The 64,889-nt window shown below is 36.8% G+C and overlaps 2 protein-coding genes and 1 long non-coding RNA gene across 3 annotated transcripts in view; all 3 read left to right on the top strand.

Moving 5' to 3' along the window:
* Positions 1–5,557: 5,557 nt before the first annotated feature.
* Positions 5,558–24,052, top strand: LOC106025961 (probable E3 ubiquitin-protein ligase HERC1). Its single transcript, XM_063242729.1, has 10 exons — positions 5,558–5,698; positions 5,796–5,967; positions 8,020–8,153; positions 8,472–8,637; positions 12,407–12,532; positions 13,605–13,826; positions 17,564–17,716; positions 17,840–17,972; positions 19,672–19,863; positions 21,851–24,052. Exons 4-10 carry the CDS (start codon positions 8,605–8,607, stop codon positions 22,066–22,068), a joined length of 1,077 nt encoding a protein of 358 aa, XP_063098799.1. The 5' UTR covers positions 5,558–5,698; positions 5,796–5,967; positions 8,020–8,153; positions 8,472–8,604; the 3' UTR covers positions 22,069–24,052.
* LOC106025963 (probable E3 ubiquitin-protein ligase HERC1) lies at positions 21,961–48,568 on the top strand. Its single transcript, XM_063242728.1, has 11 exons — positions 21,961–22,072; positions 24,078–24,251; positions 27,945–28,065; positions 29,697–29,869; positions 33,077–33,389; positions 33,865–33,985; positions 35,542–35,593; positions 43,568–43,828; positions 45,837–46,052; positions 46,738–46,858; positions 47,499–48,568. The coding sequence occupies exons 2-9, from the start codon at positions 24,086–24,088 to the stop codon at positions 45,896–45,898; spliced, it is 1,269 nt and encodes a 422-aa protein (XP_063098798.1). The 5' UTR covers positions 21,961–22,072; positions 24,078–24,085; the 3' UTR covers positions 45,899–46,052; positions 46,738–46,858; positions 47,499–48,568.
* A 12,581-nt stretch (positions 48,569–61,149) lies between these two features.
* Positions 61,150–64,889, top strand: part of LOC134474514 (uncharacterized) — a 10,616-nt gene continuing 6,876 nt past the window's right edge. The window contains exons 1-2 of the long non-coding RNA XR_010045374.1: positions 61,150–63,348; positions 64,692–64,889. The exon at positions 64,692–64,889 is cut by the window's right edge and continues 2 nt beyond it. This is a non-coding gene — a long non-coding RNA (uncharacterized LOC134474514). The remainder of the gene's footprint in view (positions 63,349–64,691) is intronic.

Raw genomic sequence — 64,889 nt, 5'->3', positions numbered from 1 at the left:
GAACTTTTTCTTCCCTTTTTTAAATAAGGTTGGCTAGTGGCTTATCGATTTTATTTATTCTTTCAAAGAACCAACTCTTTGATTCATTGATTCTTTGGATTGTTTTCTTAGTCTCTATTGCATTGATTTCTGCTCTGATTTTTATAATTTCCTCTCTTCTTTTGGCTTTGGGCTTGACTTGCTCTTCTTTTTCTAGCTGTTTGAGGTGTAGCATCAAGTTATTTATTTGTATTCGTTCTGTTTTCCTGATGTGGGAACTCAGTGCAATAAAATTTTCCTCTGAGGACGTCTTTCATTGCATCCCACAAATTCCCGTAAGTTGTATCTGCATTTTCATTTTCTTTTAGGTATTGTTTAATTTCTTCTTTAATTTCTTCTGTGACCCACTGATTACTCAACGGTGTGTTATTGAATTTCCATGTGTTTTCGAGATTTTTGCAGTATCTTTTATCATTAATTTCTAATTTCATAGCGCTATGATCTGATAACATGCAGGGGATGATTTCAACTCTTTTGCATTTGTTTAAATGTGTTCTGTGAGCTAATATATGGTCTATTTTAGAGAATGGTCCATGTATTGCTGAGAAGAATGTGTGTTCTGATGTTGTTGGGTGGAACATTCTGTATATGTCTATCAAATCCATTTGTTCGCAGGTGTGATTCAGTTCTGTTATTTCTTTGCTCATTTTCTGTCTGGTTGATCTGTCCCTTGGTGTCAGTGGCATATTGAGGTCCCCTGTTACAATTGTGTTACTGATAATTTGAGTTTTCATTTCTGTTAATGGTTGTTTTATATAACTGGGTGCTCTGGAGTTTGGTGCATATATATTTAAGATAGTTATCTCTTCCTCTTGGATTTTCCCCCTTACGAGTATGTAGTGACCTTCTTTGTCCTTTATGGTCATTGTTGGTTTAAAGTTCACATTGTCTGCAAACAGAATGGCTACTCCTGCCTTTTTTTTGGATTCTGGCTGCATGAAGTATTGTTTTCCATCCTTTGACTTTCAGTCTGTGAGTATCCTTCTGGGTTAGATGGGTTTCCTGTAAACAGTGTATGGTTGGATTTTGTTTCTTGATCCATTCTGCTAGTCTGTTTCTTTTGATTGGTGCATTGAGACCATTTACATTAATGGTTATTACTGTTAAATGCTCGTTTATTGTTGACATGTTATCTCTCTGTTGTTGCATCTTTATCTTTCTGTTCTGTTTAATTATCTGCTTTGATTAGTGGTTTCTTCCTTTGTGTATCTAAACTGTCTTTCAATATTTTTTGCAGGGTTGGTTTGGTATTCATGAAGTTCTTCAGCTGTTCTTTGTCATGGAAGTATCATATTTTCCCATCAATTTTGAATGATAGTTTTGCAGGATACATCAGTCTAGGTTGGAAATCATTTTGCTTTAGGATCTGGAATACTTCACTCCATGCTCTTCTTGACTTTATTGTTTGTGCTAAGAAGTCTGCTGTGATTCTGATAGGTTTTCCTTTATAAGTGATCTGTCTTTTCTCTCTTACAGCTTTTAATAATCTATTCTTGTGCTGGATTTCTGGGATGGTGATTATTATATGTCTGGGTGTAGTTTTATTTTGGTTATGACTATTTGGAATTCTATGTGCTTCACTGATCCTGATGTCAGTTTCTGATTTCATGCTTGGGAAATTTTCAGCTATTACTTCTCTAAATATCTTCTTGATATCCTTTATGTTGTCTCCTTCTTTTTCATTAATCCCTATCATTTTTATGTTATTCTTCTTTGTATCGTCTTGCAGTTGTTGAATTGTTGTTTCCTGATTCCTTGTTATTTTTAAAAGATCTTTCCTTTCCTGTTCACTAGCTGCAATCCTGTCTTCAAGGTCTGAAATTCTATCTTCACTTTCATTAAGGAGGTTTTTTACAACTTTCAGTGGAGTTTTTTATTTCCTGTATATCTCTGTTCATCTGCATTATGTATTCTGTTTGTTTGTTATATTGCTCGTCTAGGGATTCTATCTTTTTGTTTAGTTCCTCCAATTTTTTATCTGTGTTTTTTTTAGATATATTCGAATCTCTTTCATTTCTTTAATCATTTCATCTTTTACCTGGGAGATTATTTTGAGTTTGAATTTCTTTAAAGCTTCCTGGAGTTGCTTGTTAATTTCAGTAGCTATTGTGTCCGATATTTGAGGTGAATGGCATATATTTTCTTCTATATACATTGATCCTAGGGTTTCCTGAGATGGGCTGGAAGTTTGAGATTGTAATTTGGTCTTTCGTTTTGTCATTTTCCTATATTTCTGTGTTTCAAGTGTTATTTGAAAGCTTCCTCAGGGTCTGTTGGAAATCCCCTTCTATGTTTGAAGCTCCTGAGACCCTGGCACCCTGTTACCCCAAGCCTCTGGGCCTGCAGAACCAATGACCCTCCTCTGCCTGTTCAGAACTCTGCAGTTCCAGATAAGCTGGGCCTCAGGGACACTGTGCGCCCACCTGCCCTTTGGAAGCTCCACAGCTCTCCAAGCGCGGCTGGGATGCAGAGGCAGATGTAGCCACCTCAAACCCGCCTCTCCACTTCACTGCATCCGGAAGCTTGGATGGTCCCAAACAGTCTGGGATTTGGGAAGAGTGTGCTGAGCACTCACCACTGGCCATGGTTTCTCTGGAACCTGCAATCCTCCCCTACATGCTGAGATATCCACAGTCCTCCAGACACATGGGGAGGCTGATGCAGGCGCCCCAGATCCGCCCAGGCCCTCCCCTGCACACCGATGGTGAGGTGCGGGAGTCCCAAACAGGCTGGGCTCAGGGGATAGCGTGCACCCGCCTACTTGTTGGAAGCTCCACAGTTCTCCAAGTACAGCTGGGTTGGGGAGGCGGATGTAGAGGCCTCAAACCCACTTCTCCACTTCACTGCACCCGGAAGCCTGGAGGGTCACAAACGGTCTGGGATTTGGGCAGAGTGTGCTGAGCACTCACCACTGGCCTCGGTGCCTCTGGAACCTGTGATCCTCCCCTGCTTGCTGAGATATCCACAGTCCTCCAGACACACCTGAGTACATACATCTTGAGTTACAATAAATCAAATGTATATTACAAAAAGAAAATGAGAGCAAGCAGTACTTTGGAGTGATGAGTCATTTTGTTTACCATTAAACTTGTTGAGCATGCGGAGAAGGTTAGCATTTGCTTTTCTCTCAGTCCCACTCAGTTCCCTCAGGCATCTGTGATGCTAACTTCCCCCTGTGCAAAGTATCATTGCTGTGTTACAAGATGGGGCATGAGCCAGGCATAATAGACTCAGGCCTGTAGTTCCAGCTACATGACAAACTGAAGCAGGAGGATCACAAGGCCAGCCCGGGCAACTTCTTGAAACGCTGTCTCAAAATTAAAAGGGTTGGGACTGTAGCTCAGTGGTTGAGCTACTTAAGTAGTATGAGGTCCTGGGTTCAGTTCCTAGTACTGCCTGCCTGCCTGCCTCATTTTTTGCATGTATTTTTTTCTAAACTGCCTAACCTGATTCCTAAATGCAAGACTTTGGGGGGCAGGTCCTGGATTCAAATCCAAGGCCTCTACATGGCATTACTTCTCTAGCCCTTTTTAAATTTGGTTTTCAGTTATGTGCAGTCATGCTTGGCTAAGCCAAGTGTTCTTCACTAATTCTAAACTAAAGGAACACTGTATGAGAGAATGTAAGGAACTTGCTGAGGGACAGTACTGTATTATACTTGTACTCTTTCGTTACTGTGACAAAAGACCTGCTATCCACAAGTTAAATGAAGATTAGCTCACAGATTATAGAGGTTTAGTTTAGAGTTGCCTGGCAGAGAATAGTCCATAGCAAGGCATGCTGAAAGTGGTGAAGCAGTGAGCTCTCCTTTCTCTTTATATTGCATCCAGGCTAGAAGCCTATTGGTTGGTGCCATCCACACCCCGGATAGGTATTCTGTCTTCAGTAAATAAATCCGTTCAGCCACAACCAGAGTTATGCTACTTCCAATCAGTGAGCTAGCTAATTCAATTATCAGTACCCATATTCTACCCTAGATTCAGCTGCCTCCAGAAAGCCTCATCTTCGAGTATATGAGGCTTTGAGAGACATGTAGGTACAAGATGTAACACTACTTTATGAGTGACTTAAATTTTTAGTGGTGATTTTGACTATATATTATACTACTTCCTTGTCTTTAGTTCCCCTTTGTGTGTGTGTGTGTGGGGGGTTGAGACAGGGTATTGCTATGTAGTTTAGGCTGACCGTGAATTCACTTTTTAGCCCAGGCTGGCCTCGAAATGGTAGTGATCATCTTGTGTCAGCTTCCTGAATCCTGGAATCAGGTGTGCATCACCACGCCCAACTCCCTTTTCTATAGTTCGTGTTTTGTTTTGTTTTTTTGAGATGAGGTCTTGCTGTTTAGGCTGTCCTTCAACTCACTGTGTAGCTTGTGTTGGCCTCATACTCATAGCAGTCCTGCAGAGTGCTGAGATTCTAGATGTGCACCACCAGATTGGCCCTTGGCCTTAGAGCTTAACCTGTCCTAAAACAGGCATTTACTGTACGGGAATTCTGTTTATTGTATTCTGTACTTGCTTTAAGTAAATTCTGTGGAAACTATTATATATACATCTTTTCTGTTTTGTTGAAGACATTTTAATTCTCAGTAGTCTTTTAAAATAATGGGAAGCTTCCTCCAAAAAGATTCCCCCAAGCAAACAAGTAACCTAACCTTTGTAGCATAAGATAAGAGTCTATATGATCTTAACAAAACCCACCAAAGGGTTTTGGTACTCAAGGAAAAAAGCACTCACTTTGCAGTTTTGATTTTGATCCTTTTGGGTTGCCGGATTAGCAATCTTTCATCTTTTTATTTCGTGCAACACTCACCCCAACAATCTTGAATCAGAAAGTAAGTTGTTTTAGTATTAGTAAAAATTAAAGATACTCAAGAATGTCTTGAACAATTGGTTTTTTAAACATCCTAAGAATCAGTTTTGTGATTTTTATAAAATATTTTATATCAACAAAGCTTGGTCTAGTATCGACGTCCTGCGCAGAGTGAGAAGCTTGTAAAGGAGAAGTTTCTGTGTTACGCACCAGTTCCACACACGGAATGTACTCATGCTGCACTGCAGACATGTACTAATAAAAGTAAATCTAAAAATACAGTGGAGTGGGAAAAAACTCACCCTTTTAAATAAAGATTGCACACATACACACAGAAAATATTTCCAAAGCTGCTAAGATAAGGCAAATGTAATTAAAATATAAACCAGTTGGTAGTTGCCGTAGTAGAATCTCTGAGAAGCTTTTTCATTCTTTTTCTATGACCAGCTTTGCTTTTTAGCCCAGCTCCTTGTTCAGCATAGCGATCATTTAAAAACAGCACAAAGCAGAATGTCAGTGAGAAACAAAACAAAATCCAACATAATAAATCACACCTTTAAAACATCAAATTATTTAACACCCGAAAGTCATTATTTAGAACTGAACTGCAGTTTTGTTTAATAAGTGATATTCCTAAACAACTGAAATTGACAGTCTGATCATCTCAGGAACTTATGTACATTATATTTTTGTTTTTTTTAGGTCTGTGCTTGGGGATGTGGGGCATGTTTAGGTTGTGGTTCTTCAGAGGCCACTGCTTTGTGACCCAAGCTAATTGAAGAACTGTCTGCCACTCGAATAGTTGATATTTCTATTGGAGACAGTCAATGTTGGGCTCTTTCTCATGGTAAAGTCATTTGTCTTTAAAAAATAGTATTAACTATTATCTTTCTTACATATCTTATGTTTAAATTTATGTTTTCATTTGTAATTTTTATGTTCAGATAATGAAGTTTATGCCTGGGGCAATAACTCAATGGGACAGTGTGGCCAAGGAAATTCCACAGGTCCTATCACTAAACCAAAGAAAGTGAGTGGCTTAGACAGCATAGCTATTCAGCAGATTTCAGCTGGAAATTCACATAGTCTGGCATGGACTGCTCTCCCTCGGGACAGGTAAGAGTGCTGCTCTTTTAATCATAGTAGAAACCCCATAAAAGCAAAAATAACTAGATTTTGTTCATAAAATCTCTTTTCTGAATATTTCTATTATTTTTCACTATCATAGTAATGATATTTATATTCCTTTTCTTTGAATATTGAGGCTTATGTGTTTCTTAAGCAAGAAGTTTCACCCTACATTTAAGAGATATTCTTCGTCTTCTTTTTTTTTTTTTTTTTTTGGTACTGGGGATCAAACTCATGACCTCGCACTTGCCAGGCAGATAGGCACTGATGCCACTGAGCTAAATCTACGGCAAGATATTCTTAATTGTTAAACATTTTTAATTTGTTCTGTATCTTTAGGTAAAGGTGTTAGAAATTGTATCAGGAGAAAAAATAATTAAAATCAGAATGATGCTTTATTGATTTAAAACAATTACTAACCTCACTATGATTTATCTGGTTTGTTTTTTGGGAAAAAGAAAATTGTGGCCATACTTTTTTTGTTTGTTTTAAATTTTAAAACAACAACAACAAAAGATACAGAATTTCAAAACAAAATAATAAGAGATAAATTGGTTAATACATTGCATATTGTTATCTTCAAAGTACTTCAGATACACAATACAGGCATTAAAAAATGATCAAACAATGAAAGTAGAAATTGTTTTTTTTTTTTTGATGATCTAACAGAGATTAGTAGTATGGTTATATATCTTGTGTGTTTTATGTATCTTTTCCCTTCTTTTCTCCTTCCCCCATCCCAGTTGTTCTTTCCTGTTGAGCAGTTTCTTTCACTTTCACTTTAACATTCATGGTACCTATTGTGGCCATACTTTTAAATTAAGGGGGCTTTTTATCTTATTATTTTGCAGAAATGTAGCTTTTTCCTAAGGTGATAGCCATACCTTTTAAACTAATAATGTATATAGGTAAGGTTTTTAGTCAATGGTAGATTGAATTTTAAGAAATGTTTGAGTTACTTCAGAGTTTTGTCGATGCATGTGGGCTGATACAAAGCTTATAATGCTTTCTGTTTGCATTCGAGACCTCTGTGTTATTATTTTTTAAGCAATTAAAAATTCATAATCACCTCCAAAAGAGCCTAAAATAAATGAATATCAGAAATTTGTATTAGTATTAAATTTGCAGCTTCCTACTTCATATGTATGTGTTGTTTCTCAAGATCTTTAAAGTCTTCACACAAAGGTTTCATGAATTTTTTCTTTTAATATATTACAGTGTATCATTCTATAGACTCATACTAATTTTCTTACTATGAAATATAAATATAGACTCTTAGAACCAGAATTTAGTATATCATGTGACTCAGTCCTCTATGGTCAGTAACTAGCCAAGCCTTCTTGCACAGGTGATAGTTAACATGTTCTTCTCTTTCTCCTTCTCATTCAAAAACCTTTTGAACCCAGGGACACTGTACCACTGGGCTACATGCCAAGCCCTTTTTCTTTTTGAGACAGGGGTTTGCTAAATTGCCCCAGGATTTGAATTTGTGATCCTCCTATCTCAGCCTCCCAGAGTGTTGAGCTTACAGACTTGCACTACCACACCCAGTTTGTTTCCTTTTTAAAGATGGTAAATTCTTGGTTTCTTCACTTGCTAAAAGTTGTATTACCTTCGTAATTGGAAGCATTTTTGTGTATCTTGTCAAAATCTCTCAGCTTTAGTCTGCTGTGATTTTAGTTTTTGATCATGTATGAAATTTTTTTCTTTTACTTTCTTTTTTGGTAACGGGGATCAAACTCAGGACCTTGCACTTACCAAGCAGGTGCTTGTGCCACAGAGCTACATCCCTGGACATGAATGGCATTTCATTTTAAGCTAGGCATGGTGGTGCATACCTAAAATCCTAGCACTCAGGAGGCTGAGGCAGGAGGATTGCTGCAAATTTGAAGCTAGCCTTTACATAGTGAGTTTAAGGATGGCCTGAACTATACAATGAGACTCTCTAAAAACCAACCAAACAAACAATTCCTTCTGCCTCCCAAAAAAGGGGTACTTTCATTTTAAGACTCTTTTATGGTTTCCTTATACTTCCTCTAGACAAGTTGTTGCATGGCACCGACCTTACTGTGTAGATCTTGAAGAGAGTACCTTCTCGCACCTGTGTTCCTTTCTTGAGAGATACTGTGATAAAATAAACAGAGAGATTCCCCCCTGCCTTTCCTGTCATCAAGGTATGTTATATTGTTAAGTATGTGCATTTTGTGTGTTTGTGTGGGCATGTGTATGAATTATTTTTGACATTTGACTTACTGTTCTTTCTTGCTTTTGCCCAACTTATGTGAAGCTTCTTCAGATGCTAGAATAAAGCTAAATTTTTATCCCTAATAACATCTAGGTTTTAGTATGTTATCCATAATTTCACAAGTCACATTTTAGAAACTACAGTCAGTCATGACTGGACAACATTTTTAATGATAAGGAACTGTTACCAAACAATAGCACGTGTACTTGTGCGTTTTGGAAATTCACTGTAGTATATTTGGTTTCAGGGAACATCACAGTTTCCTCAAGCTATGCCTGAAGCTTCTTTCAAATCATCTTGCTCTTGCACTGGCAGGAGGGGTAGCCACCAGCATTCTTGGGAGGCAGGTGGGGCCACTTCAAAATCTGCTCTTCAGGCTGATGGACTCAACTGTTCCTGATGAAATCCAAGAGGTAAAAGAATAGGGCTTGTAAGTCTGTAATGCAGACCACACATGTGGTATATTCAGCTGTGTATGGAACAAGTTCATTGCATATTCTTTCTCTTATCTTGGTAGGTAAATATTTTGGATAACTCATCTTTGAAGATAGAGGCCATCGCTGAGAAATCTTTCAGTCCTTGCTTCTCACCAGCTTAGATTTCTCTCATGTGTGTTCTTATTGTGTCATACTGTATTACAGTTTCAAACATTTCATTTACAAACATGTTCATCTTTTTCACCACAAGATGAATTTCTGAGGGGAAAGGCCCAGTTTTACTTATTTTTGTATCTGAGTAAGTGGCTAATCTCCTACCAGGACCCTACTCAGAACTGGGAGGAGAATTCACCAGTGAAGCCATTTGATCTTGGATTTTTCTATCTGGCATTTATTATCTTGATCATGATCATCATCATGGTCATCATGAATTTAGTGTCTCATTCATTATAGGTCCATTCAGATTTTCTGTTTCGTCTTGAGTCAGTTTGGCATTTCAGTATATGCAGATAGAAGATACAAATAGGCTTGGGGAGGAACAAGTGACTAGAACAGTGAGTATAAATGAGTAGATATTGTTTGGAAAAGTTTTTTTTGTATTGTAATACAATTCTAGTTTTTGTAGTATATGAAGTCTCCTTGCAGTGCAACCATAAAGACAAAAAAAATCTAAGTTAAAAGATGAACAAAAAATGTTAGCAGACATATTTTCAGAAAAGATATTACAAATAAGCACCTGAAGAAGTACTCATCACTACTCACCAGTGAAACACAAATGCAAGCCACAGTGTGATACTTCTTCACATCCGTTAAATAGCCAGAATCAGGAAAGACTGACAACAGCATGTGTTTAAGGTGGGGGAGGAATTCGAGTGCTCATACCTTCAGATGGGAATTTAAAAGGATGCCACTGCTATCCAGTTCCTTAAATATAGTTACCATATGACCCATATGATCTGTACCCAAAAGGATTGAAAACATATGTCTCTGTAAAAGTTGCTGTGGAAATACTGATAGAGGTGTTATTCATAGCAGCCAAAGAGTGGGGACAGCTGAGCGTGGTGGCCTCTGCCTGAGCAACTTGATAAGACTGTATCAAAACAAAAGAAGAACTGGCAGAGAAGCTCAGTGGAGTACTTGCCTAGAAGGTGTGAGATCCTAGGTTCAACTGATAACCTTTAGCACTGAGGAAAAAAAGGAATGATGCAAATATGTGCTGGCCACTAAGCCAAGTGTGGTGTGTTTATATAATGTAACATTACTGAAATGTTACATTTCTATAAAAAGAAATGGAGTATTGATAGGCATTACAATATGACTGACCCTTATGAACATTATGTAAGTGAAGGAAACTGATGCAGAAGGCTTCATATTTCTAACTCCTCAAAGTTTAAAATTTGTGGAGATAGCAAATGTGTAGAGAAAGGAAATAGATTAGTAGTTGTCACAGACTTGGGAATAATAGAGAATGACTGTGAAGGGGCACAGTTTGTTTTTGGGATGATGAAAATGTTCCGAATTATGAGTAACTCTATAAATGTGGTAAAAAAAAAAAAACACTTAATTTTGTACTGTCAGAAGGTGAATTTTATCGCACATAGATTATATGTCAGTTTTTTAAATAAATGAATAATACAGTAGTGATTTTTCTACTAGAACATATTCTCTTGGATCAGGAAGAGAGTAACATTGGAGTTGGGGTGAAAAGGAACTGTAACAATTTAGTATTTATCAGAAATGGGATAGTATGAGCTTAACATAACAAACAGCAAACTAAAAATAATCTTTGTTTGTTTTCCATTTCCCCCTTCTACTTTCATGAGAAATTTAGTGTTACATTTTAATCATTCCATTGAAATTTAAAATGTTTCTTTTATTTTTAGAATATAAAAGGCTTTTCTTTATCCTGCAAGTATCCCCTTATTTTTGTAGCCTCTTGTTCTGATTTTGTATTTTTTAATATAATTTTTTTTCTTATTTTTCTATGTAGTTGCTTTAAACAAAAACAAATCAGAGTATTAGTTTTAGTCCGTCTTTCCCATGACAGGTTTTTCTTGTGTTTTTAATGAATTTTGGATGTCTGCGTTTAAGAGTGTGACTCTAACGGGCTGTTGAAAGTCCTCTGCACCTGAATAGATTTTATCAACCTTGCTGTGAATGGATGAACAGGCAGTGGGGAATGACTCAGATTCCCCATAGGAAGGCTCTTCTTATCTCCTGCCAGAGGTGTAGAGTTGGACCACAGTTCTGTGGTGGGCAGAAGAGCTCAGATGCCTCGGTACTCATACTGAGCAATGTATCTTATGAATTCCTCTGCACTCAGTTCTGTATTACTACCCTCAAGTGTGCTCCTTATCTCACCCAGTTTTTAGCTAATTCTTTGGTTTTAAGCCCCTCCCTTAGCTACTGTTGCAAAAATACCTGAGCCTCTAGGAATTCTATAGAATGGATGAAAGTACTTTTTGATTATCAGTTTTTAAACTTAGGATACAACGTTTTCAGCTCTAAGTCAGTTAAACACTTGCTGCTTTCTGGTTTCAAAGTTTGTTTTTCGTTTTTTTTGTTTTGTTTTGTTTTTGTTTTGTTTGTTTGTTTTTTTCGTTTTTATCGGTACCAGGAACTCACAACCACACACTTGCAGGCAGGTGCTTATGCCGCTGAGCTAAATCCCCAGCCACTATTCCAAAGTTTTGATGCTGTTTCCCCTTACCACTTTTTTCATTTTTGATCTTTTTGTATGAAGCTCTCTTCTGCCATCTGTCCTTTTCTTTTCTTTTCTTTTTTTTTTTTTTTTTCCTTTTTATCAGTACCAGGGATCAAACTCAGGACTACCTGCTTGCAAGGCGGGCGCTTATGCCGCTGAGCTAAATTCCCAGCCCCTCCATCTGTCCTTTTAAAAGCGCTTTTGGAAATAGAATACATTTATTTGTTCCTTAATCCTATTCGCCTTTGTTGAATTTCTGTAGCTAGAGTTTAGTTTGATTATAGTAACCCGAGGAAATCTTTAAAGGTTCTTCCAATTCTTAGCCGTTGGAGAGCAATGTTTTCTATTAGAAGAATTACCGTTATTGTGCAATTGAATTTTTCATCATTATATTATATAATCCAAGTAAGCAGAAACATTGACTAATAGAGAAGTTACTAAAATTTAAAAGCCCTTTAGTGTTTATCTAGACTGACACTCTGATTTTGTTAATGAAGAAATCATGACCTATAGAGGTTAAGATAGTGAAGCTAGCTATTCCTTATACTATTCTCTCTGCCTGGATCTTTATGTGACTAAGACTGGTAACCGTGATTTTAAATACCTAATGACCTTCAGGAGCTGTGGGCCATGCTGCTTGCACCTCCTTCATATATGTGTTCACAGAAATTCTCACTGCTTTGTAACTTTTCTTGTGTGACTCTTTTCACAATTACTTGTTCAAGCCCTGCCCCATCCGATTATATTCTTATGAAAATGGGACCTTACTCTTCTGTATCACTTTGCACAGTTCTTTCTTTACCCAGCACTGTAAACTGAACCTTAAATATTTGTTGGGTGATGATTATGTTGTAACAAATTCAGAGTTTGTATTCTCGACTTTTTAAAGATATCTAGAGAAGGATTTGCATGTTTTTTCCCCACATGCTACCTTCTTTAGACTTTCGTGATAATTATAGATTCACTTTTCATGTGTTTTTTATTTAAGGGATAAACAGTATTCATTCATTAAATGAATACTGTTTTCTTTTTTGATATTAGGTGGTAATTGAAACTCTGTCAGTAGGAGCAACCATGCTATTACCCCCATTAAGAGAACGGATTGAGTTACTTCATTCCCTTTTACCCCAAGGGCCTGATAGATGGGAAAGCTTATCTAAAGGACAGGTAAGCCTTTGTGTGGCATCTAAGTAAACTGATTGTATCATAAGACATTGGAGTGAGAGGAAAATAAGCTGATCAACTGCCATGTGTTCATGGGGCAATACTTGATGTATCTGGTTGTTTAATGTTATATGTTGGAAGAATTGCAGATGTTTAGTGATTACAGGTAAAGCAAATAATAAATTATTTGGGACTAATTATTAAAATAACAACTGATTTCCCCAGTGTTGATTGCTGTGTCATCCCTCTGATTCTAAAGCTATGTGCTACTGCTGTTGGTTCCATTGACAGACTTTGAATGCAATTGTTTATCTAAAAAGCAAAAGATGACCATTAAGGAAAAGTATTTAAGGATATAAATATTCTTATTTTTCACTTCTCTTGGGTATATTGAAATAAGTATATTTTGCTGTACCAAATAGAATCAAATTTAGAATGGCCAGGTGTGGTGACACATGCCTGTATTCCCAGCATTCGGATGGCTGAGACAGGCAGGTCACTGGGAATTCGAGGGCAATCTGGGCTACAAAGTGAGTTCAAGGCCAGCCCGAACTACACAGTGAAAACCTATCTCAAAAAGACAGGAAAAAAAAAAAAAAAAAGAAAAGAAAAAAGAAAAGATTCAAATCTAGAGATACAGATTTGAGGAAAAATGGTACTTACAATATATATCCACAGATGGTTTCCAGTGAGTATTTTGTATTAGTTTAAGTTTCAGATGATTTATTTTAAACATTTAAATAAGTAGTCATTGGCAATCCTTTAAAATAACACTTATAATTTGTCTGTTGGCATTTCCTATTCCTATTTGTAGTACTTAAATTATGATGCACAGTATGCCACTTTAGCTAAGAGTTTTAAGTATTATAAGAAGGATACACTAAGCCATTAAGTTATATTTTTAGTAGTATTAATTGGATAGTTTTTCTTATAATTATATACTTCCTGCAGATTATTGTTTAATCAGGTTATTACATAGGTTAGTTAGCATAATTAGTATATTTTCCTAGATCATTTTGCTTTCTCATCAGTATGTTGTAAGCTATCCATGTATTCCTGTTTCATTGCTCTTTAGAGAATGCAACTGGACATCATTCTGACAAGTTTGCAGGATCATACACATGTCGCCTCCCTACTTGGCTATAGCTCGCCCTCTGATGCCACTGATCTCTCTGCTGTGTGCACTGGCTATGGAAACCTGTCAGATCAGCCCTATGCCACTCAGAGCTGCCATCCCAACACCCATCTGGCTGAGATTTTGGTGAAAACTCTCTTCAGAAATTTAGGATTTTATACAGTAAGTTGCTTTTTTCATTGCAGCAAAATAAATAAATAAATAAAGTAGTATCTCCTCACGTTAAGGTAGTTTGACCTTTAAAATCTTAAAATATAACCTTCCCATTTCCCCAAAGTGAGACATGAATCAGGTCTTATGAAATATTATGAGGCCTCAGTGAAATGTATTTGAGAATTACAGAGAGATTAATGTTAGAATTTTACCAGCCTCTTTCATGTTAACAAAGAATAAGCAGATAAAAACTGTCAAAAAATTTAAAGAAAATAATGAACAAGGGGGATACAATGTTATATAATTTAGTTATACTAAGAATCGACTGGTTAGTAGAGGAGGAGACAGTAGGTCCCATCACACTATGTATATTAGAGTGCCATTAATTCCTCCTTTCTGTTTCTTAAATCCATCCCTCCCCCCCCCAACAAGTGGCTATTTTAGGTCAAGCTTAGTCATTATTGATCTAACATTAATAACTGTGTTGTAGCTGTTGTCACTATTGCTGCTTTCTTTTCAGGATTTTATTGCTGGAATAATCTCTCTGTATTAAAAAGCCCTTCAGTCATCTTTCATCATTGGCTCATGCACCATTCTTGTCAGTACCTTTCTTACTGGTGTACCTTTTCCATTTGTACATGGTAGACTTGTGTCCTGATTGTTTTTTTTTACCAATCTGACTTCTTTAAGGTTTGCCATTTTAGGGAGCCTTGTTCATCCAACCATGTGATTGATTATAGTAGCATACAACTATATTGCTAAGCACTTTTGGGATAAGTGGCTTAACTTCAAATCGTTTGTATATAATTTCATGTTGTCTTCTATAGGACTGGGTTTGTATATTGTTTTTTCCTTGTATAAGTCTAGTGCTATGTTCTGCCCACAGTAAAAGGCTATTGACTAGGTCTGAAAATTGTTCCTGCAGAATTATTTTCTTTTTTGCCTAGAAATTTGAATTGCATGTGGTGTTTGGTATTTTTAGGAAGTAATGGCTACAAATTGGACAGGGGTGATGTTAATAGTTTGTGCATTTGTTAATGACTGAAATTTTTTCCCAAACTTCTACAGAGCCTGTTTGCTATATTAAAGCAGTTGTGTTCATATATGATTAAGGCTGAGTTAAATGTGAATGCTTTATGGAAAAGGAGATAAAATATTATTCACTTTTGAATTAAAATTATAAATTATTGTTTATCTAAAATACAATTTAAACCAATTTGTTATTTTTTTTTGTCTTTTTCCTTTTTATTGGTACCGGGGATCGAACTCACAACTGCCTGCTTGCAAAGCAGGCGCTTATGCTGCTGAGCTAAATCCCCAGCCCCCTAATTTGTTATGTTTTAAGACTTTAAAAATAATAGTGCTATTGTCAGTTTACAAGCAAGGGCCTTAAAATGTTCTCATAGTCATATTGTAAACCTAGACTGAATTGTGTGTGTAAAAATATTCAAGTTATTGATAATAAAAATTAGAAATAATGGAAATACTTAAATAGAGGAATGGTTCAGTAAGTAATGATATATGTGGTCAATAGAATCTTATAACTTAAATTTTATACACATGTGGTTTGTAGAAATGTTGGCCCAAAATAAATAAATCAATAAATAATGAATCTGGGCATGTAGCTCAGTGGTAGAGTGCTTGCTTAGCATGCACAAGACCCTGAGTTCAATTCCCAGTACCCTGCCCCCCAAAAAAGAGAGCGAACACTATAGAAATATTTGTAATTCTGTTGGAAAGGAACAGGCTAAAAATAGACTATGCAGTTTTATGTAAACATGAAACAGACCAAAAAAATACTAGTAATTATTTTCTTAGGGTAATTGAGCCATTACCTAATGTATAGCCTGTGTTTGAATTTCAGCTAAAATTAAAACACAGCCCAATTATTTAAATATAGCATGGTCATACAGTGCATTTTTTTGGTTAATTTTTATAAGACAGGAATTGACTGGTTCAAGTGACACCCGTGTGAACAGCGTTCAGGATAGTGTAGAGACAAATGTGCCTCTCCAGTGATGGTAGGAGTAAACTGTTAATAATTGTCCTAGCAGTATCTTCTATAGCAATTTCCCTCCCAGGTCAGTATTTGGTCCAGAATCACATATTGTATTTAGTTGTTAGGTCTTTTGGTTCAGTTGAGAGCCAAAGGGAGAGAGAAAGTATAAGAGAAATTGAGCTTTTGGAGATATCTCTGCTTAAAAGGGGTACAGAACAAGTTGGGATGACAAAAAGTTTTGTATAAAGAAAAGGGTTTGGAATCTGCAAAGGGTAGGTTCTGTCTGGAGAGGTTGTGTAGGTTGGCTGTCAGCCCCCATAATGGAGACTGTAGACCAGGTACATCATCCTGAGAATGCAGGTAAAACACTGTAGGTGGTCCCCGTGTTGGCAAGAAAAGAGAAGGTTTTACCTGAGATATCCAGCAAGACTTAGGGCTCTGAGAGAGATACCTTGGTTGGGGTCATGGGCCCTCAGCCCCCTCAATCCTCTTCAGTGACAAAACTGAGCAGGTCATTGAGCAATGAGTTCAGTGTCAGTGGTGACATAATCTCCTATAAGGGTAGAGAGTTTGATGACTTACCTGCTTTCTGGTTGACAGAGCAGTTGTACTTGCAGTGACCCTCTTGTTTGCAGATGGGACAGGATCCCAGTGGTGGCCATGGGTCAGGGCAATCTTGTGTCCAGTGCCCTTTCCTGATGCACCTTAAGCATGGTCCTGGAGAGCCTTGGGTTTTAGATTTTTCTTTGACCATATATTTTATTTTGAGCTCTGAGTGCCGCAGCCAGAAATTAGCCTTGAAATTTAGTCTGTAGTGCAACTTTTTTAGTTGTCATGTTTCTTTAGTCCATTTATTTACTTTTTGTTTCAGTTTTTATTTTTGTTTTTGAAACAGGGTCTCACTATATAGTGCAGGCTGGCCTTGAACTCACTGTGTAGTCTTGAGTGCTGGGATTATAGGCATGTGCCACCACATCTGGCCTTTTTTTTTTTTTTTTTTTTTTTTTAAATCGGTGCCAGGGATCGAACTCATGACTGTGCGCTTGCAAGGCAGGTACTTATGCCGCTGAGCTAAATCCCCAACCCCTCTATGTTCTTAGAAATCTATAAGCATGTGGAAATAAAACCTTTAAACAGAAGATCTGAAAAGGAATAGCTTATAGCTTAAAAATGTTTTATATGTTGTCTTTTTCTTTTTTTTTGTACCAGGAATTGAACTCAAGATTTTGTGCTTACGAGGAAGGTGCTCGTGCTGCTGAGCTACATCCCTCACCCCAATATGTGTGGCTTTGATTAGTTGCTCACTCTCTTTTCTTGTTTTCTATATTTTCAAAGATGTTAGAGTTGAGTGTATGTTACTTCTTAAATTGAAAAAACAAATCGAAACTTTTCTTTCTACTAGTTTATTACAAGAATTATAGCAAAGATCAAAACATTGATAATTGAGGCAGGTATTTTGGCATATACCTGTAATCTCAGCACTTCCAGGGTCCTGGGCCAGGAAGATTGCAAGTCCAAGCCTAGCATGCCCAGTTGAGGTAGACCTTTGTCACAAAGTGAAATATTTAAAAGGGCTTGAAAAGTACTTGTAGCTTCATACAAAGGCCCTGGGTTCAATCCCAGAGCTGAGGAAAAGAAATTGGTAATGGGAGAAAGAACATAATACCTTTTAAATCAGAATCTTTCATGACAGACATTACTTTCATTTGGAAGCCTTACAAATATAATCTTTAACATGTCATTTTAGGATCAAGCATTTGGAGAGCTAGAAAAGAATAGTGATAAATTTCTACTTGGAACATCATCATCAGAGAACAGTCAGCCTGCTCATCTTCATGAACTGCTGTGTTCATTACAGAAACAGCTACTGGCGTTTTGCCATATTAATAACATTAGCGAGGTATGTGATTCTTTGTTTTTTATGGACATCTATCAGGACCTTGAAACTTGTGTATTTGGGTGTGCCATAATTTCATACCTTGAGTATTTTACCATAATAATTAAGGAACTTTTTTCTCCTTAGAACTCAAGCAGTGTGGCATTGCTTCATAAACATCTGCAGCTCTTGTTGCCTCATGCCACAGATACTTACTCCCGTTCTGCAAATCTGCTCAAAGAAAGTCCTTGGAATGGCAGTGTTAGAGAAAAATTAAGAGGTTTGTTTCGTGTTGAACTGCCATCTAATGAGTAGTTTAAAAGTAATAATTATTAACCCTTGAGGGTCTGCAGCCTCTGAGTACAAGAAGAATTGTCTTGAATCTTTTTTATTGAGTATTTCTTTAATCTTGGTTTGGAGTAATGGTAGCACTAGAAGAGTCTAACTGACATGATAAAGGCTTAATTTATAGGCAATGGATGGTGTAAAGTCCAAAAGATTAATTTCAAGTGGTATAATGTGTTATTATTTTCTTCTATTTCTTTATCTTGCTCAAGCGTTTGCCAGTGTCGATTTTTCCTTCTGGAAAGCTTTCTTCCATGATCTTCTGTGTGATCACAGTCCTTTTTTTTTTTTCATCTCTCTGACCACTATTTTTCCATGAGCTCTGATAGGCCCCTCTTGTTTCAACAGTGCCTTTCATGTCAAGGATCCTGTGAATCTGTTTTCAGCCCTCTTTTCCTTTCTGAATGGTTTTATCTAATTTCAGAGTCCTTTAACCACCATGGGTTTTACAGACTCCAATGTGAGAATTCCTTTCCTGAGCACTAGAACTTTTGCCTAACTAAAATCCAGCATGTCTGTATCAAACCATCTCATCTCTGAAAGTTTCCCTGCTAAGGAAAGAAATAAATGAGCTGAAGAACTGAAACCACTTCTGATTAGATGTCTCCATGTGGTTGTTCCACAAGGAACTAAAATTAAGCATCTTCACACTGAACTCATTTTGAATGCTCCTTTGAGTCCTAAATACAATGAAACATTTAAACAAATGTGATTTAAAATCTCTGCCTGTAATAAAAACATTTCAAAAATACTTAAAAAGTTTCTAAAACTACAAAGTAACCGCAAGGGCAGAAAGTTTTGGTTGCTTTGGTTATGGCTATATATCATCTTTGCCTAGAGTGGTGCTTGGTCTTGCAGGTAACTCAGCAAATGTTTCAGTCAATTTCCAAATGAATGAGAAATTCATAATGTATGTTCAAATAATTATAATGTTTTGAATTGATTGGCATGAAAGACAGGTATGCTTTCCTACAAAGTGTCTATTGGTGGTACATTCTGAAAGTGAATAAATATTAGTCTTATAATCCACAAACGAGCCCCCAAACTCAAGTTTAAAATGAGGCAAAAACATATTTTAAAAAGCAGCGCTGATTTATTTTATCCTGGGCCCAGCGTAACACTGCAGTTGGAAATTGCAAAAGCTGTGTGTTGCCCTCAAAAGCTTGCAGCCTTTATGTATATATCACAGTTTACAAAGTAAGGGGTTATGGGCGTGGATCAGGAAATCTGCTAAGAAAATATTTTAGTCTAGCAGTAATGAACAATCTTTTGTTATTTTATTTTAGCACCACATCTGTTATTTGTAGAGGGCAACAATGGTTAACATATCAACTAGGTTTGGTTCCCAGGGACTCACAATTCTTTACAGAGGAGAGCATTGATTAACATATCAATTAGATCACGGGGGGGGGGGACCACATACAGAACAGTAAGGCCACGTTACAGGTATTTTGGTATAATACAAATATAACAAAGCTCTTTTTGCTAGTGTACAGAAATTAGTATGGTACCAGCTAGCAGGGAATGTTCAATAGTTTTCAGCTTAGTCTACTTTCTTCCAAACCAAAGTAATTTTTCTTCCATTTATTTTTGTTTGAAATAGTTGTTTATGTTGCATTTCTTGCCTCTTATAGATGTGATATACGTCTCAGCTGCAGGCAGTGTGCTCTGCCAGATTGTTAACGCCCTACTGTTACTCCCAGTGTCAGTGGCTCGTCCCCTGTTGAGTTACCTCCTGGATCTCTTGCCACCTCTTGATTGCCTTAATAGACTCCTGCCAGCTGCTGCTCTTCTAGAAGACCAAGAGTTACAGTGGCCTCTTCATGGTAAGTAAAGGTAGAAAAAGGGTAAATAGTGCTTTTGAGGAGATACTCCTCTTGTGTGCATCAGCTCAAATCATGTCTGATTATGGGTGTTTTGTGTAATCAAAAGATTATCTTCTGGCTGGGGATTTAGCTCAGCGGTATAAGCACCTGCCTTGAAAGCAGGTGGCTGTGAGTTCGATCCCTGGTACCGATAAAAAAAAAAAAAAAAAAAAAAAGATTATCTTCTAAAAGTTTATGGTCTAAATTAGGCAAGTGACATGGCACTCTGAAGAAAGATGCTTATGTATAAATAAAAGTCATAAAAAGTATCCTTATTGTCATTAGGTTAGGATTCTGTATTTTACTGGCACTAAGACTTTTTGCTTCAATTTTTTTTTTGTCTTTTTCCTTTTTATCGGTACCAGGGATTGAACTCACGACTCTCTGCTTGCAAGGCAGGTGCTTATGCCACTGAGCTAAATCCCCAGCCCCTTTTTCTTCAAATTTTGACATAGGAAAAATTGAGATACATCTTACGATGTATAATAGGAAAGCCTTGTGTCATAATTTAGCATCATTTTACCTTAGAGGTACTCAAAGATAATGGTCCATGTAATCATCAGTGCATTACTGGATTCCATGTAAAAGTTCTTTCTTTCTTTCTTTCTTTCTTTCTTTCTTTCTTTTTGTGGTGGGGAGGTACTGGGAATTGAATTCATGACCTTGTGCTTGCCAGACAGGCACTTATGCTGCTGAGCTATATCCCTAGCTTTATTTTTTAAATATATGGTTTCAGTTTTTAAAAAGGTAATATGATGATAGAAAGGGGACCACAGTATTAGGAAATGGAAAGGGAAGGAAAGTAGTGAAGGTAGAAGAAGAAGACAAGGTAGTAGAGGGAAGGTAGACAAGATAGAACAAAGCTGGCCACTGAGTGACATTAGACCTGGTTGCAAGCTTTAAAGTCATTCCTGTGCTTTGTTGCAGTCCTGTAAAATTGTGAAGCTTTGTCCAGTCATCTCCCTGTTAAGGTGATACCCACCATGGTAGCCCAGACATACTAGAAGTGGGCAGTTATCTATAAATCAAGTGTGTATCTTTGTTAATGCTTTTGGAATACTGCTGAACCCAACCAAAGAAAACATTAATTTCCCTATTGGAAAATCGTGTAATGGTTAGGAAAACAATTATTAGTCTGACTTTAACAGACATAGTATAGCTATGAGAATATATTTAAGCCAAATTTATTTACCTAATTTGTCCTGAATAAACTTCCTTATTCTTCCTGCAGAATATTTCATTGTTTATCTTAAAGTTAGGAGTTTTATAAAGAAAGTTTATATTTAGTAGTACTTCTCTGTTTTAATTTAGCTTGTATACCAAAGAATATATATAAAAAGCATTGTATGTGTCTTGGTTACTTTTCTCTCATTGCTGAGATAACATACCCAATGCTTAAAGAAGGAAGAGTTTATTTAACTCACAGTTTTTGAAGGTTTTAGTCCATAATCAGCTGGCTCCAAGGCCGGGTGGCATGGCACTGGGGTAACACTTCAAGGCAGCAGAAGACAGTAAAAGCAGCAAGAGCAAAAAATGGCAGAATAAGCCTCTTTTCTTCCCTTAAATTGTAAATAGGCTATCCATCTTTGGGTGGGTGTTGCACTCACACCATCTCCATGGTGTCCTCTTGCGCAGGTTCAAAATGATTGCAAAGTGAGGTCCCTGGTCCCCTGTTGAGTCATTTAGTTAAACTTCTAAACTTTTCAAATTGACACAGTGAATAACATCCTGTAGTGGTAAGGGTATGTCCTCTAGGATGTAGAACTGCTGAGTTACTTGTTAAACTCTTTCCTTCTCAAGTTGACACAGTGAATCATAATTCTATGTTTTCATGGTAAAATTAGGTTACTTCAGTAATTTATTGCAGTGTGATAGAGTAAAGCCATGAGAAAACTTTGGCTCTTAAAAGTGCCAAGTGAAGATATGATCACTAATGATTTGTCTTTAGGAGGGCCAGAAGTAATCGATCCTGCTGGTGTTCCATTACCTCAGCCCGCTCAGTCTTGGGTGTGGCTTGTGGAGCTGGAAAGAACAATTGTTCTCCTTATCGGGCGGTGTCTTGGTGGCATGCTTCAGGGTTCCCCCGTGTCTCCAGAGGAACAGGATACTGCTTATTGGATGAAAACACCACTTTTCAGTGATGGAGTTGAAATGGACACTCCTTAGCTAGGTAATAAGCTTCTCTACAGCATTTAAAATGCATGCTTATTTGTACTTCCATTTTTTCGTATTCTGAGTTTGCTGAAGAAAGAACTAACTGATGGATGATTGCAAAATTGACCATTTTAGGGAAGACCACAGAATAAAGCAATAAAGTCCTACACAGTGGTGTAGTGAAAAGAGTACCCTTCCCCTCAAAGTGTAGATCTGATCTCACTGTTTTGTATTTTATCACTTACTACTTGTGTTTTTGAGCAAGTCTAACTTACAAAATAGAGAAATGCTTGAAATTAGTTGTGTTTTTCATAAAACTGCTTCATATAGAGTAAAGCACTGTAGGAGTAGGTGTCGTGATTTAACAGTGTGCAGGAGTGATAGTCTCCCCACACCCCCGTTGCTTGTAGTGTCTTTGAGGTTTGTCTTTCCTGCCTCAGCTTGCATTTCTCTACTTTATTGGCAGGCTACTTCTCAGATCAAACATGAAGATTTACCCTGTTCTCCAACAGATGACCTTACTTTATTTATTTGAGAATGGTCTTTTAATCTCTCTGGTCTTTTAATTTTGATTCTTTGAAATTGTAAGTCAGAATAGATATGGTATAATTAGATCCAAAATTCATTATTTCTCTGATAAGAGGAGGAGACCCAAAGAGTGTCAGCAGAAGAAAGTAAGAGCAAGAACAGGGGAGAGGGAAAGAAACAGAAATAGGAGGAAGTGAGAGAAAAGAAGAAGAAGAAGAAGAAGAAGAAGAAGAAGAAGAAGAAGAAGAAGAAGAAAAAAGGCATGTTGGTTCACAGCAGTACTCTGCATTTGAGACGCTGAGGCAGGAGGATTGTTCCAAGTTTGAAACCAGCCTGGGCTACAAAATGGAGCTCGAGGCTAGGCCAAACTGCACAACAAGACACTGTCTCAAAGACTAGAGAGAGAGAGACAGACAGACAGACAGACAGACACAGAGAAGAGTGGGGAGAGGAACCAAGACAAAATGAGAAGAATCTGCTTTGGGGGTTCAAAGAGCAAAGGAAAGTTGAAGATTTTTCTCCTTTTGCAAATACAAGCATACATTCATCCTAAGTGATTCACCCTAAGTGATTTTGGCCATGGCCAATGGAATGCTAGACAGATGTTTCTGTTAAATCAAAGAAAGCAATATTTTGAAATTACCAAGGGACACTTTGTATGCTAAAAAGAATTCTAGTGCCCTCAATTTTTATGTCTTTACCTTCCAGATGATCTCTCAAGGGAAAACATGTCTGTGTCTATCTTCCCTGTATTCCTGCTATATTTACTTCATTCAAATAACTAGGCTTAAAATGAATAAAGTCAACTGTTTTTAATGTTTTCAGTTTTCAAATTATAAAATCATAAAACCATTAAATAGATATGTGGTTAAAAAGCTTGTATAAAGAAACATGGTATTGTCTTATGAAATTGTAAGTATATAATAATTCAATTATATTCTGGGTCAGTATGAATTTTAATAGTTGTCAAAGCACCATTTAGAGCATTTTGTTTTTTAAAATGTGAAGGTGAACTTTGAATGCCAAATACCTTTTTGAAAAGTTGAGAGAGAGCTGCCTGTAGAAATGTAATCATCAATTAGGGAAGTATTCATGGCATCTTCTGTCTTTCTTGGACCACTCTTTAACTATTTTCCTTTAAGTCTAGAGAAAAAAGAAAATCCTGTCTAACCTAACATGTTTCTAAAAGAGGATATCATTTCATTTGGAGCAGTACTTTTTAGTTATGCAGGACTGTGCTGCACAGGTTGGACATTCTGCATCCCTGGCCTCTACCCATCAAGGTGCCAGAGCTTCCCCCGAGTGTCATATCCTTCTGTTGGGAATAAGAACAGTGAATCTACCTCTAACTGAAAAACATGAAAGGACTTTACCTTGGTACTCCAAAGGACTTGAAATATAATTTTGCATGTATTAAATAAACATGGCAAGATTTTATGTGTTGCACTAAAATGTATGATGTTTGAAATCATTAATATGAATTTGTTGTTTAGATAAATGTATGAGTTGCCTGTTAGAAGTAGCTCTTTCTGGAAATGAAGAACAGAAGCCTTTTGATTATAAATTGTGGCCTGAAATTGCTGTCTATGTAGACTTGGCATTGGGTTGTTCTAAAGAGCTGGCCCGTAGCCTTTGGATCAGCATGCAAGATTACGCTGTAAGTAAAGGTAAGATAAAGAGAATGAAGGGAGTAAATATGTTGCTCATAATGCAAGTACATATGTGGCATCTATAAGCAGAAAATCACAGAAATCATAATACTGCTTTTTTATAGAGAAGGCGTTTTATGAACAACACTTTAAGACTGTTTTTCTCTTTGTAGAAAATACCCTAGGGTGTTTTTTCTTCTTTCTTTCTTTCTTTTTTTTCTTTTCTTTTTTTTTTTTTTTTTTTTGGTAAGCATGCAAACAGACAAACAGAAGGTTAAATGCCTTCCAACTTATTTCTGAATCATTTATTCATTTTATTGTATCAAATCGTATTAGAAGGGAAAAAGCAAATGATGGAGAAGAAAAACTTACTTTCTAAAATGTATTTTTATATATTCTAATTTTATATCATTTATTTGGAATGTGCAGTTACATCTTTATATCACATTATCATTTGTTACACTGCAATGAGAACTTTAAAAATTACAAAGAAATACAAGGTGGATAAAAGCAATTTCTGTATTATATACATAGCATGGAATTTATATATTGTGCAACACTTGATTAAAATGAATGTAACGTCAGTGATGGTGTTTTAAGAGAACTTACCACTTTAAAAATCACATGAAAGGCTTATCCCTCCTACATTTGAAACAGAGCAAAGGGTTTTATGGTACTTTGCACTTTTAAGAGTTATCCTCCTTCATAAGCGCCTGCCTCGCAAGTGTGCAGTCGTTGAGTTCAATCCTTGGTACCAGTAAAAAAAAAAAAAAAAAATTTAGCCTCCTTGAAAGGGTGTTTGATTGTCAGTCATGGCAGTTTTCAGAATAGTAAGTAGGCCATGGGACAGACGATTTTCTTACGTATCTGAGATGGGTAGGTCAATATAATCTGTCATTCTAAGAATCCTCTGTGGTTATAAGGTTTGTTTTGTTTTAAATCAGGACATTTGTATTGTCAATATTTTACCTTTAAAGGAGGTAAGTCTGAATTTAAATTTTTGATCTATACATATGGAAAATCAGGGTATAACTTTTTATCTCTTCAGAATAGATGTCTTTAGGAACAAATAAAATTAAATTGGTGCTTAATATTTGCAAAGATTTTTTTTTCAGTATTGGACTTTGAATCCAATTCTTTCGCACCAAGGTATATCCCTAGTTCCTTTTGGTTTTTATTTTGAGACAGAATCTTGCTAAGTTGCTAAGGCTGAGCTGGAACTTGAGATCCTCCTGCCTCAGCTTCCCAGAATGATAAACTATAGTTGTGAGCCATCATGCCTGTCTTGGTTTGTTTTTAAGTAGCACAGGCATTCAGTTAATCGATCATATGAAAAGAGTTTGACAATCTGGAGATACGGTAGACAGTAAATGTTCTACTACCATTTGGAATCTACTCTGTTTTGACAGTACCATACTGATGTGCACACATGGAATAAAAAATAGGAATAAAAAGCACCTGGCTAGTCCTCATTAAGTAATGCTGTCCTCTGGGTACTCGTTTGTGTCCACATGTGTCTGACTCACTTAATTGTTCTTGTATTCTACTTTCCTGGCTTAATCTATGAAATTCATGGTAGTGGATGTTTATAATCGCAGTACTCTAGAAGGGTGAGGCAAGAGGACTGAAAGTTTGATCCCAACCCCGGAAATTTAGCAAGACTCTATCTGAAAATAAAAACTGTAAAAAAAAAAAAAAAAAAAAAAAGCAGGGGGATGGCTGAGATTGTAGCTCAGTGTGAAAGCTGTGAGTTCCATCTTCATTACCAAAAAAAAAAAAAAAGAAAAGAAAAAACCAAAACATGCCTAACGGTATCATATCAGAGATACTCGATTCTTTTGATATATGTCTGTTTTTCCTTCTTTTTATTAGTACATGTTTGTAAAATGTATGAACATATTCATCATGGGGATTTGGTACATATATATATATGTGTGTGTGTGTGTGTGTGTGTGTGTGTGTTTTCTTCCCTTCCTATCCCTCTTTCCTGTTGTCTTTTATTTTGTTCTTTAAATTTTTTGTACTTTGAATTACTCATATCACAGAAAATATTGTGTGTTTACCCTTCCTTAGACATGTGATTCTATCTTCTTTTCCCCAGAACTGTTTTTTTATGGTGCTTTTTAGGCCAACTACATTTTAAATATATTTAGATTCAACTTTGATTTCTCTCTTACTCTCACATTTCATATCTGACCTGTCAACAAAACCTGTCCTCACCTTCAAAATTCATATGAGATTCAGAGACTCTGACCACTTTTCATAGGACCACTGTCTTCTAATCTGAGCCACCATTGTCAGTCACTTGAGTTACTACAATGTTAACTGCTGCTGTTGTCCTTGTAGACGGTTCTCTGCTCTAGAGTCAGAGCTTTTTTTAAAAAAAAAATTATTTAGTTTTTTCTTTGCTCTGAACTACATTCCCCACCCTTTTTATTTATTTTCTTGGAGATAGAATTTCACTAACTCTCTAAGTTGCCCAGGCCGAGGTTGATTTTGTGACACTTTTGCTTTAACTTCTCAGTATTAGGATTACAGGCATCCACCACCACAGCTGGCTTATTTATTTAATTTTTTGAGACAAGGTCTTACAATGTAGTACAGATTGGCCTTGAACTCACTGTGTAGCCCAGGCTAGCCTCTAATCTTAAATCCTACTGCCTTGGCATCCTGAGTGCCTTGATTACAGGAATGTGCCACCACACTCAGCTAATCAGAGAGCTTTTCACAACATAAGTCAGATTATATCTCTGTTTAAAGCCTTATAATACTGCTTCTCCTTTTCTTGTAAGTAAAACCTGGAGGACTTGCACTGGCCTGCAAGTTGAGCGTCATCTGGTCTCCAGCCAGCTCTCTAGTATCTTCTCTTACTGCCTATGCATGCACACTTGGCTCCAAGCCACCCATGTTGACCTCCTTGAACCTTCTAATTGGGTCCTTTACACTAGCTGTCTTGAGGAATACAGTTTTCATGTGGTTTCTTTTATGTGACTTAAACTTCTGCTCAAATGCAGTCTTATCAAGAACTTTCTCAGATCACTCTATAGAAAACAGTAATCACGTACAGTCACATACGGTAAACTATTCACTGTTCTTTTTTTCTTTTTTTTTTTTTTTTTTTTGTACTGGAGATTGAAATCACGACCTCGTGCTTCCAAGGCAAGCACTTATGCCACTGAGCTAAATACTCGGCCCTATTCCCTGTTCTTTTACACTGGTTCATTTTTTACCACAGCACATACCTATCATATCAGTGTTTTTATTTACTTTATCACTCATGCCACGTCTTTTCAATCCTCACTAAGAATATAAATTCTATTAAATTGGAAATTTAGTTTTGTTTTCTGCTATATCCCCAGTACCTAGACTAGTGTGTAAGTTTGTTAAGTACTGTAACTGTTTAGAAAGATCATGAAATTCAGATGTTGGATGACTAAAGCTATTAAAATACCTCTGAACTGTTTTCTAAGTCATTTTGAATGTCAATGCACCATTTGTATTTTCAGATTGGGACAGTGCTTTAAGTAATGAGTCACTCTTGGACACTGTGTCTAGATTTGTTCTTGCAGCACTTCTGAAACACACAAATCTGCTTAGTCAAGTATGTGGAGAAAGCCAGCAAGTACCTTAAATCTAGTCTTAGACAAATATTTGCTCTCAGGATATGATGTAAGAAACTAGGTAACCTTTCTATTTTGGTTCTTTATTTAGATACCAACCTGGTAAAAGCTTATCAGAAATGTACCGTTGTGTATACAAAGTTTGAAGTCATTTACTTGCTTGCAAGAATCTTGAACTTATTCAAACCAGATCATCATCATGAGACAGATGGGTAAATTTGGAAATCAACTTAATTTCTATGTTTTTCTGCCAGCTGTGAGAGCTCTATATTGGTTTATGTAAGAAAAAAAGGGCTTTGAGTTTTGTTTTCTCTCTCTTTTTTTCTTTCTTTTTTTTTCTCTTTTTTCTCTTTCTTTTTTTCTCTTTCTTTTTTTCTCTTTCTTTTTTTTCTCTTTCTTTTTTTTCTCTTTTTTTTTTCTCTTTTTCTTTCTTTCTTTTTTTTTTTTGGCACTGGGGATCAAATTCACAACCTTGTGCTTGCTAGGCAGGCACTTATGCCACTGAGCTAAATCCCTGGCACCTTGAGTTTTCTAATGAAAAGGATGAAAAAGTCAAAGATTTTGAGTTTAATTTCACTTATATCTGTTAAGAAAGTTTATGGAGTTTTAGACTTCATAGCAGAAATAGAAAAATGGTATCAGTTATAGGAAATACTGTTTTTATGCTGGTCAGGTTACATTTGAATTATTGTGCTTATCTTGTGGTGTCAGAAATTATGAAGGACATTAACAAATCCTCAGATTGGAAAAAAGTCCAAAAATAATCTTATAATCTTACTGGAAAATATCAGGAATGTTCAGATCAGAGAAGTGAAAATGAAAGAGGGAAGTTGCACATTGAAAATAGTCCTCATTATTAGAATGTTACATCAGTGAAAGAAAAGATTGAAATCATTTACTCAGGTAGTCCACAAGTAATTCTTGCAACAAAAGTAAAGGTATTTCTAAATGCTTGGTATTCCTGGTAACATGATCCGGTAATTGTAAAAACAAGCCTGGGTACATGATTTTCAGAAGTCCTTACTTTGAAACTTGACGTATCAGATGCTTTGTACTTCATTATGTAGTTCTTAAACCATGGCTATACATTTGTGTTAGAACAGATTTTTTGGCATGTACTGAGTTAACATTTTTGTGGATCTAACTTTGTGTGACCTTTTATTGAGGTTCATATTTGAAATTCCCATATTATGGGGGTAAATGACTTACATATTACTGTGTGAGTCTTAACTGCTGAGAATCCCCATCTTTGTAAAATTCCTAAGTCATTTACTGGTTAGGGATCTGAAGATGCAAAATTTTGATTTGTGTTTTGTACTGAAATTTGTGAGAGAAATTGTATATCTTTGTGGCATTTTTGATTCTCTTAGTGTGTACCTGTGGAAAGATTCTGTGTGACTCCTAGATAGCCTGACTATTATGAAAAACAAAGCTAATGAAGTTAAAGAAAAAACTACTTTAAATTTAGAATAGACCATGCACTGAGTAAAAGTACAATTGACAGAAACAATGGAATTAAAATTAATGTTCTTTAATTGCCTTTTTTGGTTGTGTTGTATTGACCATAACTTAGTTTAAGTTGCTGCTCTGTAGTTTGCAGCTTAATAACAACATAAATATGAATCAATTTATAATATGCTATTTTAGTCAAAATACCAGAGAGACCTGCATGTATCCATGTATACATTTTGTGTGCATGCTTTATAATCTTTTAAAATTGATCGATTATATCTTTTGTGTTTTTGTTTTAAAATCCGTGTGTTATTGATACCAGCAACATTTTTATGATAAAGAAGAGTTCTAGGAAATTATAAAAAGTTATTGAAAAATGTATTCATTGTAGTTTCTCAGAAAACCAAGATTCTGCAGATGTTGATCCTCAGGAGCATTCATTTACCCGGACCATTGATGAAGAAGCTGAAATGGAAGAACAGGCAGAGAGAGATCGGGAAGAGGGCCATCCAGAACCAGAGGATGAGGAGGAAAAATGGGAACATGAAGTGATGACAGCCAGCAGTGAGTACATCCTTCTCCTTTTAGAGATAATTGTCATGACATTCTTCTTCATAGAAAAGCTGACTTGAGAGAGAAAGGCAGGATTTCTCTATAGCTTTTCTAAGATGATCTGATCTCTACTGGCGATCTGAGTTTACATTAGCTAACCTTGTAAAAGAGTACTCACAGTTGAGCTAGTGTCACTCTTGTGCTGTTGGGTTACTTGTCCAGGCCTGAAAAGCTCTGAAAGTAGACACAGAAGTATTAGAGGCTCATGGTGAAATGGGTGGGTCATTGAATGAGGTCATGCAAAATGCATCTTTTCCATGTGTGGAACTTTTACAGTTATTTTCTACTACGTTGCTATTGTAGTAGGGAGAAGGAATGTATATGAGAATACATTCTGTAGATGAATACACTTCATACTTTTATATTCGAAAACTACAGATAGTTTTTAAAGGTAATCACTTAACATGTTGAAAGAGAAAGGGCAAAGCTTTTCAAACATTTATTAATACCTTTTGAACAATTTCACTGTTCCAAAGTAGAGTGTGTATTCAATCTGTAGCCTAAAACATTATGCATTTGGTGTCCAGATCATCTGTATCTGTCAATCACCTTGACAATTACTTTATTATCAATTTATTTGCATCCTGTATACTTCTAAACATAATTTTAAGATATCCAAATAAGCCTGAACTCTTCTTAAGCAAGAAGAAAAAGATAAGATTCAAAAGGAGAAAACTAGTTTGGAGATGAGGAGGGAGAATAATTGTATTGGGGAGGCTGTTGAATTGAACTCAGGACCTCATGCTTGTGAGGCATGCCCTGTGCCACTGAGCTAAATCTCCAGTCCCAGTAATTGTATTTTTTAAAAACAAGGCTGAGAAAATTTTTGCAACCAAACTTAAACTTAGCTCAGAAGCTCCTAGATTTTTTAAAGATTTTAAAAGCCAAAGAAGAAAACACAGTAAGTAAAACTGTCAATTATACTTTTAAAAAAGCATAATAGACACCCAAGGAATAATATATTTTAAACTATGATTTTAAAGCATTCATTGTAGGCACTGGGTAAAGTGCTACATACAGAATAAGTCATAATTCTTACAACAGCCTTACAAATTTCTAATATCACTCCATTCTAAAGATAGGTAAACTGATGCCTAAGGAATCAAAATTGTTACCTACCACAGTACCACAGTAGCAGAATTAGAACCAAGTCTGCTAAAAACTCCAGTGACCATTTTCTTCTTTCACTGATTTTTACCTCTGAATTTGTTTTTAAAGAAAAAATATTCAAAACAGGATATTAAGAGGGTAACATGGTTAATATATACATGTTGCTATCTTTAAATTAGTTATTTGGAGTGTTGCTTCTGTATTTTGACAGAATTTTTAGCTTTGATTTTTATAGAAGTAAGGGACTTTTAAAGGTATACCTATAAAACTTATAGTTTTATAAATGCATGAGTTTTTTTGTTTGTTTTTTTTTGTTTGTTTGTTTTTATAGGTACCAGGGATCGAACTCAAGACTGCTTGCTTGCAAGGCTTATGCTGCGGAGCTAAATCCCCAGCCCCAAATGCATGAGTTTTTAAAGTTCGTGCTTTGGTACTAGCAGGAGAATGTAGTTTTCTGCTGATTTTGCTATTAAGAATACTATCTCCATTCCAAATTTGAGTAAAAAAAAAATTTCTTTAGCTATTTTTTTTTTTTTTTTTGGTCTTTTTCCTTTTTATCGGTACCAGGGATTGAACTCATGACTACCTACTTGCAAGGCAGGCGCCTATGCCACTGAGCTAAATCCCCAGACCCTTCTTTAGCTATTTTGAAATACATGCCACTTCACCAGAACCTTGTTATCTCTCTAATGTAAAATACTAGAATTGTGAAATACTAGTGAAAATACTAGAAATTTCAGAACTAGAAAAAATACTTGTGAATTAGGGAAAGGCTAGCATCTGATAGACCTTCCTGGTGATACCATAGAATTCTGGAGGCAATCTTGCCCATAGTTGATAACTGGATTTGGTTTCAACAAAAGTCTTGGCCTTTGCACTTATTTGTTGTCTTTAAGATAGATCAAGGTGTCTACGTTAGCAATTACATGGACTTTAGAAAGAGAAAGGGAGCTTTCCATTATATGAATTTTCTTTCTTTCCTTTGTAACGTAACAGTTTTTATACCAAGATCTTGAATATTTCAGAAAGTTCTTTTTATCTTGTGCTTTGTAGGCTTTAGTTGACTTTAAAATAATCTGGAAGGCTTGTAAAAACACAGATTTCTTTGCTCTGCTCCTGTATCTTCTGATTCAGAAAATATGGGATGGGCCTGATAATCTGCATTCCTGCAAGTATCCAGATGAGTTGCTGCTGCTGCTGATTTGGGAGCATATGCTGAAGACCATTGCTCTAACTCATTAATAAGATTTGAAATTGTACGGAAAGAGGCAGAGTCCCTTTACCACTCCTTAGTTCTTATGTGGGCTCTTTGGTTAGATCTAGGAATCAGATTACTGTAAAGGCTGATTCAATGGGGAAAAGCAAGTAAGTTTTATTAATTTTATATATACATGGGAATCTTCACAAGAGAATGAAGTCCAATCAAATGACCAAAATAGGATGCTTGTATACTCTTTAGACAAAAAACAGATTTGTGAAGGATGACAGGACAAATGGATGTCTTGACCACCAGCGGAATAGAGATAGTACTAAGAAGTATGTTAGGGTTGGAGTCGAATGTCACAGCTAATGGAAGGTAAATTTTGCTTCACAGAATTTCCTTATTCAGAGTCATTGCAGTTCCAGTTCCAGTCCCTGGTTATCAAAGCTGTTTTTTGACCTTGGTGTATAAAAGACATTCTTACCAGAGGATTCTGTGTGTAAGAAAAGACAGGCCAGATGTCCTCTACTGAAGTTACAGTTGCCCAAGTGATTTTAGCTTGAAATAGTCAATATACCAATTTGGCATATTTTAAGATGGTATGTCCTTAACTTCTACAGAATAGAATTAGCCAAATCTAAATCCTGTAAAGATGTGAATATTGCCTGTTGTAATTTTATGAAATGTAAGAGTTTAATAAATTTTAATGACTTAAATTTACTATGCTTATAATGTATTAAAAATAATTTTCCCTCTTTCAGTAATGTTTTGACTATTTTTACTATTTTTTTTTTTTTGCTTTTCTCTCCCCATGTGTTAAGACCTTGTTTTTGTGTTGCATGTTACAGAAATCTTTCAGTATTTCCTCTCAGCCAGTGAAGTAGCTCGTAGCCGAGACCGAGATAGAATGAACAGTGGGGCAGGGTCTGGGGCTCGAGTTGATGATCCACCTCCTCAGTCTCAGCAAGAGCGAAGGGTGAGCACAGACCTACCCGAGGGTCAGGACGTGTACACCGCTGCCCACAACTCTGTGATCCACCGCTGTGCCCTGTTAATACTAGGAGTAAGTCCTGTGATTGATGAGCTTCAGAAGCGGAGGGAAGAAGGACAGCTGCAGCAGCCTTCTGCGAGTACCTCTGAAGGGGGTGCACTGATGACCAGGTGGGACTGACTATAAGCTTAAAGCCTTAGCTGTGTTTTTTTCCTCTATATTTCAAAGTGGTTTATTCTCAAAGTTACATTGTTATTCTGAAGTCAACAGAGATAGGAAGAGAAAATACACAGGGAGTAGAATGGATTTGCAGTAACCAATAGTAGTACTGCTTCAGTGTAGAGCATACATTTCTGATTGGCCTACATTGGCATACATTTCTGAGAAGGCACCATTTTTCTTGCACATGAACAGTGTGAGTTGAAAGCATATGTAGTTATTTGCATCTCTAATTCAGTGACATGTAAATTCTTTTGATTTGATTAAAAGGCTTTTGCTTAGATAAGAATAAGGATTTTCTTTTAACAGATGTAATTATTTCTCGCTGTATGTGTACATTATCTTTGTGGTACTAGTTCCATTCAATTTTATGTTCACTAACAGTCCAAAACCAAAAACAATCTTTTTTGTGTGCATGTGAGACAGGAGTGAAAGCCTTACTGCAGAGAGCCGACTAATCCATGCAAGTCCAAATTATAGACTGATCAAATCAAGCAGTGAATCTGATTTGTCTCAGCCTGAATCAGATGAGGAGGGTTACACACTTGTAAGTAAACCTAGGTTTACTAAAGAAGTCTTTTTTTTTCAAGGTATGGATATCTAAGGCTTTGGTTACAGTAATTTATGTCCCTCTTGTCTCAAAGGATTTGTACTTTATGGGGCTGGAGATTTAGCTCTGCGGCATAAGCGCCTGCCTTGCAAGCAGGCAGTCGTGAGTTCGATCCCTGGTACCGATAAAAAGGAAAAAGACAAAAAAAAACTTTATGAAAATAAAGTATATAAATTAAATGAGTGAATTAGGGCTAAACAAAAGTGAGGGAGGAAAACAAAGCCCTGGGTAAGATTTGCACATCTCATATAGATGCCATGGTGTTCTGCTGGAAGCGGGAACACCAGACAGGACAAGTATAATGTTGTGTGTCGCATGGCATCTGAAAGAATAGCACTTTTTAAAATTCGTTTGTTTTGTTTTTCTTTTTCTGAAACAGGGTTTCACTATGTAGTTTACGCTGACCTAGCCTCACTATGTAGCCCAGGCTGATCTCCAACTCATGGCAGTCCTCTGGCTCAGCCTCCTGAGTGCTGGGATTAACACCATGCCTGACATAACCCAGTTGTTTAAGGGAAATGAATATTTTTAGCTGTGAGTCCTAAGACTAACTTGTTATATGAGAAAAAGTACTATATTGATAAAAAAAATTTTAAAGTACTAGGGATTGAATCCAAGACCTTGCCTATGCTAGGCAAGCACTCTTACCAGTGAGCTATATCCCCAGCCAAAAAAAATTTTTTTAGTGACGCAGTGATCTCTTCAGGAGCTATTAATTGAGCTGTTTGATGTATTGTGCATAAAACAAGAACATACTTATTTCTGTTAATGTATGTGTGAGCAGAGGGTATCAAAACAAAATGTCTTCATGTGGATATGTGTCTATATATGTGAAGGTTTTCTTCAGTGATATTTCCCAAATGTATTTTGTCTTTTCTGTAGTCTTACCACTTTGACACCAGCTTTTCTATTGTACAAGAGTATAATTAAAATTGCTAAGACCATACTGTCAAATTTATAAACTTAAATCATATTGTTTATTGATTGACTACACATAGGAGTAGAATGAACAGTTTTTTACACCCTATACTACGAGATATATAGAGAAATATACTTGTATTCCTGAAAAACTCACTGTTTTATTAATTGGTATGTATGTATTTCACGAATTTGAAATTTCTCTATTTTAATAAGTTTTTAAAAACTTGTTATAATATTTAGAGAGTATTAATATAAGATCATACTGTAAGTAGAAGAGGAAAGACAAAGTTTCCAAAGAAAGAAAGGTAATAAGAGAAAAAAACATTTGATGCTGTACTATGTTAATTGATGTGCACGTTTATTTATTTATTTATTTTTTGCTTGAGTTAGTATCTCAGGAATTATGTGCTTATGCTCTGGTGAGTATTTAGAGATATTTTGTTGCTAGTTTGACTTGATTGGTGAATGAGTGAATTGCTTTAATTATATGAGTTATTTCTTATTCTAGTATTAAGTCTTAATCTTAAAGTACTTTCCATGACAAAACTTTATTTACTTTATACTTTTAATAGAGTGGCAGAAGAAATGTTGATTTGGATTTGGCATCATCTCATAGAAAGAGAAGTAAGTACTAAGAAAATATTAAATAGCTAGTCAAATTAGATAGCTGTTTTTAATCTCATATTGAGATGAGGGTTACCAAAATAGTTTAGAAGCATTTTATCAGAAGTGTTAAAAGCAATAGCATTTTCTTTAAAAAAAAAAGTGTGTGTATAAAAAGTATATATAAATAAATAATCTGGAAATGTATAGTAGTTAATAATCATTGTTGCTTGTTTTTCAAGTTTTTTTTTGTAAAAGTGCATTTTTACAAACTTCTGGAATTTCAGAAATGTTGTATTCTCTGGAATTATCTGAAATTATCAGGGTGGTATATATGTGATTTTCTATGTTTTTATTTACTGATGAAGTTGCTATGTTTTAGAGAGTATCACAGGAAAGATGTCAATCATTCACCTTTAATACACATATTTTTAATGTTTCTAGGATTTTTTCTTTTTGATCTCTTAATATATAGCATATAATAGATGAATTGATTTAAAAAAAATTCTTCCATGAGAAAAAATTTTGTAGTATTATCAAGAGTCTTTGGTTAGAAGTTCTGTCTTAATAAATGATGTAGTTAATTTACACATGCAAATAGAAAATAATAGGTGACATAAATCCATAGAAAAATAAAAACTTGCAAATATTTTCTATTAACTAGTACTTTTATTTAAAACTGTTTATAAAGTGGTTGTAAAAATATGAAATGTTAAAAATTTCCAGTGGTGGCCGTTTTCCAAAGGGTTGTGAAAGAAAGATTTTCCATGATATTAAATCTTTTATACTCAAAGAAAGACTCCTTTTTCCTGGCTTCATTGCGAAAATGTTGGCTTTCTCTCCCTGGGGGAAAAATGAGAGTATGACATATCTAAACTTGGTTTTCTTAAAAAACTAATGAGGTATTTGTAATCAAAGGAATCAAATGATGTCAATGTAATGTACAGTATGATGATATTTTAGAATTCTTTACAAATCGACAGTTTACTTGATTTAGAAATTATGTTAAATTTTGAAACATTCATTTTCCTAATTTTGTTCAGCTGAAGTGAATACTGTATGACAAGTTTCATGGTAGTTAGTAAATGCTTCCCTCTTAGTGCCTGAGAGCGAGTGGCTGCAGCTTCACTGAAGAGCGTGAGAATACAGCCTGTAGTCAAGAGCTTCCTACCACATACACATATTAAACAGATGCTTTGGCCAGAACTATTCTTTTCTTCCAAATCTTCATAATGCTTATGAAAATATAAATTTGAGATTTAGTCTCTGCTAACGATATCTGCATGTGGCAATAAAGCAAAGTGACATTATCTTTGAATTAGTAGTCACCTGTAATTTAAATATGTGTTACTCAAGAGGAGTAGGTATGATGTTTTAAAATTACTGTCCTAAATTGGAGATAGTTGTGTGATTCTTTGGCCTCAGTTACTTGGGAGGCTGAGGTGAGAGGATCACTTCAAGCCCATGAGTTTGAGACCAAAAACCATCCTGGAGTTGCTTCCTACTTATGTTTATGTGTTTGAGGGGTGTGTGTGTGTGTGTGTGTGTGTGTGTGTGTGTGTTGTCTTTTTGAGACAGGGTTTCACTTTGTGGTTCAGGCTGGCCTTGAACTCGCTGTATAGTCCAGGCTAGCCCTGAACTCACAGCAGTCCTCCTGCCTCAGCCTCCCAAATGCTGGAATTACAGGCATATATTACCACATCTGGCCCTATGTATGCTTTTAAATAATTATTTTAAAATTAAAATTAAATTTACTCAATTTTAGCTCTATATAGATAAAAATATGTTAAGCCATTGATCTGAATTTTGTTTGTGAGCAACCCATCCTCAAAAACTTTAAAGTAGTGCTAGCATTTATTAACTTATTGAACCTATTTTGTTGAAAGTAGAATATCAAATAGAGGATCTCATAGGAAAATGTTTTTGTCTTTATTCATTTAGAAATTACACTGGGGAGGCAAACTGCTTATAAAAGTTTTTGTCGTATCACCTAAAGTGGTATTATAATAATCATCACATTTTAATATTCTCTGGGAAAATTATTGATGATGATTTTATTTCTAAAATCAGGTGACTAGAAAGTAGAAGAGTTATTATTTTAGGAAGATTAGCAAAAATAGATACTTTTCAATCTTATAGAATCCTAGTGCTTATAGATTAAACAATGAATATAGTCATTTTACATCTTTTACCTTATAATGGATGTTTTTAAGAAAACCAGCACTGAAAATATATTTAGAAGGTTATATTTTGAAAGGCATTTCTTATAATCTTGCATATTTTTACCATGGGAAGTTTTACTTTTTTTTGCTTTTAAATAATGGTAAGATAAAAATAAAAAATAAGATAATAGTAAAATAAACCACCCTATTTTCCACTTTCTTATTGTTAGTATGGATCAGATGCCATAAAACATAGTATGCCTGTCTTCAGTTGGCTAGATGAGTGTACCAAGTGTGAGCTCTGTTTAGGGCCAAACTGTTGGGGGGTTTGATTCTCACTTAAGCCATGAAGGACCAACAGGTATCTGGTCAAGTTAGAATGTGTCTATGTGCTTGTTATTTTCTTCCAATATTTTGAGGAGAAAATGTCAGAATTGTTTATGCACATAACTTTGTAATTATTTTTTTTCATTTCTTTTTTTTTTTATTTAAGAGGAAAAAGAGAAAAACACAAAACAAAACAAAGCAGTGTAAGGGTACATGTAATACAGAACTACAAAAAAAAACCATAACAGTAAGAAATCACCTGTTAGTAGATTACATATTATCATCTTGAAAATAGTTGCTCAAATCACAGTATCAAAGAATACAAGGTGGACATTCAAACAAGGAGACTGCAAACAGCTGTGTTCAATGATCCAAAAACATTGATATAGTCAGCTATTTAACTTTGTAATTATTAATCTTGGAGGTCGTTTTGTAGAAAAAGCCTGATAAGAGGCTTAAGAGAAAGGTTACCAAATTTAACTGAATTTGAGAGTATAATGATAACTAATGGTGAAATACATATTTTCAGCTGCTCTTATCATGCCTCCAAAGAGCCCTTCTTGAAAGGATTTATTGCCTATAATTATAGTACTGGGAATACTAAGATTCATGCTATTGAACAGTAGTTGCTCATTTTCTTCTCTCATTGAGCTAATGTTTTATGTTTGTTCTAAGCTCTTGGTCTATGAAAGCAAATATTGTAGGAAGGGGTACAGCAGTGTCAGCACATACATTTAGCTTGACCACCTTGCTCAGAGGAAAGATTGCTGAATTTTAGGTCAGGATCCTGTAGTCCCAGCTACTCAGGAAACTGAATCAGGAAAATCACTTGAGGTCGATATGGGCAATAGAGCAAGATGTTGTGTTGCAGGAGAAAGTGACATATTTTCTCCTCTTACCATTTCAGAGACAATATAAGATTTATGCATGTTAAAGACTTTTAAGCTGCTTTCCGTATGCCACACATAATTGTAAGCACTTTACAAATATGAATTCATTTAATTATCATAAGAGTCTATTATAAGGCTGGGGATACAGCTCAGTGGTACAGCACTTGCCTGGCAAGCACGAGGTCCTAAGTTCGATTCACAGTACCAAAATATAAATAAGTAAACAAAAAACTTAGCAGAATTATCAACAAAACTTGGTACCATATTTTGCTATTTTGGTACTTTTCAAATTGCAGATACTGGGGCTGGAGATTTAGCTCAGAGGCCTAAGTGCCTGCCTTGCAAGCATGAGGTCATGAGTTCGATCCCCGGTACTGATAAAAAGGAAAAGACCAAAAAAAACCAAAAAAAAAAAAACAAACAAACAAAAAAAAAAAAACACACACAAAAAAAAAACCCAAAAAACCTCAAATTGCAGATACTAAAAAAGATTTGCTATAGTTGTATAGAACTGACTTGTTTTTTCAAAGAAAGACTGTACCTTTTTGCAGGTACTTGATTTTAGTTTTCTTATTTATTTTTTATCTTTAATGCAGAGTCTTGCTATGCGGTTCAGGCTGGTCTTAAACTTACTGTAGCTCAGAGTGGCCTTGAACTCCTGCAATCCTCCTTCCTCAGCCTTCCAGTACTGGTTTACAAGTGTGCACCCCCAGGCCTGGCTTAGTTGTCATATTTAAATGGAAGCTGTTACAGTGAAAAGTGGTGGGATATCAAAGCAATAAGTAGTATCTGAAAGAGTTGCTGGCCCAGACCGGACCCTTTAACCAGGAAAAGCTGCAGCCAAGTTAGAAAACTCCTGCCTCCCCCGCCCCCTATAGACTTGACTGTAACCCTATACCCCCATCCCTAAGAACCTGTGCGCCAATGAAATACCTGTGCATCTCTAATGGCCTTAGGGCACTGCCCTAAGCTTAGGCTATTTATATTGCCCATGCCACGTGTCCGAGAGAGATCGCCAGATTCCAACGGCCAGTGCGCCAGTCTCCTCTCCCTGGAATAACTACGGCCCGGGTGCAGTGGAAGATGCTGCGCTCCGGGCCGGCGGGGGGAGGGTCTCTCCCTGTGTTCCCGAAATAAAGCCACCGCTGCCCACTACTTTCACGGCCGTCCACTCCACTCCACTCCTTTCACTGGACCTCGACCTCTTCCTCTCTCTCCTCATCCTCTCCCTTCTTCTCAGACCTAACAGTATCAAGAATCTTTCTAGTTAAATCTTACTACTTAAAATATGGTTTGACGCCCTCTGCCCCACACCAGTTGTTAAATATGGTATTAGGATTTTGTTGCTAAAATAATGCTAGAAATACTTTTAAGCGTTTGTTTCATGATATAACATGTATGGGTAAAACACTTTTATCTGTTCATTTCAAATTATATAAAGAAGGGCAAATGTAAATGTCTTCTGTATCAAATGTCTTCTTTTGTCTTCTGGTTTTGTGTGGTAGTGTATTTACTTCTTTTTGGCCAGTTGAGCCCCAGAAAAAAGAAGAGCTTCAAGCAAGTACATGATGGCATGTTTAATTTTTCCCCCTTTAGTTTGCCTACATATTTTATGATTTATAAAGTATGTATTGCAGCTCTGCCATGTTCATTTTGAAAATTCCATTTAAGAACCAAAGTTGTAAGGACAAGTAAACAATCTCAAAAATTTTTTGTTGGACTTTATATTTTCTTCATGAGTTAGGTGACTGAATTAATATTAAATAAGAATTGGGCTTAATCTCAGTTACTATGTAGAAGCTTTTGATATGCTTTTCAGATACATTAACAATAAAGCAAACCAAAGCTACTAGCTTGTTAGAATTTCTTTAAAGATTGAAACTCTTTCTCCCATTCTCATACTTTCAAGTACTATATTTCAAAGTATTTTTGATGTCAGGCTAATTATTTTGCTGAAAATTATTTTATTTATCCTAATGCTTTCTTATGGTGTGCTTCCTGTTCCTTCTTACAGTTTATTCATGCAAAGTTTTGCTTCAGTCATGCACCTCATGAATTTCATGCTTTAAATTATAGCCAGTAGGCCACCCTAGCTTCATACCTGTTTTGGTAAATGAGGAATACAGCCATAGTGATTTGTTTATGCATAAATGTGACTTATTTTACAATAACAGAATTGAATAGTGGTGACAGAGATCTTATGAGCCACAAAGCCTAAAATATTTACTGTGGATTTACAGAAAAAGTTTGCTGCCTCACTTAAAATTGTAGAGAGGATTTAGGTAGGGCAGAATCTAGCTGTTTTATAGAATGCTTTGCTGTATACAAATTTAGTTCACTGCTGGTTGAGTAGTTGAAATATCCACAGATCAATGATTTGTGAGTTGATTAATAACAGGAATTAATAAACACCTACTGGTAAAGCTATTGGTATTATATTTATGATACCATAATAAAAACACCTACTGGTAAAGCTATTGGTATTATATTTATGATACCATTTCATAATTTTATGAACATAGTATTAATTTGGCAGCTCAGTTTCTACAAGCTCTGTTTCCTCACATGAGGAAATTGGACTAGGCAACCTTTAAGCTCCTCCCTGGTTCTATTAGTTCGCTGCATATTTTTTAGCTTGGAAATGTAGCTTATATGCAATGGAAAATAAGAACATCTTCTGAAATTTTGATATTGAATAAAACAAGCTCAACACACACACTGTCATTGTAAATTAAGACCAAATACAGCTTCTGAATTTGAGATGCTTTAGGAAATGAAAAATTAATATTTCTCAAAAAAATGAATATTTCTCGATCGTTAGCCTCAGCTTTATTTTTTAAAATATTTTTAATTTAATACATTGTACATCTGTGAGATTATTACTTGGATTTTGTTTTCTGTTGTTATGAAAAACTTCTGCTCTATGTACAGTTTGAGAAGATTTTTCAGATGGGTTGTTATTTTTCATTTCAGTAAAATTAAAAACATTTTAAATCTTAATAATTTTTGCTAAAATATGGAAGGCAGTTAAACCATATATTCTTTGCCAATCCAAATTATTTTGTTAATGTGAAGTAATACCAAGATAGTACTAATATAGTACATAATGGTAATAATAGTTCCCTGATAGGAATTTTTGTGGCTGATTTTGAATTCCAAAGATTTAACTGACACCAGTAGAGTAATTGAGTTTATACATTCTGTATTGTGTTCATGTATTTCCTCAGTGTTGACTTATTTTTTTCAAACTTCTCCATTAGTAATATTACAAAAAATGATTTTTGTTATAAATGTTTTGTTGAGTGCCTTAAAATGCATTTCTAATAGGGAAATTTAGTACATTCATGTGATATCATATTATATAGCAGTCAAACAAATGAACCATCACAATCATTTGGATGAGTGTTAGAAATATATTGAATGAAAAAATAATGTCCAAACAGATGATACATATTAGAACTCCTTTTTTTAGAAAGCTAAAAACAACTAAAACATTACTCATCTTAGGTTTACATGTAAAACAATATTCATCAACAATAAAAAGAGCAGAATAATAAACTTTAGGCTTCAGGATAATAAAACCTTAGGAGGAGATGGGTTAAAGGAGAAACATAGCTACAAGTTATTGTCATTTTTTTTACATGTTACATTCACAAGTATTATAAATAATGTATGAATACAAAAATGGGCCATACATGGAGCACTCATGAGAATGTATTATAACCAAGGATTATAATTAAATTCATATACACCAGGTCAATTAAATTGAAATCAAAGTTGTACAAAAATTGGACCATGTACATTTTATATATTTATTTAAAACATCCTAGCATATGAGTTGAACAGTTGTTCTTACGCTCAAACGTGATAATATTTTAATGTTTAATGCAATGGTTTTAGCTTTAAAAACACCTACTGGTAAAGCTATTGGTATTATATTTATGATACCATTTCATAATTTTATGAACAGTAAATCTCACATGTTGTTTGTGCAACAGCTTTCTTTATATAGGAGTTTCACAAGCTATAGTATGTATAAACATGACAATGAGTATTCTTATATTAATGAAACCCAAAGAGTGATGGTTATGTTTCCTTTTCTGTATAAGTTTACTTGCCCTTCTGTATGCCCTTTTTGGAAATATTTCATTGCAGATATATAGACATTGTATGCAGTTCTAACTTAACATTTTGCAGTGATTATTTTAAATTAGATGAAATCCTGTTTCAAGTAGGTCTTACTGGTAATGATGTGAGTGGCTAGTTCCTTTTGTTCATACACAATGATCTGGTTTAATACTGCAGAGCCTTTTATGTTAAACATTTTGATAGTAGCTTTTGCCTTTTTCTCATTGCAGCGTGTTGCTAAAGTGCTTACAGAGACAATAGTATATGAACAGGGCTTTCCCTTTGTTTTCTTACATTGCTCTAGTTTTTTTATTTCTTTTTTCTTAATCAAAGCATTTTTGCTGAGAGTCATTTAATGCATGCATGCATTCAAACATGAGTATCCATTTCTCACCAGTTGGTATGATAGCAGTGCTCAGCCCTTGTCTAATTTCAGAATGTATGCTCTACACAATTGCTATTGACACGTTTGTTCTGTTTGTGTATAGGTCCAATGCATAGTCAATTGGAATCCCTGAGTGACTCCTGGGTCCGCCTGAAACACAGCAGAGACTGGTTATACAACTCCTCTTACTCCTTTGAGTCTGATTTTGATCTCACAAACTCTTTGGGAGTTCACACTTTGATTGAAAATGTTGTAAGCTTTGTGAGTGGAGACGTGGGGAATACTCCAGACTTTAAAGAGCCAGAGGACAGCATGTCTACAAGTCCTCAGGCTTCCATCATAACAGCAACAGTTAAGGGCAGAAGTAAGTCTTTGATATTTATTCCTCGTGAGAGACTCTGAAACTCCACCAAATGTACATTGCTTGGAAAAGCTTTTCTTTTTCTTCCGTTCTTTGTCTCTTTCTTTCATCAGGATTTTGACATTGTTTCTTACCTAAAATAGGGTGGTATTTTGTTTGAGCTGGACAAAAGTATGTCTGAAAATTGTCATTTATTTGAATAAGATACTCTAATTATAAAACTTCCCTTGTCTCCTGGAAACTAGAATCAATTGGTTGTTGATCATAGGAAAGCCTCCATCTTTGACCCATTTGTCCCAAGTTAAACTAGACTTCTAAATCAGGTTAGATTAATAGTCACTGCAGGTAAGACTCATTGATGAATGGTAAAATTGGTGACTAAAAGTTGAAGGAGCCATGGGATGTTTTGATACCTACCAAGTATCCTCCCTCAAATATTTATTGATTACAGTGTTTTTAACATGTCCACAGGTGACTTAATATTTTTCCTTTTAATAGAGATAATTTCTCTCCCCTGAATGCACTAGATTTAGTAACTAGCTTGTAGCAGAGTATGGGAAGGGAAAAAATAGTTAACTTCTCATTAGTGAAATCTGACAAATACCACCTTGACTAAATAATCAAGATTAACATCATCAGTAGTATGTCATGTTGATATTGTATGCTCTTAACATAATGTGATGCCACTTTAACTCCGTGGGATTCTCCCCCCCCCATATCTGTAATTCTACTCTTATGTGAAAAAAAACATTCAGGCAAATCTAAACTTAGAGTTCTATAAGACTTAAGAGCAGCAGTTTCAACATGTGGAAATTATGAGAAAAGATTTATACACCATCATAGACCAGTAATGGATCCTTGAACAGAAAAGGGGTTTTATGGAAAGGCTATGAGTTCTAGATAATATTTATGTTTAGTTAATATTGGTTTTGGTAATTATACTATACTTACAGAAAGATTTTTTTTTAAATCGGTAACTAGGGATTGAGCTCATGACCATGTGCTTGCAAGGCAGACACTTATGCCGCTGAGCTAAAGCCCTAGCTAATAGAAAATTTTAAGGGAGACTAGATGAAGGATGTACAGGAAGTCTCTACTATCTTTATAACTATTCTGTAAATGTAACATTATTGAAAATTTTTAAAGAAGACTAGAATGCTCTACTAGGGTGGAGGATTGTCTATAGTGGATAAGGAAAATAGAGGCAAAATTCAAGAGAACCACGGAGAAACAATTCAGAATTAGTTCTAATTTTGAGCTAAAAAAAATACTAATTCTCCAACCTATAATCCCAGCATTCTGGAGGCTGAGATAGGAAGACTGAAAGTTCAAGCCCAGCCTAGGTAATTTAGCAACTTAATGAGATCTGTCTCAAAAAAAAAAAAAAAAATGAAAATGGCTGGGGGTATAGCTCTATGCAGTGCAAAGGGATTGGGTTCAATCCCCGTACTGTCTCCCTACCCCGAGAAAATACTCATTCTATATGATCTTGTTACTATTTCTGGTACTACCTTATAGTTTTGAAGTGATCTGCTGTGTCTCTTGTGAGTTTCACAATAGTTGTTACTCATTAAATAAGGTACTGTTAGACTCATTTATATGGAAAAAACTGCTTCTTAAGAAGTTAACTGACATTTCAAATACCAAAGATAAGGATGGACTTAATACCACGTCTTCCTCCAAATCTTCTTTAAGGGCTAAAGTTATAGCTCAGTAGTAGAGCACATGCTTAAATTAACACAGGCAAAGCCCCAATTTCAGTCCTCAGAACCAAGAATAATGTAAATCTGCTACTTTTCCATTATTGGATAGCTTGTTAAACACTGAAATGTACTTATAGAGTTTTTAGAGCTGTCTTGATATAAAAAACAGTAATAATAAAAAATATTAGCAGAATCAGTTACTTTGCAAATGTCAGAATTTTTTGTGCTAAATAATAGGATTGTGGTGTACAAGATTCTTTTGTACCTGAGTTCAGTGATGAACTCTAAAATGTGTTTTTTTCCTCAAGCTTCGTTTGGAGGCACTTCACCAAATCCTTGTTCTGTTGTCCGGAATGGAGGAAAAAGGTAGCCTGTCGCTGGCAGGAAGCAGATTGAGTTCAGGCTTTCAGTCCTCCACATTGCTCACATCTGTGAGACTGCAGTTCCTTGCAGGGTGTTTTGGTTTAGGCACTGTTGGACACACAGGAGCCAAAGGAGAGAGTGGCCGCTTACATCACTATCAGGTAGGCAACACCTTGCAATATACTTAGAGTTTAATTGTCTTTTTGTTATAAATGCATTGTAATAATGTGAAACTGTAGTGTTTGTGATGAGGTTTAAAAATGTAAAAGTTATGGCCGGGAATATAGCTCAGTGGCACAGTCCTGCCTGGCAAGCACGAGGTTCTGAGTTTGATTTCCCACACACGCACATGTGCACACACACACACACACACACACACACACACACACACACACAGTAAAGGTTTTAAAATAACCTTTTAAAAATGTCTCATTGATTAAGCTTGTTAACTTGTACAGTTGGGATTAGATGTACTTTTCAGATCAGTTTTATTAACCCTTAGCCAGATTATATAGAGCAACACGTAAATTGAGAAGGAGATTAGGGTATGAGAATTGTTTACATTTTTAGATTTGATTATGTTACCTAGTTCTTCTGATTCTTACAGTTTTTTAAAAACTTAACTTTATGTCATATTCTTAGAAAATATTGCTTTATGAGGAAGAAGGATTTTATAGTTAGGAATTATCAAGCATTTAAATAGATTTATTATAAAGCTTTTATATACTGAAAATAAATAAAAACTACCTTCATGCCTTAGAACAGACTATGGATAAAATGTTATTACTTCTTTTGCAAAAAAGTATTATTATTGCTAATAGAAAATGTAATGTATGTGTAATTCAGGATGGAATCAAAGTAGCCAAGAGAAGTATTCAGATTGAAATCCAAGTGGCTGTGCACAAGATTTACCAACAGTTGTTTGCTACTCTGGAACGAGCTCTGCAAGCAAATAAACATCACATTTGTGAGTCACTGTCCCTGCAAATGCAGGATACAGGGTGCATTTTGCCTAAGAGTATGATAAGTAGCTATGTTCTAAGTTTTGTGCTTAATATCCAGGAGTATTATATTTTACAGTTTATGTTAAAAATTTAGTATATGCTCTGTTTAAAGAATATTGTCAGTCATTGCTCTCTCTCTCTTTCTCTCTCTCTCTCTCTCTCTCTCTCTCTCTCTCTCTCTCTCTCTCTCTCTCTCTCTCTCTCTCTTTTATAGAAGCCCAGCAGCGTCTCCTTTTGGTTACAGTTTTTGTCTTGAGTGTTCATTATCAACCAGTGGATGTCTCTTTGGCAATTTCTACTGGTCTTCTAAATGTCTTGTCCCAGTTATGTGGCACGGACACCATGTTAGGACAACCCTTGCAATTGTTGCCAAAGAGTGGTGTTTCCCAGCTGAGTATAGCACTGAAAGTGGCTAGTACCAGGTTACTTCAGATTCTAGCTATCACTACAGTGTAAGTATTGTAAATGTCTCAGTAGAGTTACCTGGAGCCTGGTGTTGCCACACTTAACACAGTTAAGTGCCCTTCTCTATATAATTAAGAACAGAGGGATCTAAAGTTGTGTTCCTATCACTAAAAAAAAAATTCCTTTTATTTCATATAGGACCTATGCTGACAAACTGAGCCCCAAGGAAGTTCAGTCTTTGTTGGATCTACTCTGTAGTCAGCTGAAGAATTTATTATCCCAAACTGGTGTACTTCTTATGGCCTTGTTTGGAGAAGGTGAAAAAGAAGAGGGTGAAGAAGAAAAAAAAATTTTGACTCCAGTGGAGAAATTGAGAAGAAAGATTTCAGAGGTATCATAAGCCTTTCTCTCTGTCATTACCTGAGGTATTTACTGCATCCTCATTGAGTGTGATAAAAATAGATTTCTTTCCATTGTGACACATGAAAGGGTTTTTATATATTCATTTACACACCACTTTTCTTTTAGGTATGTATGCATTAGCTGAGCTAACTGAATCTTGTGTGCTGCACATTCAGCTTCACTTTGGATGTCAGCTCTGGGATATAGATTTTAGGTGACTGGTTTCTTCCAGGTTATGTCTTGCTTGGGGAACACCTCAGACTGTTTCTTAGTATTTTGTCCTGAAAAACCATCTCTAGCCACAATCCTTACCTAAAGAGTCCCTGGGGCTCTGGAGTTGTGATGTTTGGGAAGTGGCTGATGATTAGAGGAGCTGGCCTTCTGCCTAGGTGGTTCTATTCTGTGCTAAGGATAGAATTCCGCATTATATGTAGTCTTATCCTTTTTGGTTGCTGAGACGGCATTTGCTTGTGGCTTTATAGTGGCTATTCTCAATAGAATTTATGCCCTGAATGGCAGAACTACTATATACATCTTTTATATAATTAAGGACAGAGAGATTTAAAGTTGGTCATTTACTCAAAATGATTGTGATCCTGCCATATCTCATTACTGTAGCAGCTCTGGGAATACTTAAAGCCCTTTCTGGATTTGATGGATTGATAAGGCAATTCTGTGTTTCGGTTCCATCATCTATAACTATAAGGATAATTATAGAAGTAATTCAAAAGATCATTGTGAGAATTAAATAATAGTACATTAAAGATTATAGAGTAGTGACTGGCACATAGTAGAAACTCAGTGAATATTTATATTGGGATATTGTAAATAATATTAAAAATTAAATGAAAATATTATTTAAGTCATATTCGTGTTGTTACTGACTTATGGGTGGAAAGAGAAAATATCATGGGGTCATAAAATAATAAAGTATTGTCGCCACCATGAACTTTCTAGAGCAATGAGGCTGGTAACATGTAAACAGATAACTGCAGTGTAATAGAAGAAGCTCAGAAGAAACATCTGAATTTCTTAAGTCCAAATGTAGAAGGTTATAGAATGACTAAGGACTAATTAGCTTTCCAGTTTCAGAGACTAAGCCAGTGGCAAGTTCCTTTTCTCTTTGTATGTGTGTAGTATGGTTCTTCCATAAAAATTCTGAAGGTCTGATAAATTAAAAATGTTTTGTGCTACTTCCTTCTTCCCTCAGGTCTACTGGGGGACACAAGGGTATTAAGGACTAGGTCTCACTAGTGGACTTCAGAAAAGACATTACACAGGCACTTTTCAGCCTGCGGAGCCTCAAGAAAACTGGCACCTTCTATGGCCAGTAAAGAGTACCAGTTCTTCTGTGACGGAGAAGTGGCTTGTGTAACAGCAGTCTGTGTCCACAGCATTTTCCTCTAGCTGTCCTACAGAGACAGCCATTGGACCCTCTCCATTGTATGGGGGTGGCAAGGAATGAGATTCCCTCATGTTAGCAGTGATCAGGTATTCAGAGGGAGGCTGCCAGGTTTGTAACTCTCAGTCCTTCTAAACTACTTAATTAAAAACAAGATATGTCTGCCACTTGAAACAGTAATGATACTGAAACACAAACTGTATAATCAAATTTTTATTAATTAGCTTTGTATTTAGGGCCTCCAGATTTCAAATAGATTAATTAACTCAGTGATTTTTTTCCCGAAATATTTCCAGGGTTATATGCAGGAAAAAATGGTAGTGTGGGTGCTCATGGAAAACCTGAGAATGGTGTTAATACAAATGATTTTCCCAGGACACCTCTAGAGAGAAGGCTTCATTAGAGGAGATAGCTTTTAAACAAAATCTTAAGAGTGTGTAGAGACAAGCTTAGAGTGAGATATGTACATTCATAGGGCAGGCCAATGCTGTTACATTCTTCCCAACTTAGCAGAAAAGCTATTTTCTTAGTGTATAAGAAAGAAGCACAGTTCTGTGTGGGAGAAATGTAGAGGAGGAGGAGTTTGCTGTTGTTTTTTAATTGTCTCCAGCAGTTTAGTCTTGTCATAGATTGCATACCCATCCCTGGGTGGTGTTAACTGGATGCACATTCCTGTCAAGGTAGTTCATGGGCCTTGTGTTGTCATAGTAGCATACATGGGGGTCTCTATCACAAGGGACTTACCTGTGTTTGTTAATTCAGCATACCAAGATCTTTCTTTAAGAGTACTTTCTTTCTTAAGAGTACTGAATGTACTTAGGGTTAGTCCACTGTTATCTTTCAACCTGATGAAGAGCAAAATTTTCATGAGCGAGAATGCAGATCACAAAATGACTGGACTTTGACTTGGTTTTTGATGGCTTGTACTGTAAGCATGAAAGCCCTAAACAAAATTTGTACTTTAGTATTGTCTCCAAGATACTTACTATGTGAGCGGTAAAAGTCCTCAACCACTGAAATGTCCATAAGCAAAAGAAAACCACAGCATTGGGTGAATATTTGGAGACCCTCCTTCATCTTTCCTGGTTTCTTGTGGTTCACATTTGGCAGAGCCCAATTTAGAGGATGTCTGCATCTATGCCAGCAGAACACTACATACATTGGCCATAACATCCTGGGTTAATGCATAAGCCAGCAACATCTTGAACAGCCCATGATCAGCATGTTTTGTCAAACATCCCATATATACAAGTGGAGGAGTAATCCTTACAGAAAGGTTTCCAAATACACCTTCTCTCAGTGCCCTAGATACCACTTTGAGATATACAATATTTTGTCTCCACAACTCATGGTGGAATCCCAATGGCCTATGTTCAGATATTTTTAGAAGACATGTGAAATGACACAACTGATCAAATAGCAGTTTGTGTGCATCAGGTTTAGTCATATGCCCCTGCTTTGTATTGGCTGTGATTGTCCAGGGCTCTCCATTTCTCATGGGATATGATAAAAGGCCCACAGAAAGGGTGTGATTGGCTTCCTAGGGTATGTCATAGGATGACTATGCCCCAGGAGAAAAATGTCCAGGGACATTGGATCATATGGAGAGGATGAGGATTGAATGCAGGGGCCTGAGTTAATGGGGACTTAGAAGGTAACTGTGGGGCTATGGGAGACACAAAGTATCAGGCTCTAAGCTGCAGAATGCAGCATCTGAACCTGCACCTGCTTGAACATTTTTTACCCTGGGCTGCTGAGCATCTATGTGCTCTGAATTGGACACTGCTGTGCATTTCTGCTTTGTTTTTGTTTTTCTCAAGGAGGAGAGAATATTACAACACATTTCAGTGGCAGGAGTGTATTATATTCAGGAGATAGCTGGTCCCGTTGATAGGGTAGAAGACAAAAATTCTTCAAGACCCCATGGAATTTGAAGCAAACTTACATGAAATTTAGATTTTTCATGTTCATCTCTCTTTGGGAAAACTCTCCTCTTTTATTTGGTACAAATTTCTGTTATTTGTGACGTCAACCTGCACATGGTATCAGGGAAACCTCTACTTTCCTCACCTTGCTTGAAACCACACGCTGTATCAATTGGCTTGCCTTCCCAGTAGAACTGAAAAGGGAACACTAATGTTTTCTTACTGCTTGAAATTCAGAGGATCCATGGTGGAATAACACTGACAAACTATGAGGGAAGTGTGCTGTCTCTTGACAACAGCTAGGCTGGGCAAACCCATATTGACTCAAAACCTTAGAAAAGCTGAAAGTGAGAAAAAGGCAATGGGTCTCTCCACAACAGAATTGGAGCTCATATGAATCAGAGCTTTGGAGAAACAGGAACTACAAGGGAGGATTGAACACCCCCATTTCAGTTGAAATTTCCATTGTCCATCCCAGAGATACCTTGGCTGCAGGCCTTAATATATGATTAAAGAGCAACAAATTAGCACAGATCACAGGGAACCAAAAATTTGTAGGGAGAAATATATTTGCTGAGGAGCTCAGAGTAGTCACAAATAGTATTTGGTGTCAAGATGTTCAAAACTTCTCCTCACGAGAAATCACTATTCCAAAGGATCACTGACTGGAAAGATAAAAAATAAAACATTCCAAAAGTTTGATAAAAGTTTTTTTTTTAATTCCATTCCATGCTGAGATTAAAAGTGTTGACATCTGGCAGCCTTTCAGGTTTTAAAGGGAAAAAATTATTATCATAAATTATATCCCCTTAATCAATTCCTTCAGAGCTGTAGGAGAATACCCCCTAATTGGGAGTGTGGACTTGTCTGTCTCACAAAGTTAAATTTAGAAAACCAGAAACAATTAGAACAGCAAACCAACCAAACATTCCAAAATTTGAAAACAAATAAGTTTCACTGTTTTCTAAAAACACCTTTAAAGATTTACATCAGATTGACTGGCTCACCTTATTTCCTATGTTCTTTAGTTGTTCTTTCTAAATTTTCCTTTTGAATAATTATGTTGTACATCTTGAAATCCAACCTCCTGCATATTCCCACAAATATTCACCTATTAAACATGCTGAAAACATGCTGAGGAATCGTTTCATTGTTTTTGGATGGCTGCTCTTGTAATTAAGCTTCAAACATAGTCTCAGATTTCAAATTCCATTAGCTTATAGCAGTTATGCTGCTATGAAATTTCATGGTCAGTTCTTCTACTGAGTGATTATGAGGCCAACAAGACTTCATTGATGAGATAGTGGAAGAGGACTCAGCCAAAAGACAGACATCTGAAGTGCAAAACAAATAATCAATGGAGGGTCATTGGAGAGATCCCCTGCAAGGTCCTGGGATATCTCATGTCCAATCAGCACTGTATCCATGGGCAGATTTTCAGGCATTTCCATCTACAAACTTTTAGAAATGAAGACTTTAGAGAAAATCATTTTGGATAATGAAAAATCTCAAGTTGGCTTCAAACACCATCAGCTCTTGAGAAATTCTTGCCTCCTAACCTATAAAGAGGACCACGATCTCCTCAGTAAAACACTACTGCCACTGAAAAATATTAAGGGCACTGAGTTGAAGCGGTATTTGGATCTCGTTTTGAAGGATTTCTCTTCAACATTTGAAGTTTGAGAAAACCTTCTAATCATTGGCTTTCTGGCATGTATTGGCTTATGTATTGAGCGAGGACCTCATGGCTAGTGTGTGCCATGTTCTACTGGCATAGCTGCAGACCACCTCTAAATTGGACTCTTAGAAATGTGAACCAAAAGAAAGCAGAAAAGATGAAGTAGGGACTCCAAATATTCATGCAATTCCAGGGTTCTCCTTTGGTTGGGAATTTTCCCATGGGTGCTGGATTTTCAGGCTCATTTGATACCACCATCAAGACAATAGTCCAGTACTGATTGTGTGTAGGGCTTTGAGGCTTACAGTCCAAGCCCACAAAAGCCAAGCCAAAGCACAGTCAATTTGGGATTTCCATTCTTCCTCATGAAAATTTTTCTTTCCATCAGTTTGAAAGAAATCAATAGACTGTGGGAGTCCCTTACATGTCAGGAAAGAGCAAGAATGTCTCCAATAATCTTCATCCACTTCACAAAATATGTCAAGTTCTTTTGATCAGGAAAACTGGAAAGAAAATTCGGACACTACCTAGGGAGATTAAAGAAAGTATTACATGAATGAAATGGCTATGGTTGTTTGAGATGAAAAGCTGCTGAATTAGTTCTCAAATGTGGACATAAAGAGGACTGTGGTTGCTTGGCAATCACACTGGGCAGTGATTGGCTGAGCAGCATTGTGACCTAGAAATGAGGTTCTAGGCTACAATTTTTCAGTGGAACACCTGAGTCAGAAAGCTGGGCTTTGCCATGGAGATCTTAATGCACAAAGGAACTTGTAGGGCAAGATTTCAGAATGGTGGATTTTCAGAGGCCTGGTTTCCAACAGTTTTTCTCTCAAGGTTTCATTGCTGAGAGTTTGTAGATGGAAATGCCTGCAAATCTGCCCATGGATACAGTGCCAACCCAACGTGAGATATCCCAGTACCTTGTAGGGGATTTCTGCAGTGACCTTTCTTGAGGATATGTTTTTTACTTGAGATGTCTGTCACTTGACTGAGTCCTCCTCCATAACCTCTTCCACGAATCCTTCTTGCCCTCATGACCACACAGTAGAACAACTGTCTCTGAAATTTCACTTCAGCAAAACCTATACAAGCAAATTGTACTTGAAATCAGAAACAGTGGGCGGAGCTGAATTTCAAGGGCAGCCATCTTAAAACAATGAAATTACCCGCTTAGAATGTTTTCATCCTGTTTAACAGATGAATATGTGTGGGAATATGCAGGAGGTTCAGTATAGGTACTCAGATCAGAACTAATCAACATCAAACAGAGGAAAGATGGAGCAAAAAAAAAAGAGGGAGAGCCAGTCAATCTGATGTACAAATCTTTGAGGGTGAAAGGGAATTTAAAATTCCCTAATGATTTGATTGCAGTATTGAAGTGAAATTCTCCTGCTTGTTGTCACATGTGTAGTATCCTGCCTTGGTGAGTGGAGCACAAGGCAAGGGGAACATCAAGTAACCCTATTGGAAGACAAAATATCAAAAGAATAAAATCAACCCTAAGCTAGTGTATCCAAATCCTTACACAGCACTTTCGGTGACTGTACCAGGTATCAAGCCTATGGTATCTCTATTGTTTCATGTTTCCAGGAATCAGAATGTTATTTGGCAGGTTCTTTGGAATATTGTTTTGAAAGTTACTGAGTTAGAGGGTCTGAGGATCGCAGAGCTCAGAATCAAAATCTTTCCTAGATATTAATACCAGTTGTTTTTAGAAAATAGTGAAACATTTTAGTTTTCACTTTTTGGACTTAGTTCGTTGGTTTCTTTTTCTAATTGTTTCTGATTTTCTAAGTGTTACTTTGTGAGACAGACAAATCCACATTCCAATTTATCTGGTATTCTCCTATAGCTCTGATGGAATCAATCAAGGTGATATAATATATGAAAGTATTTTTCCTCCCATTAAAAATTGAAAGTCTGCCAGATGTTAACACTTTTAATCTGAGCAAGGTGTGGAGCTAAGACCTTTTAATCATACTTGTTGAATGTTTATTCTTTCCAGTCAATGATCCTGTGGATAGTTGCTTTGTTTTGAGGGGAATTTTTGCCCACCCTGACTCCAAATACTCTTTGTAACTACTCTGAGTTCCTGGGAAAATATCTTTTCCCTATAAAGTATTTGGTTACCTGTGTTCTGTGATAACCTGCTGCACAATTAATCACATCTTCAGGATTGCAGTCAACATCTCTCTTGGCCGGACAATTGAAATTTCAACTCCATTGGTAGTGTTCAATCCTCCCTTGACATTCTTGTATCTCTAAAGTTCTGCTTCAGAGGTGACCCAGTTCCATTGTGGACAGATTTATTGCCTTTTCCACACTTTCAGCTTTTCCAAGGTTTTGGGGAACTAGAAGTTTGTTCAGCCTTTTTTGTTGTCCAGAGACCGCAAAGATCCCTTGGAGTTTCTCATTGTTACACCAACGTGCGTCCACTGTATTTCAAACCATGTGAAAATGTTGCTGTCCCTTCACATGGTTCTACTGGGGAAGGAAATACTAATCACACAGGGTGTGGTTTCAATCAAGGTGATGAAAGTAGGCATTTTCCTACTCCTTTGTGCAGGTTGACCTCACAAATAACAAAAATACCAAATAGTAGAAAAAAGCTTTCCTAAAGAGAGATGGACATAAATTGTCTCAAGGTCATGTCAGTTTGCTTCAAACTCCATGGGCTCTTGAGGTAATTTTGGCTTGTGGTACCTATCAAGGGTACCACTTATCTACTAGGAAAGACACATCTGCTACTGAAAAAGTTGTGATGTTCTCTCTTCCACTAGAAAAGGAAATCAGAAATGCAGAGCTGAGTCCAAATCACAGCACATAATTGCCCAGCAGACCACTGTCAAAACTATTCTAGTGGGTGCAGGTGCAGATGCTACATTCTGCAGCCTACAGCCTGATACTTTGTGTCCACCATAGCCACTAATCTATCTTCTATGTCCTCAGTAGTTCAGGCCCCTGAGAACTTTCCTTATGCTGTCCATCAGACCCAATGCCCTTGGACATTTTTCACCTGGGGCACAGTCATCCCATGACACACCCTAAGAAGCCAAGCCACATAATTTCCTCTGGGCCTTGTATCTTATTACAAGAGAAATGGAGAGACCTGGGTAAAGGCAGCCAAGATAAAACATGAGCATATGACTTAACCTGATGTACACATTTCTGAATGATCAGTTGTATCATTTCACTAGTCTTCTAAGGACATCTGGACATAGGCCTTTGGGATAACTTCATGAGTTGTGGAGACAAAATATTGCATACCTCACAGATATATCTAGTACATTGAGAGAAGGTGGAACTTGGAAAACTTTTTGAAAAAAAACAGGAGGCTTGAGGTTGCCTGGCAACCACACTGGGCCATGATTGGATGAGTACCATTGTGAGATAGACCAATGGTGCTAAGATACATGTTTGCAGGAGGAGACCTGAGTCAGAATGCTGGGCATTGTGATGGAGATCTTAGCTGCACAGAGGAACTTGCAGGGCAAGATTTCAAAAGGGTGTGTTTTCAGAGGTGTGCTATCCATTAGGATTTACTCTGAAGGCTTCATTGCTTAAAGTTTGTTGATGGAATTGCCAGCCAATCTGTTCATGAATACAGTGCCAGTGGGACATTAGATATGCCAGGACATGGCAGGGAATCTCTGCATTGACCTTCCCTTAAGATTTCTTTTCACTTGAGATGTCTGTCATTTGGCTGAGTCCTCTTCCATAATGTCTTCATTGAAGGTTTTTGGTTTCTTGGCCATGCAATAAAACAACTGACTTTGAAATTTCTCAGCCGCAAAACTGTTGCAAGCTAATGGTACTTGAAATCAGACACTGTGGATGAAGATTAATTTCAAAGCAACCATCCAAAACTACCCCTCAGCATTTTGTCAGCATGTTTAACAGGTGAATATGCATGGGAATATACAGGAGATTGTACATCAAGGTGCACAACAAAACTAATCAAAAAGGAAAAAGAGGAAAGGCCAAGGAAACAACACAGGAAAGAGGGAGAGTCTTTCAATCTGATGTAAAAATCTTAGGGGATGTAGGGAAAATTGAAATTTCATGATGATTTGATCAGGGTATTGAATTTCTCATATTTGTTGTCACATGTGTACTCTGCTGAGTTGGCCAGTGGAAAACAAGGCAGAAGACCATCAAGTAACACTATTGGAAGACACAATAGTACAGAATAAAGCCACCCAAAACGAGTGTATTCAAATGCATAGACAGCAGTTTTGGTATTTGCATCAGGTGTCAAGACTAGAACATTCCTATTTTGTCATGGTTCCACAAATCAGAATGTTACTTGACATGTTCTTTGGGATGCTGTTTTGAAATTTCTTAAGACAGATTGTCTTGGGTTTGCAGTGTTCAGAATAAAAATATCTCCTAAATATTCATACCAGTTTTTTTTTTTTTTTGAAAACCATGAAATATTTGGTTTTTACTTTTTGGAATTAGTTTCTTGGTGTGATTTCTAATTGCTTCTGATTTTCTAACTTTAACTTTGTGAGACAGACAAGTCCACATTCTAATTATTTTGGCCTTTCTCCTGCAGCAATGAAGGAGTCAATTAAGTTGATATTATACGTGAAAAATGTTTTTTACCCATTAAATTCTGAAAGGCAGCCAAATGTTGACACTTTTTACCTGAGCACGGTGTGGAGCTGAACAACTTTTTATCAAACCTTTGAAATGTTTTTTCTTTTATTTTTCTAGTCAATGATCCTGCGGGTAGGTGCTATGTTTTCAGGCAATGTTTTGAACACCTTGACAGCAAATACTGTTTGTCACTATTTTGAGCTCTTGGGCAATACCTCTGTCCCTACAATATTTTTGGTTTCCTGTGGTCTGGGCTAATCTGTTGCTCATTTAATCACATCTTCAGGCATGGAGCCAATGTCTCTCTGGTCTAGACAATGGAAAGTTCCACTCCATTTGGTGTGTTCATTCCTCCCTTGTTTCTCCAAAGATCTGCTTCAGAGGTGATCAAATCCCTTGCTGTAGTCAAGAGACAGCATACTTTCCCTTAATTTTTTCATTGCTTCTCCTACATGGGTCCTCTGAATTTGGAGCAGTGAGAAAACGTTTCTGTTCCTTTCTCAGTGTTTTAGTGGCTAAGGTAAGGCAAATGACACAGGAAGTTGTTTCAAGAAGGATGTGGAAAGTAGAGATTTCCTTGATGCCATTTGCAGGCAGACTTCACATAGTACAGAATTTCCAATGAAAAAATTGAGAAAATCTTTCCCAAAGAGAGATGGACATGAACAATACCAAGGTTGTGTCCGTTTCCTTCAAACTCCATGGGCTCTTGTAGAATTTTTCACTTCTAAGCTGTCAAGGGGTCCACATATCTCCTAGGTAAGACACTCCTGCCACTGAAAAACATTGTAATGTTCTCTCCTCCATGAGAAATGGAAAGCAGAAATGCACAACTGGGTCCAATACAGAGCACTCAGTTGTTAGAGTATCGATTTCCTCACAAAAGCACTTTGGGGTATTGTACCAGGTATCAAGCCTAGAGCCTTTTTATTGTGTCTTGAATCTAAAAGTCAGAATGTTAGTTGACATCTTCTTTGGAATATTATTTTGACAATCCCTAAGAAATAGGTTCTGGTAATGGCAGAGCTCAGAATAAAAACTTTTCTAGATAGTAATATCATGTGTTTTGGGAAAACCTGGGAAGCCCTTGTGTTTTCACTGTCTAGACTTTGTTGGTTGGTTGAATTTTCCATTTGTTTCTTTTTTTCTAACTTTATCATTGTAAGGCAAACAAGTCCACACTCCAATTTTGGGGGTTATTCTCCTAAAGCTCTGAAGGAATCAATATATAATTACTGGTGATATAATTACTGATAATAGTTTTTCTTCCATTAAAATGTGAAAAAACGCAAGAAGCTGATACTTTTTGAATAAGCACAGAGTTGAACTAAACACCTTTTTTTTCAAAACTTCAAAATGTTTTAGCTTTTATCTTTCCAGTCAAACGTCCTGCAGGAAGGTGCTTTCTTGTGAAGGGAAGTTTTGATCACCTTGACACTAAATATATTCTCTGACTACTCTGAGATCCTGGTCAAATATCTTTCTCCCTACAAAGTTTTTGGTTCCCTGTGATCTGTGGTAACCTGTTGCTCATTGAATCACATCTTTAGGCCTGCAGCCAATATCTCTCTGAGGTGGAAAATAGAAATTTCAACTCCACTGGGGATGTTCATTTCTCCCATGTACTTCCTGTTTCCCCAATTATGTGTTGGATGCCACCATATTCCATTGTGGAGAGAGCCATTGCCTTTTCCTCATTTTCTGTTTTTCTAAGGTTTTGAGTAACTAGGGGTTTGCCCAGCCTTGCTGATGTCCACAGACACCACACTTCCCTTGAAGTTTCACAGTGGTACTAAAGCGGGGGTCCTCTGAAATTCAAGCAGTTAGAAAATGTTGCTGTCTCTTTCTCTGTGTTCTATTGGGTAAGGCTAGCCAACTGGCAGAGGGTGTAGTTTCAAGCAGGGTGAGGAAAGGATAGAATTACCTTTTGCCATGTGCAGGTTTACCTCACAAAGTAACACAAATTCCTACCTAATGGTAGAGAAAAAGCTTTCCAAAAAGATTTGGACATGAAAAATTTAAAGGCCAGGTCAGTTTAATTCAAACTCCATGAGCTCTTGAGGAATTCTTGGCTTCTAACCTGTCAAAGGGTCCACCTATCTCCAAGGTCAGACACTCTTGCCCCTAAAAAAAAAAAAAAAAAAATTAATGCTCTTTCCTCCATTAGCACATTAAAGCAGAAACAGCTGAGTCCAATTCAGAGCATAGAATTCCCCAGCAAGCCACTGTCAAAACTGTTCAAGTTGTTGCAGGTGCAGATGCTGCAGCCTGCAGATGTTGCATGATGCTTTGTATCTGTCATACCCACTCAGTTCCCTTGTACGTCCCCATTAACTCAGGCTCATGCAGTCTTATCTCATCCTGTCCATATGACACTGTGTCCTTGCACCTTGTTCACCTGGGTCCTGTTCATCCCATGATACACACTAGGAATCACAGCCAAACTCTTGTCTCGGTGCCTTGTATCTCATCCCAAGAGAAGTGGAGAGCCTTGGGCAAGGGCAACCAAGATAAAGTAGGGGCAATGACTAAAACCTGAAGTTCACAATGCTGATTTATCAGTTGAGTCATTTCACATTATTTCTAAGAATATCTTGGCACATCCATTGAGATCACTTCATTAATTGTGGAGACAAAATGTTGAATATCTTGCAGACATATCTGGGGTATTGAGAAAAGGGGGTATTTGGATCCCATTTTAAAGTTTTTCTCTTTCACGCAGATACATTTGAAGTTAGAAAAAACCTGCTGATCATGTGTTTTCTAGGATTTGGGTGGCTTATATATTAAGTCAGGACCTCATGGTTGGTGTGTGCGGTGTTGTATTGACATAGCTGCACACCTCTGCTAATGGAGCTCTATGAAATATAAGCCACAGGAAACCAGGAAAAATGAAGCAGGGACACCAAATATTCATGCAGTCCCAGGGTTCTCCTTTGCTTAGGGACTTCTCCAGTGGTTGCTGGCTTTCAGGACCAACTGATACTACCATGGAGGCAATAGTCCAGAACAGACAGTGTGTAGGGATTTCAAGCTTACAGTCTAAACCCTGAAAAAATCAGCCAAAGCCCTGTCAATGTGTGATTTCCATCCTTCCTCTTGAAAATTTTGCTCTGCAGCAGTTTGAAAAATAAAAAATCACTGGACTGTGGGATTTAGGTTTGTGGCCCTTAGACATCAGGACAGAGCAATAAAGCCTCCTATAATTTTGCTCCACTGCACAAAATATGTCAAGCCCTCTTGATCAGGACAACTGAAAAGAAAATTTGGACACAACCTAGGGAGCAAAATCTTGCATGTATGGAATGACTGTGGTTATGTGGGGTGGAAAGCTGCAAATTTGGGTTCCAAGAGTGGACACAAATCAGAGGCTTGTGGTTTCCAGGCAACCACTGGGTGGTGACTAACTGAGCAGCATTGTGAGCTAGACCCCAGGAGCTAGGAGTCATATTTGCAGAAGAAGATCTGAGTCATAGTTCTGGGCATTGCCATGGGGATCTCAGTTGCACAGAGAAACTTTCAGGGAAATATTTCAAAATGTTAGATTTTCAGAGGCATGGTATCCAACAGTATTTTCTCTGCAGACTTCTTTGCTGAACATTTGTAGTTGGAAATGCCTGCAAATCTGCCCATGGATACTGTGCCAATAGGACCTGAGATGTCGCAGGCCCTGGCAGAGGATTTCTGCAATGATCTTCCTTTGAGGATCTGTTTTCCACTGACATGTCTGTCATTTGTCTGAGTTCTCTTCCCTAACCTCTTCAGTGCATCTTTACTGGCCTCAATCCCACACAGTAAAAGAACTGACTATGAAATTTCTCAAGAGCAAAGCCATTACAAGCACATGGGATTTGTATTCAGCTACTGGGAATGAAGATGAACTTCAATGGAATTCATCATAAAGCAATGAAACTACTCCTTAGCATGTCTTCAGTATGATTAATAGGTGAATAAGGTTGGGAATATGCAGGCAGTTGGATAGCAGTACTCAGAACAGAACTAATCAACATGCAAAAGAAGTAAGACCAATAAAAGACAAAGAGCCAGTCAATCTGATGTAGAAAACTTGGGGGACAAACAGGAAATTAAAATTTCATGATTATTTGATCAGTATATTGAAGTGAAACTCTCATGTTTGTTGTCACATGTGTTGTCTCCTGCCTTGGCCAATGGAACACAAGGCAGGAGATCCTCAAGTAACCCAACTGAAAGACATAATAGCACAGAATAAAACTATGCAAAAACTTAGAGTATCCAATTCCTTAGACAGCACTTTTGGAGACTGTACCAGGCATCAATCCTAGAACATTTCTATTATGTCATGGATCCAGAAATCAGAATATTTATTGCCAGGTTCTTTGGAATATTGTTTCAACAGTCCCTAAGATAGAGGATCAGTGGACTGCAGAGCTCATGATAAAAATCTTTCCTAAATATGAATACAATGAATTTTTAGAAAAGCAGTAAAATCCTTTGGTTTTCACTTTGTGGACTTTGTTGATAGGTCTGTTTGTCTAATTCCATCTGGCTTTCTAAAGTTAGCTCTACAAGACAGACAAGTCCACACTCCCATTTATGGGGGAATTCTTCAACAGCTCTAAAGGAATCAATCAAGATTAAATAATACATGATATTAGTTTTTATTCCATTAAAACCTGAAAGGCTTCCAAATCTGACACTTTTTTCTAAGTGCAGTGTTGGGCTAAACACCTTTTTATCAAAACTTTGGAATGTTTTATCATTTATTATTCCAGTCAATATTTCTGTGGGAAGGTGTTTTTTTGTGAGGGGAAGTTTTGAACACCTTGACACCAAATATTGTTTCTGATGACTCTGAGCTCCTTCACAAATTTCTTTCTCCCTTCAAAGTTTATGGATCACTGTGAACTGTGCTCTTCTGTTGCTCATTCAATTACATCATCAGGCCTGCAGCCAATGTCTCTCTGAACTGTATAATGGAAATTTGAATTCAATTTGTAGTGTTCAATACTTCCTTGTAAATCTTGTTTCCACAAATCTCTGCTTCAGAGGCTGACCTTTTCCACTGTGGAGAGATCCAGAGCTATTTTCTTACTTTCAGCTTTTCTAAGATTTTGAGTATCTAGGGGTTTTCCCAGACTTGCTGTTCTCAAGAGACAGCACACTTTCCTGAAGAATCCAAGTGTTCTATAGTGGGGGTCCTTCTAAATTCAAGCCTTTAGAAAATGTTGCTGTACTCTTCTTATTGTTCTGCTGGGTAAGTCTAGCCAATTGACACATGGTGTTTTTTCCAGAAGGGTGAGGAAAGGATAGATTTCACTTATGCCACAAGCAGATAGACATCCAGTGTAACAAAAATTCCTATCTAAGTTTAGAGAAAAGCTTTCCCCAAGAGAGATGACATGAAAAATCTTCAGGTAGGGTCAGTTTGCTGCAAACTCCATGTGCTCTTGACGAATTTTTGGCTTCTAACCTATCAATTGGACCAGCTATCAAATGCTCCTGCCCCTGAAAAACATTGTAATATTCTCTCCTCCACCTCTTGTCAGCTATATAAACCTCCCTCATAAGTCTCCAGAAGGTGAGAGAAAAATCAAGGGTAACTCTAAGCACTGAACAGGATGTATTCCCATTCTAATGTTGCTTGTTTGCAGGATAACTTGCTTGTTTGCAGGATGTGTCCTCCCTAGAGGATGTTTGCCTAATCTAAACTTGCTTGTTACACCCAACCTTAACTGAAAATTGTTCTACCCGAGAAATGTAACCACCTTGTTCCTGTACTGTAGTGTGCCATGAAAACTCCCCCTGTATTGTGAGACCAGCAGATGTTTATGCTTTTACAAGACAAAAACTGCCTTTAGCTGTTAGGCATGCAGTCTTCCATAATGACTACTGAAGGCTGCCTCACCAGGCCTGTGCTTTAATGTTTTTTTTTTCTTTCCAAATTATTTTCTATGGCTCGCTCATACCTCGGCAAGTGGACCACCTCTTTTGGGGGCTCATCCAGGATGGAATAACAGCCCACTGACTCAATTCCTGAGGACTGATTTGCTAAGAGTAAGTACTGGAAAATACAATTTGGTTAAAAGTGGTACCACAAAGTCTTAATTTTGTTTAGGAGGGAAGACCCAGATTGTAGGAGATTGGATCCTTCTTAGGAATCCTAGATCATTTGTTTTGGAGTCTCTAGACTCATTTGGATATTGGACCCCAGTAGGGCTGCACTTTAATTTGATTTTGGAATTTATAGGGAAGCCTCCAGTCTAAATTTTTTATTTTGCCATAAAAAGTTGTTTTAATTTTTATCAGGAATGGTGGTTTTGTTTTTGTTTTATGTCTTTGTGTAGTCTTGTCTTGTGATTTTTTTTCTAACCTTTCCATTCCAGGACACTTGTGCATGAGAGGACACATGTTCTCTTGGACCAACTGATATCCGTTTGGTTGCTCTGAATGTGCTGACAGTTTTCTTTTAAACCCCAGGCAACCCTCAGCCAAGACAAAGAAAATCCTAGATATTGTGATTCTCTCAATATTTTCTATATTTTCTTGTATTTGATGACATTTTCTCTTGATTTCTTCCTCTCACAGAGAACAAGAGCTGGCAATACTTGGCCAGTCCGGGGTGAAAATTTGTCCTAAGTCCCTTAGTCTAGACTTGGATCACTTAAAAGAATCTAAGAGACAGGCTGATGGTTACGGGCAGCCTGTTTTCAAAGGAATACTAATGGTTTTTGCTTCTCAGGTGTGGTTGATAATGACATGTAGCACCTGGTCTGAGAACAGATCCTTTGACATGGGCAATGCCAAGGCTGTCCTCTGGTATGTTTGTGCCCCTTTTCATCCAGAACAAACTTTTTACATTCAAATTTGGATACATCTCATCTATGATGCTCCACCATGGATTCATTGTTCCCCATGGGCGGAGGTGGTGGCAATATTGAAAAGGAAACCAAAATAAACTGCGCCTGACTCCCAACACTCCACACCAGTTTTACCATCAGTGCAGGGTCCCCTGGAAGATGAACTCCTCCCTCCCCATTTTCCCCTTCCTTGTGAACCCTCACCCAACAACTCCCTCCACCCTCCCAGCTCCATCCAGACCCAAAGCCGCCTGCGGCCAAATTCACCAGACTCCACCATGGTGGATTTGACACTCTGCCCCCTTCAGGATGTTCCTGACCCACACGAACTGGGGTACTTGATTTTTGTCTATACTCCTTTTGCCACTTCTGACCTGTATAATTGGAAGGGCCAAACCCCCCCATTCCCCAAGAATCCCGAAAACCTTATTAGTCTAATTGAATCTATTTTGTCCACCCATTGTCCAACCTGTGACAACTGTCAGCAGATTTTAAAAGTCCTCTTCACCTCTGAAGAATGAACTCGCCTTCATGTTCTAGGGCAAAAAGGCATCTTGGACCTGGAAGAGACTGCCATGGCTGATCCAGAATGCCTAGAGTGCTTGTTTTCTTTATCCCATCCCAACTAGAACCCCAAAACATCTGGAGGGAGAGAGGTTCTGACACAATATCACCTACTGTTTCTAGCAGCACTCCATGGGGCAGCGAAGAAGCACACAAATAAGTTCAAAGTATCAG

The sequence above is a fragment of the Cavia porcellus genome, unplaced genomic scaffold (assembly GCF_034190915.1).
Source record: "Cavia porcellus strain 051 isolate PalLab524CR breed Dunkin Hartley unplaced genomic scaffold, mCavPor4.1 scaffold_33, whole genome shotgun sequence".
NCBI classification, from domain to species: domain Eukaryota; kingdom Metazoa; phylum Chordata; class Mammalia; order Rodentia; family Caviidae; genus Cavia; species Cavia porcellus.
Note: the sequence above shows the minus strand (reverse complement) of the source record. Positions and strands in the feature narration are given on the sequence as shown.

Excerpts from the sequence above, each read along its gene's own strand:
- LOC106025961 (XM_063242729.1), top strand. The coding sequence starts at position 8,605 with ATGGACTCAACTGTTCCTGATGAAATCCAAGAG. Across the intron at positions 13,827-17,563 it reads GAAATTTAGGATTTTATACA|GATCAAGCATTTGGAGAGCT; the intron begins GTAAGTTGCTTT and ends ATGTCATTTTAG. Across the intron at positions 19,864-21,850 it reads GTTACAGTGGCCTCTTCATG|GAGGGCCAGAAGTAATCGAT; the intron begins GTAAGTAAAGGT and ends ATTTGTCTTTAG.
- LOC106025963 (XM_063242728.1), top strand. The coding sequence starts at position 24,086 with ATGAGTTGCCTGTTAGAAGTAGCTCTTTCTGGAAATGAAGAACAGAAG. Across the intron at positions 33,986-35,541 it reads ATGAGGAGGGTTACACACTT|AGTGGCAGAAGAAATGTTGA; the intron begins GTAAGTAAACCT and ends TACTTTTAATAG. Across the intron at positions 43,829-45,836 it reads AGCAACAGTTAAGGGCAGAA|CTTCGTTTGGAGGCACTTCA; the intron begins GTAAGTCTTTGA and ends TTTTTCCTCAAG.